Here is a 72089-nt window from a genome sequence, read left to right on the forward strand (position 1 = left end):
TGACATCCCACCATACCTTTATTAAGGCAGCCTACCTGGTCATCCATTTATTCTTGGCTTCCCTAGGGTATTTTATTCGTGGACATTTTTCCTCCTCTGCATAGGAGCTTGAATACCCAGGTCCCACAGACAATCATTTTCCTGCTGGAAATTAGTACTGAGTTGAAACCTGAAACAATAGGAAGTAACTGGGTGAATAAACTGGGAACTGGTATCTACAAATTTGCAAAAATTACAACAATTACATGGAACAGTACCCACTATATTGTTCAAACACTCATTAGGCTGTGTAGATAGGCGAGTGTAACAAAGTAATCTATGTAGGTTAGACTTGTTCCTATATCTAAAATAAGGCTCCTCACCAGCAATGTCTTTAAGTTGTGAATCAAGTAAAAGTAGATTCCAATTCTTGTTCAAAACCTCTCTTATACTGTTTATGAATTGCGTATAACTAACAAAAAATCTAACTGGTGGATTCCTAATTTCAGGACATATATCAGGGACATTCTCTACTGGATATGGTTGTGTGAAATATGGTCTAGCAATTTGAACAATATTGTGGGTACTGTTCCGTGTAATTGTTGTAATTTTTGCAAATTTGTAGATACCAGTTCCCAGTTTATTCACCCAGTTACTTCCTATTGTTTCAGGTTTCAACTCAGTGCTAATTGCAATACATCACATGTCATTTATTTAGCTAAGTGCACTGCTTGTCAAGCATTCTACGTAGGCAAGACAGACAGACGCCTACGAGACAGAGTAAGGGAACACCTTTATCACATTCGTACACTGTCTCCATGCAGTGCACTTTCTAAACACATTATAGACAGTGACAATACACATTCATTTGTATTCTTAGTTATACAGATCAATGAACCCAGTGTTAGGGGAGGGGATATATGCAATTACACTGAAACACTGGAATTAAAATGGATTATCAGACTTAGAGCAGACCAGAGACCAGGTCTGAATGACAAAATTTCGTTGAAACCTGTTCTTAAGAATAGGAGACTCACTGTGAGATAAACATACATCTTTTAGAATGCTAATAAATGTTATATGTTTGCCTTTATATACAGATGTATATTTTATATATATATTTTTATATATATATTGTTTATATATATATAGTTTTCTGTATACATTTTTTATAGACGTATTATTTTTGCATACTGAAAAGTTTTAATCAGGAACAGGAAGTGATGTCAGCCCTATTTCCTTATAAAATGTGACTTGATTTTATTCAGTGTTTGTTTCTTATGGTTTGACAAAGCCCTTACAGGGTGAAAGCGCTTACCAATAAAACAGCTTGGATTTTACTTGTCTTTGGCATGGATTCAGTCATTGTTTGAACTAGCATTTATTTCTGCTGCTTGAATAAGCCTCAGTGACTGCTGGATTTATGCTGATTTTTGTTGTCAGCCTTGGTTTGCTCTTGTGCTACTCTTTTGGATCATTTATTTATTTTATTAGTAACAGGAGCATTTGGACTGTGGTAACACTTACTCTTATAGTATACCATATTTTTTATACTTCGACTTCTGATAATGTGCTTTTTGAACATGTGCAAATAATCATATATGCATATATGTATCTATAACGATATACATATATAACAATATATATAACTACATGCATATAAAACTATACATATATATATATATATATATATATATATATATATATATATATATATATATATATATATATTCATATGTATATACATGTAATGTACAACTTAACCCTGCACCTTACCTTTCAAAAACCCTCTCTGTGACATAACCACTATTCAGACAAATTTGTTCTGAGTGTATGGTAGGTTTTGGTGATCTGATGGAGAAAGAAAATTGTATGTTTCCATTTGCAATAATTTTTGTTTTACATGTTTTCAGTTTTTTGATCTGTAGATAGAACTTCCAGTGCCATTAGAGGGTGCTATAGCACTGAACAGTCAACCCACCCTTGCATTATTTCTTAATATTTCACCGTCAGCAGTGAATGATGCCTTTTTGTACCACAGCTGAATGCACAAATGAGATAGCAAGCATAAGCAAAAATAACATTTTTGATCTAGTAACATTTTTAAGCTTCCTAGAGCTCCCCATCCCAGCCGTATGCAAACCTAGATCTAAGAGAAAATTAAGTCATTTTACTTTTCCTGTAGAGGTACCCCCTTCTTGTGGAAGTTTTAGTGAGTACCTACTCAAAAGCAGATGGCAGTAACAGATGCTTTTCACTTAGGTAACCCTGGTGAGAGGCTTCTACCTCTCAGAGAACAGATTTGCACAGGGCGAATAGAGATGATCCAGAGTTGTTACTTCATTTCATTTTATTTTAAGATGTGCATAAAAGTAAAGTGATAGACCTATTGCTTTCAAATTAAGAAGCATTATTGTATTCGCCAGAAAAAAGATGAAGGAAACTCAATTTATTAGATGCAAAGCAGGCAGATGACTGCATCATTACCAGAATGTGCTACCAGATACTTGTCTGGTCTTGGGCATTATCATATTACTATGTTTTTTGGCTGTCTATTAGCATGATATATTGCAATGACGTGCTAAAACAAAAGTTGGACTATTGCAGAGCATTTTGCACTTAGAAAATAAACATTGCATCAGCTTAGTAATTATTGCCAGCCAGACACTATTGTGACTCCTTTGTAATATCTGCAAACCTGCAGGTAGGTGTGTGTGTGTGTGTGTGTGTGTGTGTGTGTGTGTGTGTGTGTGTGTGTGTGTGTGTGCGCGCGAGTGTGTGTATGTGTGTCTTAATTTATCAAAACTGCATTCCTGAAAACTAATAGCATACTGCTTCTAATTCCATAATTCCTTCTGATTATATAATCCATATTATGTTTTTAAAATGAAAACTCTCTTATTTTATATAATATTCCAATAAACATTTCAAGCACATTTTATAATTATAAGTAACTGAATTGTCCATCATTTTCCCAGTCAGTGCCATAAAAAGGGATCTGTTTCTTCAGGCTACCTAATGCAGATACTAACGAGTACTTCGACAACATAATGTAGAGATATAGCAACACAATAAATATTTGATAAGACTTCTGCTGTTCTGTCACTGGAGATGTAATTGTGAGTGCTGCGTTATTGTAATGAATGCAAAGTATAGTGGTTATTCTAAAAGATACACTTACAGGTTACAAGTGACATTGTAGTGGTAGCATTGTCTCAGGTAATGCTTAAAAAGTCTCCAAATAACATTTGTTATTGTTCATCATGAACAGATGATTGAACTGCTGAATAATTCATAAAAATGCATTCATATTTAACACATTAGTGTCAGGTTCCATTATTTCCTGTGAAACATCAGTGGTGTGTGTGTGTGTGTGTGTGTGTGTGTGTGTGTGTGTGTGTGTGTGTGTGTGTGTGTGTGTGTGTGTGTGTGTGTGTGTGTGTGTGTGTGTGTGTGTGTGCCCAGTCTAGTACCAAATTTTGAGATCTGTAAAAATTTGCATCGCAATGCATTTCATTTCATGTGTAATGCGCATAACATATTATTTTATGCATTATGCACCAGAATATGTATCATTTCATTTAAGCAGATGAAGTCTAGTAACTTTGTTTTAGATGTTACTCCAGTGAACTTAATACTGAAAAGACTGATCAAATTCTTCAGTATTTTACTGCTTTAGTGTTATCTACCTGTAAAGCAAAGCAGTGCACAGTACTCCAAAGAATATATGATATGATATGTTAGAGAATGCTCAAATCAAACAGTCACAAACAAACCATTCAGTAAAAACCGTATAAAAAGTAAAAAAAAGTGCTCAAACACTTGTCCTTAATGGTTCATTTGCATATATCCCATGGGCCTCCATTACAAGAGGTTTTAGGTATCACACAGTGAAAACTCTAACATGGCTGTGTTTTACTTGGACTTTTTGCTGATATGTTAGAGGACGGGCAACCTGTCCATCGACACTTGAAATGAAGAAAGAGCATTCTCCAGCAGGGTATAAATGTACAGGTAATGTCCACTAAAAAATTAGTCCGCCACTTCATGGCAGCATATTTAGCTCCTGCAGCATCGGGCCTTTGAACCCCTGTGGGCATTATTTACACAATAACACACACCCTGTTGGGTATTCTTGTATATAGTACTGTCATTTTAAATGGGGCAACTTGGCTAAATAAATTGCAAAGTAAATAAAGCTGTACTAGTGAATGTATAGCTTACTGCCGCACTTAATGTTGTTTTCTGTAACACACCTTAAAATGTGATGTGACTCATTCAATGAAAACTTCCTAAATAAAGTCTTTCATGTATCACTGCTAACATATACATGCCTCTCAACTGTACAGATTTTCTCAGACTGTCCAGATTTTTGCCTCATATTTTTAATCTGTTTTTCATAAAATTGTGGGTTTCTGGCAAATAAGTGGCAAATCATTAAAGACTGAAGTTAGAAAATAATGACAGACATTTCAATTTCAGACTTCATACCCTTCATAAAATTCATGCTAATGCAAACCCTGTTATTCTATCAACTTTCTAAGTTTGTAAGAGGAATATTTAAAAATTGTTCCTATTTATGGACCATTGTCCCACTTTTATTTATGACTTTGTCCAGATTTCTTGCTCTAAGAAGTTGACAGGTATGCAATAGATTAAATGCCCACCCTATTTTTCTGACATGCATTGTTATAATATACTTTACATACATAAACATATATATTTTTAAAGCAACAGCATCAGCCCAGAGTATATCCTCTTATGTGTATGCCATCAAGCATGCTTACCATTTAATTTAAATGTACGTCTAATTTAAGTTGTAAGTTCAATGCCACACAGAAATGCAGGCAAAGAATTTCATGTTGTATTCACAAATGGCTTAATATTAGTCGATCTTACCATCCAAGCTTGAGGCACAGTTACTCTAGAGTAATAGTTTAAGTTGGCATTTGCTTGAATTTTATTGCTTGCTTCATGGTGGTGTAAGATAGTAGTAACACTCCCATGATTGCAAGATGTGGAGAAACAGAGAGAATGACATTATGTTTCTTGTCAGTGATTACTCTTTCTTAGAGGTGCAGTGACCTCAGAGTGAGGATAATAAAGTGAGAGATGATGTGAGGGTAAAGACACTCACATGGGAGTGCTCAGTGTGGCTTGCCACCCTGTGAAAACACTTTGTACTGCAAGTTCAGAAAAAGTGAGTAAACACTGCATCCCTCACAGAGTCATACATTGTGCTTATCCACTTCATAGTAGAAAATGCACACATCATATCTATCAACAGACTCCTACTCAATCAAAATTCTAGCTACAATTTCTGGCTGATGCCCCTACAGCAATAAACATGATTTTTACAGACTTTTCTTTAGGGATTGCTTTGGATGGATGCATACTTTAGTAACCTCTAAAAGTCAATATATTTCCAAAAAATGTTCAGAAAGCTCGTACTCAGATTTTATGTATTTATACATACTTATTTGTTTACCAGGAGACTCTAACTGGGAAAGAAATCTTTTTTTCAGTGGAAGCCTGGGGTGACAAGTTCCACTAATTAATATTATACACTATGTTTAGAAATGAATAAAATAAAAATATATAAAACAAGTATTAAGCAGTATTCAATCAGACAATTTTCAGCATAGTCATTGGTACAATCACGTGCTAGCTAACATTAACAACTTCAGCTGAATGTTCCTGCCATTACTATGCTAGTTAACGTTGCTACAGCTGTCCTTCCTTCTATTTCCATGCGAGCTAACACCATGTACCATCATAGGTTCATATATTCATAGATGAATACCAGGCTAGCTGTCCTTGCTGGCCGTTTTAACCCTGGCCAGTTTCCTTTTTGTGCTTGAATTAACCTATCCCATTTGGTTAGAGACTGGCCTTACTTATCCCATGATCAATAATTATATATTACCCCTAATGGGAATAAGTGGGATCATACCATAGATAATTTGAGGGTACTCATGAATGGGATAAAGCATTTTGGACATACCTTTGTCCATTAGTAGTACAGGGGGCAGTCCTGGGGTAAATTGTCTGTTTCCCATCCATAGATTTGAGTTGCACTGGAATATGGACAGGGATGAACTTTGTTTTATGTGAAAAGGGAGTCTGCTCTGTAGAAGTTGCATCCTCTGCAAGATGTACCTATCCCTCCAAACCATGCTGTTCATAGGTTCATAGGTTCAAAGGTGTTTACTAGGTTAATGACCACAAGGACCTTTTTTAAGCCTAGCCATGCATCCCGAATCTCTGAAAAGTTCTGACAGCCTTGATAAGTGTAAGCATGGGCCTGGGAAATGAACCATTTACAGGTTACTTGTGTCCATTTGAGACATAGGTGCCAAACCAGGGATACATTTCCGTTTTTCCATCCAGTTATCCAAGTTGCACTTGAAGTGGGTTAGGGAGGGGTGGTCCCCTGCCATAAACAAACTTTACAACAAAAGGAAGAAACTGTTGCAGAAAAGAGGACAATCTCAGGTTGCAAAGAACGTCCTTACTAGCCTCAGTAAGAAGCTGAGATCCCTCATAAAATCCTCCAAAGCTAGTTACGAAAATAAAATTGCCAAAGATTCCAAAGACAACCACAAGGCATTCTATATCTATGTCAAAAATCTAAATGGCAATGCTCAGATCTGCTCTGAGCTACAACAGAATGGAATTAAATATACTGATCCCAAGGATATTGCCAATATCCTGGCAGATCGATTTAGTGCCAACTTCACCCCCTCTCACCCCCTATATGGCCCATCTCAATACCAGACGATTGCCAAATTCCAGTAATAACGGCCACGCAGGTAAAAAACGCACTCTCCAAAGCTAAGAATACAGCATCCATGGGACCAGATGACATCCTGGGCTGTGTACTACATGAAATACAAAATGAACTGGCACCTCACCTAAGTGTCATGTTTAATCATAGCCTCACCTCAGGCTTCGTGCCCACTGAGTGGCGCACAGCTACAGTTATCCCACTCCACAGGGGGGGGGATCCACCTTGGATCCCGGGAACTACCACCCCATCAGTCTGACAAGCCTGATCTGCAAGGCCATGGAACGTATTATCAAGGAACTTATAAATAAAGACATTGGCAACCTTCAAACACTGGACCCCACCCAGTTTGGGTTTGTGAAGGGCTGATCTTGTCTCCTGAATCTGATTGACTTCTTCGAATCAGTCTCCAGAGCCGTGGACAAGGGTAAGGCGGTCCGCACAGCCTATCTGGACCTCACCAAGACCTTTGACACCATCCTCCACTCTGGAATCATAGATAAACTTACTAAGCTGGGCATTAATCCCTACATCACTCGATGAGTTGCTAACTGGCTTACTGACAGAACCCACACTGTAAAAGTAGCTGACTCCAAATCCAGCTCCAGACAAGTGACAAGTGGAGTACCTCAGGGTTCAGTCCTGGGACCACTCGTGTTTGGCATCTACGTCTCTGAAGTACTGGCCAATAGTAAGGGACTCTGGCTAGCAAAGTTCACAGATGACTGCAAACTTGGAGCCATTATTGAATCTCCAAATGATGTGGATACTCTACAAAAGGGCCTTACAGAAACAGATGCTTGGTGCCAGAGCCATGGGCTGAAGCTCAATGCCAAGAAATGTATAGTTATCCCCTTTGGGAAAAAACATGTATCCGTGAATTACCACATAGGTGGCAGTACACTAAACACCGAAAGTGTGATAAGAGACTTAGGGACACAGGTGGACAGTGGTCTCACCTTCGATAACCACATCGCCACAACAGCCAGGAAATCCTTCTATGTGGCACACCTCATCACTAAGGGCTTTTCATCCAAAAAAAAAAGGAGGTCATTGTCCCACTGTACTCATCCCTCATTAGCCCCATTATAGAATACAATGCCCCATTTGGTATGTACCTCTCAAGACACCTGCAACAACTGGAAAGGCCGCAGAAATACCTCACTAAAAGAATCACAGGCCTAAAGCAGATGCCCTATGCTGACCGCCTTAAAAAACTCTACTATACTCTGTCGTATATTGTTTACTCAGAGGCGATCTCTGCTTAACACACAAGGCCACGTCAAACCCAGAGCTGTTGAACATGCTCCACTTAAAGAAATCCCAATCCCTCAGAGCTACACGCTCCAGGGATCTAAACCCTGTCATCACAATAAACAAAACATGCTGGAGGGATAGGTTCCTGACCCAGAGACTCTGCAGACTCTGGAACAGACTGCCCATACATGTCAAGCAGAGCACCTCTTTGGCCCTCTTCAAAAGGAATTTTGACAATTGGGAGAAAGGAAATTCACCCCGGGATCATGTCAGTCACCTTGCTAGACAGGGGTCCAGGAAGTAAATAGTGTGGGAAGAAATAGCCAGGGAATTGTTATGGCTTGGCTTGTATAAGCCCTAGGGCTGATAGCCTAGTACCAACTTATGAACCTATGAACATGGATGGGGAGCCTGTTCCATAAATGAGATAGTCTTTGGGATACATAACTATCTCTCCAGCAGGTCCTATTGGTATCACAGACAAGGTTTAAGTCTTTAGAATGGGTAAATGTGTACTGTTTGTTTTGTGGATATGCAGGAGGTCCATTAATGTGGGGTCTTGCAGTGCCCTGTATGCCAGGCATAGATCTTCCCCTCAAAAGCCTATAGGAGGCAGAATACAGGGATAGGGCCTTGAAGCAGTCTGCATAGGCCATATTACTTACACCCTGTTTTCTTTTAATGAGGAACCTCTGTGGACATTCCAGTTGTTGGATATGCATGATACGGTACCTACCAAAGGGGGCATTGTACTCACTGATAGGTCTGATGAATGCCAAATACAGTGGAACAATGACTTCCTTGGACTTAGATGCCATACCTTTGTTTATAAGTTGCACAACACAGAATGATTTCCTCACCACTATAGACACAGATGGTCAAAGGCTAGATTATTATCTACATGTGTCCCTAAGTCCCTGTCTACTGGGTCAACTCTAAGGGTTGTGTTGTCAGTATGGTAGTTACCAGGGATGGATGACTTCCCAAAGGATACTATTAAGCATTTATTAGCATTTCGTTTTCATCCATGGCTCTGACATCAGTTGTTTGTCTGTATCAGCCCCTCCTGGAGAACATTTGTGTCAGTATGAGATTCAATGACAGCTCCTAATTTGCAATCAGCTGCAAATTAAGTCAGCCAGAGACCACCGACATTGACCTTGACTTCTGAGAAGTACATGCCAAAAAGGAGTGGTCCAAGGACTGATCCCTGAGGTACTCCATTTGTGACTGGCCTCTTTGTAGAGGTGGACTCCCCGATACTAACTTCCTAGGTTCTGTCTGTGAGCCAGATGGCTATCCACTGGGTGACATACGGGTTTGTACCTAACCTCCTGAGTTGTTATCAGTGCCCGAGTGGGGTATTGTGTTAAATGCCTTGGCCAGGTTAAAGTAGGCAGTGTGAACGATTTTGCCCTCATCCATTGTTTTGGTGAAGTCCACCAGGTTGAGTAGGCATGATCTGCCCTTGATGAAACCAAACTGGGTTGGGTCCAGTTTCTGGAGGTTTACTATATCTCTATTGATCATCTCCACGATAATTCTTTCCATGGCTTTACATATAAGACTAGTGAGACTTATGGGTCTGTAGTTTCCAGGGTCTGTAAATGGCCCACCTTTATGCAGAGGGATGACTGTTGCCTTTCTCCATTCATGACGCATGAAGCCTATTTGGAGGCTACAGTTAAATAGTAATTCCAGAGGCCCTGATAGGTCATGTAATGTTGCAAAAGAGGTTTAGATCCCTAGCCCAACTATTTCTGATTTGACTTGCTGATGTGTAATACATTAGAGGATGTCTTGTATGTGGAAAGTCCTTCTATATTGCACAGCTTATAAACAAATGGATTGTGTTTAGATCTAGGAATGTTATTGTCCCCCTTTGCTTAGTCCTCATTAGGTCAGTCATTGAATATAATGCCCCCTTTGGCATATATTTGTACAGACACATGTAACAACTGGAATGCTCACAGATATACCTTACTAAAAGGATAGGAGACCTAAACAACATGTCCTATATGGACCATCTCAAAGCTCTCTCACTATACTCAGTGTTCTACAGACTGCGAAGAGGTGACCTGTGACTGGCATGCAAGAGATCCTCTGACCCAGTACTTAAAGATTTACTGCACATCAGCAAGTCAAATGACATCCAAAATACTTGGTCTACAGATCTAAACTTCCTCTGCAACATCAATACAATGGTTTAAAAGGACAGGTTTATCTCACAGAGGATACAGAAGCTCTGGAACAGACTCCCCATCCACATAAAACAAAGCTCATTCCTGTCCATATTCAAGCACAACTTGGATATATGGATGGAAAACAGAAAAGTTTCCCCAGGATTGTAGCCTGTACTTCTAATGGACACAGGCAACTCCTAAATGCTTTATCCCATGCATGGGTACCATCAAATTATCTATTATATGATCTCAGTTATTCTTACTAGGGGTCATATATAATTATTGACCTTAGGATTTGTAAAGCCAATCTGTCATCAAATAGGATTGATTAATTCAAGCACCAAAAGGGAAACTGGCTAGGCTTAAAATGGCCTACAAGGGCAGCTGACCTAGTACTTGCCTATGAACCTATAAGATAATTAACATAGGTACTGTTATGTTCAGCATACAGACATTTGACTGACCTACAGAATAATGGGTCATGCAAGCGATAACCACGCTAAAGCAGAAAGTGCATATAAAGAACTGAAATGATCACCACAAAATGAGTCAGGCAGGCAGTAGTATTAAAAGTCAGACAGCTTATTTTAGTTGTATTCATTAGTCTGTGCATGATCTGTCTAAAATAAATCCTAAAAATCAGGATTCCTGAACTTTCAGTTCCGGGCTAAAAGAAGAAGGGGATGAAAGTTAAGGCAGGTTTTGAAATAATATTTTTATAAAGGTTAATTGGCTTTCAAATGAAATTGAAAAAAAAAAAAGATTTTTCACACAATGTTACCTGTACATTAACTGGGGCCTCTCACCTGGACTCTTAAGTAAATAAAACCAGACATCTGGAATATAGGCAAAAATTATATGCTGTTGCCATGAAATTTAAACTGCTATGGGAGCAGTTATATAACTTCACTTATAAATGTATCCAAATATATAGGCTAACAGATAAAAAACTATGATATTGAAGGTCAAAATGTGTACAGTTTCCTGAAAGAAAATAAACTAAGAATGAAGTGTGACTAATTTGACATTATTGTCATTTTTCTGATTATATGCATTGTCTGCTTGTCCTTCCTGTGGTCGCGTAGGTTTCCTCCAGGTGTTCCGGTTTCCTCTTTCAGTAGTTGGATTGGACACTCTAAATTGGCTGTAGGTGTGAGTGTGTGTACGAGTGAGTGGTACAGATGAAATACCATGGCAGGGCTAGCCACCCGGTGGTATAAACCTTGGCTTGAGATGATTGTCACTATTGAGGTGACACCCCGACCCCATGTGCAAAATGGGAAAAAGGGGTTGAGGATGGATGGATGCACTGACATAAAGTATGTTTAGGTATGATACAGATGGCTTCTGACAAACAGTAGCCATTACCTTCACTGATTGTACATGGGAAGTTACTTGTCTGTTGGATGACTGTGAAGCCTAAAGGACACATGAGCTATAAATCTGCTCGGTATATTCAATGAACCGTAACAAACGCATTTTTGTTGTCTTGTTATCATTATTATGGGGAGTGCTGTTTCTATAAGCAGGGCTTCTTATGGGGAGTGCTGTTTCTATAAGCAGGGCTTCTTATGGGGAGTGCTGTTTCTATAAGCAGGGCTTCTTATGGGGAGTGCTGTTTCTATAAGCAGGGCTTCTTATGGGGAGTGCTGTTTCTATAAGCAGGGTTTCTTATGGGGAGTGCTGTTTCTATAAGCAGGGCTTCTTATGGGGAGTGCTGTTTCTATAAGCAGGGCTTCTTATGGGGAGTGCTGTTTCTATAAGCAGGGCTTCTTATGGGGAGTGCTGTTTCTATAAGCAGGGCTTCTTATGGGGAGTGCTGTTTCTATAAGCAGGGCTTCTTATGGGGAGTGCTGTTTCTATAAGCAGGGCTTCTTATGGGGAGTGCTGTTTCTATAAGCAGGGCTTCTTATGGGGAGTGCTGTTTCTATAAGCATGGCTTCTTATGGGGAGTGCTGTTTCTATAAGCAGGGCTTCTTATGGGGAGTGCTGTTTCTATAAGCATGGCTTCTTATGGGGAGTGCTGTTTCTATAAACAGGGCTTCTTATGGGGAGTGCTGTTTCTATAAGCAGGGCTTCTTATGGGGAGTGCTGTTTCTATAAGCAGGGCTTCTTATGGGGAGTGCTGTTTCTATAAGCAGGGCTTCTTATGGGGAGTGCTGTTTCTATAAGCAGGGCTTCTTATCAGGAGTGCTGTTTCTATAAGCAGGGCGTCTTTTGGGATGTGTGCTGTCATGTATAGCATTTTAGTTGAAAAGCATGCTGATTTCATTTAGAAAACCTCCACCTTAAATAGTGTATGTATGAGCCACAATGACATAATTCTACTTTCTGACAGCAAAACCGATTGTTCTGCAAAATATTTCTAGACAAAGCCCACAAATATGATAAAATAGGCCAGAAATTTAAACTTTTTTACTGATTTGTGTCCTATAACATTGTGATAGGGCTGGCTGTTAGTGTCCAAGGGTGCAGTATGTAAATTTAATCAAAATTTACAGTAGCGTTGTAATGAAAATTTAAAAAAGGCAAGTTTGTTAAGAAGAATCCTTAATGTTGCTGGTTTTATTTTGTAAGAGATATGTGCATGATACACCACAGGTTTGAATTGCTAACCGTGTCTCTGCTTTCATTAATCCACAGTGTTATTTCTGCATAAAACTGAACTGTTGCTTGTATCTTTACCAGCTGGATTCACATTCTAATAATTAAAGGAGTATATGGAGCTTGACAGAGAAGTTGTTTGCTAAACAGTCACTGCCCAGATGTTACAGAAGGCATGCCTAATGTAGTGTGTGTGGTAGTGTCAAATATGTTATACTTCCTCCTGTTAGCTCTGCAGCCTGCAAAACAAGTTTACAGATACATTTAAGTTGTTGTTGTTGGTCTTTCGGCTTTTCCCGGTTAGGGGTTGCCACAGCGGACCTCCGGTCCGCTAATGATTGGCAGTAGATTTTCACGAAGGTGCCAGCTTGATGTTCAACCTTCAATGAAGGCACGCCCGTTTATGCATGTTTACGCATGTCTTTCGAATGCCCACCCAACCACGAAAAGGACATGCAGACTCCACGCAGAAGGCACTCCAGCCGAGATTGTTAGCTAATAAAACAAACCTCTGACATTTTGTTTGAAATCTTCCTAAGTCCGGACTTCTGTTTTTAATAGTTAATAAATGTGATTTCATTTCTTGATGGAAAAATATTTAAGACTCTCAAATTTAAAGCAAATATGCTCAGACAAATTTTGCTTTATCAAGCACAAAATATAAATTGAAAAAGTCAGATAGTTTAGTATATGTTTTAAACAATATGGAAGGTGAATCCAGAACAAGTTTACAGCTCCCTAAAAAAACAAGTGGGGAGGAGGTGAGGGGGAGTATGGATTGAATACAGTCACGATTCAAAGGTATATTTAATCCACTGCTGCTCACCATTAAAGATTCACTGTGCTTCCACTAGATAACTGACAACTTTGATCATAGGATCATAGGTGGTTACTAGGCTATTGACTCAGAGATCATTTCACACTTAGCTGTTCATCCCAATGTAATACACCATAGATACCCTAGTCAATACCCAGGATTGTATTTAGTAATGACTGCCCATGTCCAGGCGGGTTATGGGCGCTATCCCTGGTAAGAATTTACAGTGCCTTATCCACAAGTCCAGGTTCCTTTTGAACAGTGTTATAGAGGTGCTCTGCTTCACATGTATTGGCAACCTATTCCAAAGATGCAGCAGTCACTGGGATACAAATATGTCCTTCCAGCATGTATTATTCAAGTCACAAGCCATATTTAGGTCCCTGGAATAGGTAGCTCTAGTCCAGTAGGATTTATGGATATGCAGCAAATTCATTATGTTTGCGTCAGAGATTGCTCTGTAGGCCAGACATAAGTCTGGCCTAAGAAGTCTATATGATACTAAGTATAGTGGAAGAGACTTTAGTCAGTCTGTGTAAGGCACATGTTGGAGTCCCTTGATCTTCTTAATTAGAAACCTCTGAGGCCACTCCAATTGCTGCAGGTGTTTCGTATGGTATATGCTGAAAGGGGTGTTATACTCAATTGTGGGCCTGATTAATAATGAGTATAGAGGGATTATAACATTCTTTGCTCTAGAGGTGATGCTTTTGCTAATCAAGTGTGCTACACAGAAAGCCTTCCTTACTACAGTAGACACATGGTGGTCAAAGCTAAGGTTGCAGTTTACTTGTGATCCTAAATCTCTTCGAAGGGAATGATAATGCATTTCTTTGTATTCAGTTTGAGACCGTGATTAAGACACCAGTCATCAGTCTGCCTAAGATCCTTCTGAAGTATACTGACATAATCTGGGGATTCAATAATTGCAGCCAGTTTGCAGTTGCCTGCAAACTTGGTCAGTCACAGCCCCTTAGTTTTTTCTGAACTTCTGAGAAGTATATCAAACATTAGGGGGCCCAACACTGACCCTTGTGGCACCCCATTGGTGACAGGTCTGCTGTTTGATGTGGAGTCATCCATTTTGACAGTATGTGACTAGTTTGTGAGCCAGTTGGCAACCCATATTACAACAAAGGGGTTCACATTCAGTTTGCTAAGTTTATTGGTAATGCCTGAGTGTGGGATTGTGTCAAAGGTCTTTGCCAAGTCGAGGTATGCTGTGTGCACAGATTTGCCCTCGTCAATGGCCCTGACCACATTTTTGAAGAAATTCACCAGGTTTAACAGGCAGAATCTGCCCTTGATGAAGCTGAATTGGGTTGGATCCAGGGTTTGGAGGTCACCGATGTCTTTATTTATGAGGTCCATGATGATACATTCCATGGCTTTACAGATGAGGCTGTAAACTTATGGGCCTATAATTCCCTGGGTCTGTTGCTAAGCCACCTTTCTGGAGGGGAATAACGGTTGCTGTTCTGTATTCCACAGGAACAAAGCATGTGGTTAGGTTGTGATTGAATAGGGTACTTAATGGTGATGCTAGTTCATGTTTTAGTTTGTTTAGAAGACAGCCTGGGATGCCGTCTAGTCCCATAGAGGCTGTGTTTTTTGTCTTAAACAAGGCTTTAATGACCTGCTCTTTCGATATATAAGGTGGGGGAGGAAGTTGGGGGCAAGGTTTATGATAAGTTTGGAAGGGATAAGGGAGTGAAATTTTTGCAAATCTGTACGCTAGCAGGTTTACTATCTCTGCGGGATCAGTGTGTGTGATACCGTTAGTCACTAGTTTGGCACATGCTTGGGTCCTACTTTTAGGCTATGTACATAGCTGTAAAAGGCCTTATGGTTATCCTTGCTGTGATTGCTAAGTTTTTCTCGAAATTACCCATAGAGGATTTGACATGCTGTCTTATTAGCCCATTGAGGCTAAGGAGGGTGCTTTTCCATTGTTGAGGCCTCACCTTAGTTTTCTTATTATACAGCAAATTTTTACATTTGTTGTAAAGTTTGTTGATACTGGATGTCCACCAGGGTGGCTTGTTTTTACTTGGAGCTCTGGCTTTTATTCTCTCTGGAACAGACGAGTCCATACACTTATACAAGTGATTGTACACGGCTTTAGTGTAAGCTTTGGTGTAGTTACTACTTCCAGCTGGGGGTGGGCTTGGAATGCATTTATACCTTCCACTAAGAGGGTATAGTTTGCTTTGGTGAAGTTCTTTAGTCTGATTTCACACTTTCTGAGTTCTGGTGTTAGCGCAAGTTCAAAGACAACTGATTTGTGGTCAAATTTAACTGAGGGTCCGATAGTTGCGGTGGTGCATCTCTGTTATGTTAGTGAGGACCAGCTCTAATATATTTGTTCCTCTTTTTGGATTTGAATGATTTTTTTCAGGGCATTTAAGTTAACAAAATCAACAAAATCAAAGAAATTTTGCACTAGTGAGTTAGGGCTAGAGTAGGTTTCCCAGTTGGTGATGGAATAATTGAAATCTCCCATGAACAGAGTGTTTGGCAATATTTGGATTGACCTCCAGTTTGGTCAAGTAGGCCTCATGTGCATTATGATCCATGGAGGAGGATCTATAGCTATCTATGACTTGAATAGGGGTCTTACCCAAGGTAATATGAACTTGGAGGAACTCCATGGAGTTGTCCAGTCTAACTAGTTGGGAGGTGACGTTATCTCTAATATAGATATAAACACTGCCTCCTTTGGTTCTCACATGTTCACTTTGTGGTCTGAAGGTGTGGAAGGCATTGTAGCCTTGCAAGGCTGGGGTACTCTCTGAGGCCTTGAACAAGGTTTCTGCGACTGCACAGAGCTTTACATCTTTCAGTGACAGAAGTGCTTCCAGGGTGTGTAGTTTTTGGTTTAAGCTGCTAACATTTAACAACATAACCCTTATTTTGATATGGTTGGCAATTTTCACATCAGCAATTTTAACAGCCAAAATGAGTGAAGAGTGGTGAACAAAAGCAACTGGTAAAACAAACACCACACCTGAAGCCAAAATCCCACAGCAGTCACAAAACAAACCAGTAGTCCTGTATTCCAATAAAGATAAAACGTTTAATGACAAGCAAAAATCCAAGCAGTAAATAATCCAGTAGGTAAGCGCTTTCACCTGTCTCAATGCAGACTTTATCACAACCAAAAGTGCTTAACTTCATATCCTTTATATAATTACACCAATTAATAAAACAGCCCTTTTTTAAAAAGACAGAACATTAAAAACAACTAGTTGCATGAAAAATATAAAAATACTTTCATTAAAGTGTCGAAGCCCTTTCAACCAAAATAGGCTTAACAGATACATATACATTCATCCCAGGGGGCTGGCAGGCATTTAAACGGAGTTGCCACTTCAACTCAGCCTTCTCAATCTGATTTGACCAGTAACCCCACTGGCATTTTTAACTACCACTTGTACAATACAAAATTTGAAGCCAGAAACACTGGGTAAGTAAGATTGTGCTTAAAAAGGGAATAGTTATAATTATTTGTACTACTAGCATATAAATGCTCATATATTCTCTTCCTAATTGCCCTCACGGTCTTACCCACATAATAACCATTGCATCCCATACAAACACTCAGATAAACCAGACCAGGAGTATTACAATTACCTCCTGCTAGTCCAACATATTGTGGGGGTACCCCCACCCACATTTCTGTTACATTCACCAAATACCGATAATAGTTAACCTACCACATGACCTAGTTCCTCTACTGTCCTTAATTTTGATAGGGTGTTCCAACAAAAATTTTAAATTACCTCCCACCTTAAAAAAAATATCTCTCACCTTTTTACCAAAGGTACCAAATTGTGTCACCATAGTTTGTGAGAATACAGCACTCTCAACTGTGTTCTGAACCCCAGGTTGACTCTGTCTCAAATGAAGGTCATCCTGCCCCAGTAGTGGTTTAAACTTAGTCCCCCAACCATCAATAATTTCCACACTGGTCTGGTAAGCCCAATTCTCAGGGTACCTCTGGCTATAAACATCTGACTTGATTTGCCTAGTTCCCTTTTCAAGTTGTCTAATGTGGAAAACATCCTTGCTTCCCTCATCATTTGTCCCCTGACCAAGTTTCTTTTCATGTGGTGGGGGTGTTGGCTGTTGTAACTTAGAAAACAATTAGAGTAGGTAGGTTTATGATAAACTGTGGTGGTAAAAGTACCTGAGTCCATATTCCTTGAAATATTGACATCCAGGTAGTCTATACTGTCCACATTAAATTTGTGTGAAAATCTGAAATATGTACAAACTCCATTGATATATTCAACAAAATCATAAACTAAGGACTCCCTACATTTCCATAAAATAAAAATGTCATCCAGGTATCGACCATAGAATAATCAATCTTGGGCAAATCTAGAATTGAGTATGTGGTTAAATTCCCACCTTGCCATTACCAGATTAGCGTAAATGGGGGCACAACTTGCCCCCATTGCAACGCCTTAGACTTGTCTGTAATATTCATTCTCAAAGTTGATATAGTTGTTATTTAAAATAAATTCCATTAATTCCATTATAAAATTCAACATAGTATTATTTAGATTAGTGTGTTCAGTTAATGCCTCATAAAATAATTTCAGTCCCTCTTCATGTGGAATAGAACTGAAAAGATCCACTACATCAATGGTCGAAAACCCAGTAACAGCTGAAAAAAATCACCCTTAATTCTAGTTAGAAAGTCCCAGGAAACTTTCAATACATAGGTGACCAGGAGCAATGCCCCTTTTACCACATGATCCACAAACCCCCCTAAGGAGTGAGTCGAACTATTCTGTCGGGCTACTATTAATCTGCAGGGGGGGTGCACTTCTTTGTGCACCTTGGGTATTCCAAAAATTGTAGGTACTAATGGATGGTCATTCACTAAAAAGTTTAAAACATCCTCATTAATGGCCCCTTGATATAAACTGCCCATCATAAATAGTTGTAACCTTCTGTGGGCTATGTGTATTTCATTAAGGGATGCTGGTGAGTATTTATCAGTGTCTTGTAACATGTTGGTAAGTTCATAGACATAATCCATCTTGTCCACCAGTACCACCCCTCCCCCTTTGTCGGGTTTCATGACCTGTATTGCATCCGATTCTCTAAAGTGATTCAACAGTAACACCTCTTCCCTAGTCAAGTTAAAAAAGTCATTCTTATAAAGTTGATGTCCCTGGAAAATTTCCCTCACACAAACTTTTTCATAATGTGCTAGCATCGGGTGCAAAGGTGGATTAAAAAGACTTTTTTTCTTTAATCCTACCTGGTTCCCCATGTGCTCAGTCTTACCTTTGAACAGTATTTTAAAAATCTATTTTCTTATGTATAGTTTGAGATCAATTAAAACATCAGAAATGTCAGTTTTTTTTACCAGGGACAAACTTAAACCCCTTTTCAAATAAAGAAAAGTGGACTTCATTAATGGGAATGTCTGTATAGTTAAAAATGTTGAAGCCATTTAAACTTAACAATTTACCCCCAGAACTTGAAATAATCTGATTACCTGTACCAGAAATGTCTAATATCTGTTCTGGTTGCGGTTGTTCCAATAGTTGTTCCGACATCTCTGGGGTCGCCCCCTCGAGGTCTGTTGTCCCCTTAAAAAAATCTGCCTATTCCTGTTCTGGTTGAGAATCCATTCTGATCTCCTTAAGACCGGGAAATCTTGTTCGAATACTTCATCCACCTCATGGTTATGCTAACCCACCTGAGCATTGTCACCCCCCCCTCTCAAGGTCGTAACTTAGGGAACCAGTATCTAAATAATCATTGCCTTCCCTAATGCCTTCACCATTACCCCCAAAATAACTCTTGGGAAGTGGATAAGCTTCTTTTTATTTATATTCGATTTCATCCCTTTTTAACTTCTTGGTTTTCCTAGTAACATTACCTTTAACTTGCTCCTCAATATTATTAAAAATGTTGTCATATCTGGCTTTAAAACTTAAAAAAACTATTGTCATTTAAAATTTTAGTGTTCAGTCTATTAACATCTTCCAATAACACTTTAATTCTGTTGTTATTAACTTTTATAATAAAATGCAAACGTTCCAAACCATGTCTATCAAACATGGATAATAGTTCATCCACCTCTGGTTGACCCACAGCCAACCCGTTGGGGAACTTGTACATCCTAAGGCCTTTAAGGACCCTTTGTAGTCGTATACATTCAGCAAGGTACACATTATCAGTTTGAATGTTACGTACCTTGCTCATTTTAACCTCAAAGTCCCGTAATCTGTGATGAATGTCCATAGGTTTACTTAGTGGAGGTTAGTTGAAAAAAGCCAGCTCATTAGTAATCCATTGATTAAACCGTGACATACGGTTGGTATTGTGTTGCGTACTTGTTGCTACGAACTGACCACAAGGAATACTAGCCTGTGAAGCCAAATCTCCCAAATGTTCCACACTAGAAAGAAAGCTGTTAGTAAAACTGGAAGTAGTCATAAGTCCCGGAAGTGTGTGTGTGCCGTGGGCACTGGGGACTTGCAGTTTGTCCAATATAGTCTGCATCTGCTGACATTGTTTCTCTAGTAATAGAGTAAGCTGTTCAATTGCTCCTTCGAACCCTGTAACAGTATTGTTACAGTTAGAACACAAAATTGGGTTAGAATTTCCTAAGTGATCTGCTGCTCAGTTCGATTCCATTTACCCAGTCAGGAAATACACCTCAAACCGGCAGTGAAAGGAAAGGCTCTCAGTGCACCAAAATGAAACTCCAATAGCCAAAACATGTGTAGAGTGGTGAACAAAAGCAACTGGTAAAACAAACACCACACCTGAAGCCAAAATCCCACAGCAGTCACAAAACAAAGCAGTAGTCCTGTATTGCAATAAAGATAAAAAGTTTAATAACAATTAAAAATCCAAGCTTTCTTGTCAGGACAACTGATTTGTTTTATGACTGCTGTGGGATTTTGGCTTCAGGTGTGGTGTTTGTGTTACATCAGCAGTTTTGTTTTAGAGACCTTGCCTAAAAAAAAAAAAAACACTACGGGGGAGGAAAGAGCCTTTTCAAGCAGCGGAAATCCTAGTGATGCCAGGTGCAAACCGCCTCTGGCAAAACAGTGAGGTTTGTCGACCATGTCATCCCAGGCTGACAGAAACTGGATCCCCTTTGAATGACATGAAAAACTAAATCAATTATTGAAATTTGTCATTTGTTGTTTATACTGTGGCATCATTCTAGGTGAGGGTAATATGCTGCTCATGGCTAGGGACATATCTTCCTGGGACACATACTCGGGGAGCTTAATCATGTCTCTTTTCATATAGTCCAGTGACATATGTCTCAGGTCATTCACTCCAAGATGAGCTATAACAGAGTCATCATGGTTCTTGTTGCCAAGAGATCCGAGTGCATGTGTGATCTGACGAATCCTGGCACATGACAGGCAGCTGACCGTGACTTTCTCCTTATCTAACCTGGTGGGCGGGACATCTGTGTGTCTCACTATGGAGTTTCCAATGACAAAAAAAAAATGTTTTTTGTGTGTTATGCCTTAAGGGCTTGGTAGGTAAGACGTTGGTGTTGTTATGTGTCTTGGTTGCTCTGGGAACTGTGTTACTTGTAGCAGTCTTTTGTTTTGGAGGTCTCTGGTGTTTCAGTAATTTTTTTGAGAGAACCTCCACGTATGTTGATTTATGTGTTGGATGCATGCTATGTGTATGAGTAGTGCTACTATGTGCATGAGTAGTGGTGGGTGAGTTGACAACCTCTTCAGTGTTACTCTTTCTATTGGGAGACAGCAGGGATTCAAGATTCTTGGTGTAGATACATCTCTTTCACTCTGTACTAAAGTGAGTTATTAGTAGAGGGTTGTCAATGTACATGAGGCAGTTGCTCCACCTTCTCAGGAGACCCAAGTCAACAAGGCTGGCAGGAGAAAAGTACAGTTGTGTACTCTTACCATAAATGTAGATGTTCGAGTGTGTTCAGTGTTGCAGTCATAACTGTAGGGTTCTTCCTGCCAGCAGCAGCCTCTGATCGGCCAGAGTCCCAAAGTCTGGATCGGGCATCATCAGCTGAGGTCGATTTTATCCTGACGTCAATGCACCAGAAGGTATAAAGTGCTCAGCTGACGCCATTTCCCCAGTTTTTCTTGCCCCAGATGTCAGGTGCCCAGAAAGAAAAGGCTAAAAAAGAAACCATGCCCAAAACCTCATCAGCCAAAATACCTCATAACAGATAATACTCAAAGAAAAAACAAGAGGGGGTAGGAGGGAGGGTAACCCAGACTGCAACAGTGAACACACTCGAACATCTACATTTATGGTAAGAGTACACAACTGTACTATGTCCTTCGTGGTTCACTGTTGCAGTCATGACTATAGGGTTGAGTCCCAAAGCTAAGAAAGGGTGGCAGGAGGAGAAACAGAGGGAGCAGTCATAAAACCTTGCAAAACTGCAGAAGCAAATCCAGCCCTGGATTTAGAACAGAGAGGGAGGTTGTAATGCTTAGAAAAAGTATGTACAGAACTCCAAGTAGCAGTACCAAAATATCCTTGGTAGGAACCCCAGAAAGAAAAGCTGCTGAAGTAGCAGTAGCCCGGGTAGAATGAGTCCTAACATTAACAGGAACTGGAAATAGTTTGCTTAGTGATTGCTTTCCCTTGAACAGTAGGAGAATAAGCGACAAACAACTGATCAGATTTCTGGAATATCTTGGTCCTGTCCAGGTATAAACGAAGCTGCCTGTGGATGTCTAAAGAGTGCAAAAGACTTTCTTCCTCACTTTGAGGATTAGGATAAATGGTAGGCAAATGAATAGACTGATTCAAGGCCACTGCCAAAACCACCCTGGGCATAAAGGTGGGATTAGTCCGTACAGATACCTTGTCCTGATGAAAAATAAGGAAGGGTTCCACAGCCATGAGTGCTTGCAATTCTGAAATTCTTCTAGTAGTGGTAATAGCTAAAAGAAAAGCAGTTTTCCAAGACAAAAATTTCAAATCCGTGGAAGCTGCAGGTTCAAAAGGAGACAAGGTTAATTTCTCCAAAACATAGTTAAGATCCCAAGTGGGAACAGGAGCCCTCATAGGGGGCCGAATATTCTTAGCCCCTCTAAGAAATTGTTTAAGTAATGGATGAGAAAAAAATTGGAGGATCCGTATCGTAATGTGCAGAAATAGCAGAAGCATGAAACTTAACAGATGAAAAAGATAGGCCCATATGTAACAACTCTGTCAGATACTGTAAAATCAGAGGAATGTTTGGAACAGCAGAATCACCACCCTGGACTTGATTCCAGGAGCAAAATCTTTTCCATTTACCCACATAAGATTTTCTAGTGCTGGGCCGTCTAGCTTCAAGGATTACATCCATTACCTGTTTGGAAAGGTTAGAGGTGTTTACAGACCCTGGATCTGCCAGGCAGCTAGATTCAGAGTTTTGACATGACTGTGCAGTATCCGGCCATCCCATTGAGACAGTAGATGTGGGATTTGAGGCAGAATCCAGGGAGGATCCTGAACCAGGTTCATCAGAGTGGAATACCAGAATTGCCGAGGTCAATTGGGAGCCAGTAAAATCATTTGCGGTCTGTCCTGTTTCATCTTCAGAAGTACCCGAGGTAGAAAAGGAAAAGGAGGAAAAGCATATACTGAGAGGTGTTTCCAACTGAATGAGAGGGCATCCACTTTCCATGCTAGTTTGTGGTAGGTCCTTGTGCAGAATGTTGGAAGTTGATGATTCTGAGAGGATGCAAAGAGATCTATGTCCGGACATCCCCACGCCTTTATAATTATCCTGAATATCCGAACATCCAACATCCATTCATGTGGATCCGAAATGTGTCTGCTCAATGTGTCTGCCAGAGTGTTGTCTTTTCCTGGCAGGAATTGCGCTTGTAAGTCGACACTGCAGGTCAGAGCAGTGTACCATAGAGTCATGGCTAATCTGCACAGGGGGTAAGAGTGAGAGCCCCCCTGCCTGTTTATGTACCACATCACTGTAGTGTTGTCTATCTGTATCAACAATTGTCCTGGTAGAAGAAGGTCCCTGAAGGCTATCAGGGCATTCTGTACAGCTAGCATCTCCTTCAGATTTATGTGCAGGTGTGTTTGCTCCTTTGTCCAAACACCCTGAAGACACCTCCTGTGCATGTGGGCTCCCCAGGCATAATCTGAGGCATCCGTTGTCAGAACTTGGTTGGTCAGTGGAGGACAAAAAGGCTTCCCCTTGTTCTGTAGACCGGCTTCGGCCCACCAAAGAAACTCTTGCTGGAGACAAGGCAAAATCGTGATCACTGTTTCCAAACTGTGGTAATGCTGAGATCAGACACTCTTGAGGTACCACTGCAGTTTCCTCATATGCAGTCTTGCATATGGTATTAGTAGAATGCAGGAAGCCATGTAACCCAAAGCCTGCAGAATTTTTTCTTGCAGTCAGCTGTTTCATTGGTGTCGGAAAGAAGAAGCCAGTTGCACTTTTTTGTCTGGTGTCAAGAAAGCCATCTGGGTTGTAGTACTCAGAAGAGCACCCAGGAAAGTAATCTGTTGTGTGGGTACCAGATTTGATTTCTTTATATTCACTGTGAAACTGAAGTACTGAAGAAGATGCTGCACAAAAACTAGATGCCGAAGTAGAGTGTCTTTGTCATCCGCTTGAATAAGACAGTCGTCCAGATAAGGGTATATTTGAATCCCCTTCTGTCTGCAAAACACCATTACTGATGCCAGGCACTTTGTAAAGACCCTGGGTGCAGTAGATAAGCCAAAGGGCAGCACAGAGAACTGGTAATGCTTTGAGCCCGCTTTGAAATGCAGATACCTTCTGCACTCTTGCCTTATAGGAATATGCAAGTAAGCTTCTTTTAAGTCCAAAGTCACCATCCAAGCGTTCTTGCCCAACATAGGCAGCAGCTGCTGCAGAGTGAGCATCTTGAATTTTGGTACATCTAGGAAGGTGTTTAGTACAGAAAGGTCCAGGATTGGTCTCGACGAATTTTCCTTCATGGGAACCAGGAAAAGTCTGGAATAAAAACCTTGCCCTATTTCTAAATTTGGTACCAATTCTATGGCCCTCATAGCCAGGAGGGACTGAACCTGCCATTGCACCTCTGCCCACTGATGATTTGGTAGATCTGGCCAACCATTCGGTTTTGGCAAGGTATGGAAATGAAATCTGTAACCTCTTGAGACAATGTCCAGAACCCATTTGTCCTGGGTTATGTGGCTCCAATTTTGATAAAAAAGAGAAATCCTTCCCCCCAAAGGTGCTTCCAGGAGAGGAGCCCCTGGAACCAGAAAGGGAGAGTCATAAAGACTGTTTTCGGTAGGGTTGAGACTTATCTTCACCTCCCTTGGGAGAGGGGGCACTCCACTGCCTATTCCTAAAATGGGTCTGTGCCTGTCCCCTACCTCTGGAACGCCTGAATCTGCCTCTCTGAGACCTGTCTGAGCCCGGAAAGGACCAAGGTTTAGCTGGCCAGTGTCTGCTAAATCTAGGAGGTTGCACCTGTAGAAAATCCTTAACTGTCTGCATAGATTTGGCTTTGTCCTCCATTTTCTTTAATACCTCTTCAGCTTTGGACCCAAACAGAACATCGTGCTGCAAAGGGGCATCCAAAAGTTTGGCTTTAACCTGATCCAGCAAGCTTTGTTCCTTTAACCAAGCATGTCTTCTAATAACTGTGCCAGTTGTTGCAGCCCTACAAGAAGCTTCCAAAGAATCAAAACCACAATGCAGGGTATGTTTACCCACCTGTTCAATAGCATGCAATAAATCCTGTAACTCTTGATGATCCGCACCAATAGAAACAGCTGACATATTTTGTTTAAATACAGACAAAAGGTATTGCTGATACTTCAGCATATGAAATTGACAGTTCAAAGCCCTAATAGACAACGTAGCAGAAGTATAAACTTTTTTACCCCATCTCTCCAAAGCCCTGGACTCTCGGTCAGAGGGAATAGGATTTTTAGCAGAGGCCGCTTTAACACCCTTAGGACCCTGAGAAATTGTTTCCGGATCAGGTGAAAGATTCTTAAAAAGAAACTTGTGAGAATCTGGAACCCTATAATACCTATCCAGTTTGACCGGAGGAGGGGGAAAAGAATCAGGAGAGAGAGAGAAGCTTCCGAAAAAACATCATCTACAATGTCCAATACAGGGGGAATAGCCAGAGGCCTATGCTGTGGGAGAAGAACAAAATCCCTAAGCCTTTTCTTGGAATCAGAAAATTCCTGCCCTTCCCTGTGAAAATGCACCTTCATATCATGCAAAGTTTCACCAAAAGAATAATCCTCAGGAGGAGAGGCTGAAGGAAAGGAATCTTCAGCATCAGAATCCTCATAAGGAGGAAAATAATAATCCTGCTCAAGGGAAGAAGCAGAAGAAACAGAAATTTGGTCTGAAGAATCATAATCAGATTGTAATCTAGGCTTCTTGTCAGGAGGGGGATGTGAACCCCTGATCATAGTTAAGAGATCTTCAGCCATCCTAAGCATCTGCCTCTGAGGCCTAGGACCCTGATCAAAAGGTGCCTGTGCTTGCCATTTCACTTTAGCTGGAGCCTTAGACTTTGTCTTTGAATGTAAAACTGAATCCACATTTACAGGAAGCTGTGAAGGCCTGAGAACTCCCTCAGAAGCCGGTACCTTCCTACCGACTCGAGACCCAACTGAGGGAGCAGTATCCGAAGGTCCAGTCCCTGGCAATTCTGAAGACCCCATCAGCTCCACACCAGAGTTGATACAGGCAATTGGTTCAAAAGAGGTGGATGACAGGGGCTGCAAAGGCGCCTCACTGACGACCGACGAACCAGCAACTGGCAATAACTGAGTAACATCATTTGCTGTGGACCTTGGAGGCCTGTCTGCATCCTTGCACCTATTACACACCCCAGAAGCCGGAAAAGAATCCGAAGACATGTTATAATTAAACCTTTTTCCAAAATAGTAAAAGGCAAAGTTATATCTATGCCTAATAGTACGCTGATTAAATCTAGCACAAAACGCACAATTAGCAACATCGTGGTCAGGACCCAGGCAGGGAATACAGTAAGAGTGAAAATCCCTATGAGGTATTTGCTTCCCACAAGAAATACAGTTATTAACTTTTTTTGACATCTGACTGGAGCAAGAAAAAGACTTCTCCAATGGAGTACTTATCTTATAAAATGAAAATCCTGGGATTAAATCCAAAAACAAACAGGAACAGGCCGACCAGCATCAGTGAACTACAAAGGGCACCGCGCGGCAAGAAAGACTGGGGAAATGGCGTCAGCTGAGGTCTTTATACCTTCTGGCACATTGATGTCAGGATAAAAGCGACCTCATCTGATGCCCGATCCAGACTTTGGGACTCTGGCCGATTGGGGGCTGCTGCTGGCAGGAAGAACCCTACAGTTATGACTGCAACAGTGAACCACGAAGGACATCAAGGGTAATCCAACTGTCCATAATGCTAGGTTTGAAGAACTGTTATCACAAAAGGAGTGATTTCAAGATGGATCTAGGAGGTGCTCTGTAGATGGATTTTTCTGAAGGGGTTTTTGGCCGGTGGTTTAATAGGTCACAGCTCACTAGCAATACTTCTTAGACAGAGATGTACTAAAGATGTGTACTACATTAATGTGTTACAGCTGTATCTAAGGGAAAAATTATCAAAATTATCTGTCCGGGTATGGTGCAGAATTGTGTGGCTATGTGTAGGGGTGCGTGACACACAAACAAGCAGAAGCCCACTGAAATGCAGGGATTAAATACCAGAAGCTAAAAACTTAAAAAAAAATTAAAAAACTCAAAAGAACCAGTGAGGATGCTACTCCAAGCCCTAGACCAATCACCCTTCACCAGCAGGTTCCAGTCGGTACACTTTTCTCACAAGAGTGCAGTATGGCCCTTTTCAATTAAAGATGGCTTGAAAAATGTGCTCAGAATACAACAGCCACTACAAACAGACCCAGATGCAGAATCCTGTATCTGGACTCTGCTACAGCTACTAGCTACACTAATTTAGATGGGAAACACTAAAAAAATGTTTTAAACAGCAGAAAAACAACAGTGAGATACTAAAAATGTTTTAAACAGCAAAAAAAACTCCAGCAAGAAACACTAAAGAATGTTTTAAATGGCAAACAAATCAGTTATTTAAAACACTGCTTGGCAGGAAAACAGAACAAACAGAACAGATACTTTGCAAACAGTGAAATGTAGCAACAATTACTTTGCGAACAGTGAAAATAGCAAAACAGCTTTGGAAACAGTGAAAACAGCAAGAAAATACTATTTAGCAGGTACAGTAAGACAGACAAGTCCAATACAAACAGTGCAGTTTAGTTCCCAGTATTAAAATACAGTATTAAATAAGAAGAACACTTACAAAAGTGTAAAAGTGTAGTAAATAGTATTATCAAGCAAAAAAAACAGGCAACTTATGTTTTTTGGGAAGCCCAGAAGCCTCTAGTTGTCTGGTATCTCAGCTCAGAATTGTGGCTGGTAGCGTAGCCCACCTCAGTTTAGGTCGGTTCAAACAAGCAGAAACCTGGTCAAATGTACAGCTTAAATACCAGAAGCTAAAAACTTCAAAAAAAAAAAAAACTTTAAAAAATCAAAAGAACCAATGAGGGGTACATTAACATGGGACGGGAGACAAGTAGCTAGGGTGCACTTTACGGAAGGAAACACAATTGTATGTCTGGTGGGCAAATGAGAAAGTGTTATGCATAGCAGAGGGTTTAGGACTTTTGGTGTCAGAAATTGATGTATTTAGAAGGATTGTGGCATTGGCAGAGGGGAAAAGTGAAACATGAGTAAGGCCAGATGTTGTAGTATATCTGGCAGTAAAGTGAATAATTTGTGTTTAGGTAAAGGCACTGTTTTCCCTTAATAGCATGTTGATAGCCAAATAGCAATAACTACGATCTTAGATGTGAAACACAGATGGTCATAATTATTACTACACACCTTATGTAGTATAATCTCTATGAATAACATTAGACAAACCTTTATTCTGCCACTCTAATCATTATAGATTAGTATTAGGCTCACTGTCCTTGTGGACCATTTTAAGCCTAGCCAATTACTCCATATGACAATCAAACCTTGCACCTTGTGTCTGTAAGGTAAACACTTTAACTGGTGTGCCAGCTACCCACCCAAGGTTTCATTGGTGAATAGTAGGCTAACTGCCCTGAAGGGCAATTTTAAGCCTAACCAATAATTGCAGGTCATAATCAAATCTTGTACTTTGTGGCTATGAGGTGAAGATCTTAACCATTATGCCAAACCCAGCCCCTAGGTTTCTCTTATATTTCATATTCTGTTTTGTCTGTGAGACAATTTCTTCTTTCATTGCTTTGTGCACCTTTTGGCTTGTGATTTAAAACTGTTTCATTGTGTAGCTCTCATCATCAAAGGAATACTGCAGTTTTTTTGACATTGGAGATTTAGTAGTATGGTGTAAAATTTGTGTAATTTTCTTCTATGGGAAGCTCTTGCCATGTGTTATAATTATCTTTTATTTTTGAGCAGTTGTAACCCTGCATTCATAAGAAGGATGATGCCTTGGCTGGGTAAGAAGATGGTACAGTTGAAGTCTGGACTACAGTTGCATGACAGAAATGTCTGATATCATAGTTTAGCACTCAAAAATGCAAAGCCTAACAGTAAAAAAATTATAACTCACTACAAACCTTTTAAAGTATTTTTGCAGAGGGTCCTTGCACTCCTTAACATGGCTGTAGCCCTATCCACATCAGTACTACTTATATATATATATTAACTCCAAGATTGCTGTACCTTAGTGTTAGGATAGTGTTGTCACCATGTGAGGTGTTCAAAACTGAACAAAAAGCATGGCCAGAATTGACGTCACAGTTGAGTATGGCAATGAATAAAAAGCATGGCCAGAATTGACGTCACAATTGAGTATGGCTATGAATAATGCATTTGGGGGTGTGGTCATTGAGTAACAGCAGTGTAAAGCAGATTCCAGGAACTCTCGATCCTTTTTATGCAAAGATGTAAAGTACATATGTTGTTCTTCTTTCGGCTTTTCCCAGTTAGAGGTTGCCACAGCGCTAATGATTGGCAGTAGATTTTTTACGGGTGCCGAGGTGCTAGCTCGACACCCAACCTTCAGCGAAGGCACACCCATTCTATGCATGTCTTTCAAATGCCACTTGACCGCGAGGAGGACATGCAGACTCCACACAGAAGGCACGCCAGCCGAGAATCGAACGGGAGAACCTCTTGCCGTGAGGCAGCAATGCTACCACTGCACCACCACGACTATATCTAAAGTACATATAGTTTTCCACATAGTTTTACTCTGTACTTTTAATCTCCTGTAAGCAGAACAAGCCAGATTTGACCCGATGGTCAGATCTGCCTATACTTAACTAAATGAAAACAAGTAACAGGACACATATTAATTTGTATGTCAATAGATGTTGAACCTTTTGTAATATTCATGCTACAAATAAAGCTGCAGTTACTACTTAGTCTGGTTGTGTGGATTTTTCTGTGTGCAAGTACAGTATAATTTAAGTACAATGGTCAAGCTTTATTTCTGAATTTATTAATTTTGATATGTATAGCAAACCTCATCTCCATAAAATAAATAAATAAATAAATAAACAAATAAATAAAGTATAGATGGTCAGTTTTATGGCACACAGAAGTGAACTTCTGACTATGACTGCAATGACCCAGATTCAATTAGTAGCCCATGTGCAGCAGAAGCTAATAAGGTGAAAGAAATAGGGATGTTAAGACCATGCTACTCATTTGTTTGGGGGGAGTATGTGCTTTAGGGTGCATCAGTTGTCTGCTCTGATGGAGAATGGAAAGCAAACTGAGAGATCTGAAATGGATGCAAGCAGAGGCTCTGAAGTATGACTCACCATGCAGATGGGGCACTCCCCTCACAATGATTGCATGCTCACACATATTATGTAACCCAACATGCTGTGGCTTATGGGATAACTTGATAAGAAAGCAACTGATTGTAGTATGAATGTCCTGCACCCTCACTCCTGTCATTAGTAGTGGCACACTGCAAAGCCTAATCACCACAAGGCCATCTTCGTTAAAGAGACAGAGCCCACTCAGTCAAGGGATCTGATATCAGTTGATATTGTTACATATTATCATATTTTTCTTTTCCTGCACTGTGTCTGCATATCAGTTCATAGTCCTTATATTTCCCATAGTATACATCCTAATGTATGAATATTTTTTTCTGTTTTGATTTATTCAAAATCCAATATAAATGTAGGGGTTGCTAAACATATAGCAGCATTTTTCCAACCCAAATCTCCATCCTTCATATCACATCACAAAATGTCTCAGTGCTTACGTATTATCGCAACCAGATTTTAGTGGTAATACCACTTGCTTCCCAATATCGAACTCTGACCGTTACTGTTGTAGAAATGTCAGGAAATGTCTTTTCTTTCACAGTGAAGGTGGTTTTAAGAAGGGTTGTCAAAAACAACGGAGAAAGTTAGTGTGTCACTGTAGCTGTGTGCACTTTACTGCCAGCATGTGTGGAGCTATCTCATTTGTGCATTAACAGTGCTTACAGCCACAGCGACAGTAACATTTGCTGGTGTTCTTGATAACCCTTCTTAAACCCACCTTCACTGTGAAATACAATGCAATTTAAACATAACCATTAATTCCTGTGCTGCTAATGTTAAATCACCCTTCCCTCTCTAACTTTGCCTGATGTCCTGAATTTCCAGCCAAGTAGCGAAACCTTTTATAAACAGTTGCTGCTGACAGTAAAAACGTGATTCCTTACTTGTAGAATGATGACTATTATTTTTACACCCCGGATTTTATATATGAAGATTAAACAATCTGATATGTCACTTCATCCCCCCAGTACACACAGGCGCACACACACACACACACACACACACACACACACACACACACACACACGCGCGCACACACACACACACACACACACACACACACACACACACACACACACACACACACACACACACACACACACAGGCACTGTGATTGATTGTCCAAAGGAATGCAAAATATGAGTGCACAATTAATTGGCAGTGTTTTCTTCTGAAACTACAGAAAACGCGAAGAACTGTATAAGCAAAGTACAAATGTACAGCTTGCACATTTCCCCGATGACCCAAACAGCACTTACATACCTGTTAAACATCATTCTGATGAATGCAAAACAACTATCATACTGGCCGTGAACATTCACAGGGAATATTCCTGAAAAGCTTGCCTTTGCTTCACTTGGAATCAGCAAGGCAGGATGTGTCATGTGGTACGGCAGAGGGTAATGGCAGTTCACAGTGGAACTGAGACATGGCAGGCAGGACTCAAAAAATTGACAGTTAGTCCTCTATCTGCCTCATACTGTTTGTGGCACAGTAGTACTTACTTGCTTACACTCCTCTTTCCACCTTAATAAAACTGTTTCCCATGACACATTACGAGCTGTGGAAGCATGAATATCTGGTTGCAATAATACGTAGTACCAATGCCTCTTTTAATGGGATTCAATTAATAGAAACAAATTATTAAAGAAAACTGTAACAAAGTTTTGTTTTCTGTTTTCATTGGGAATTGTATATTCTACCTGTATATCCCAATTTGCCCAGTATATATCTATGGATCAAATATACCTTCTTAGACTATCATAACTAAAATTGACTCCACACATTTTGACTTTATAACAATCTTGTATTATGTTAGTCCAAACAATGTCTTTCTTCTCTGTAGAACCACATGAAATTCCCATTAAAATAGTCTTATTTATTGAAAACAAAATATCTCTTAAAGACATATTACAACCAAATCCTTGACTTTTGCGTCTTGTGTTAACCCAAGCACTGGAATTCCTTTACTACAATATTAATAACTTTTTCATCCACGTAACATTTTAACTGCCATAACCACATTGACAGCATATGTATAAATAATGGAAAGGAACATAAGGTCTGACATACAAACCCGTCAAAAAATATTTATAATGTTCTATAACAGCATTACTAGCTAAAGCAAATAATATAGCAGGTAGTGGACATCCCTGTTATATAGAGTCACAGATTCATAGACTCATAGATTCTTACTAGACTAATGACTCAGGGGATTTACTGAGCCTAGCCAAGTTTTCCTGAACGAATAATGATGTCCTGGAATATGAGGGACAGCCATTTATAAACTATCTCTGTCCATAAAGGACATGGGTGCCAGGCCCGGTGTAAGTTTCCTATTCTCCATCCACTGGTCTAGGTTGCACTTAAACTGGGTAATAAATGAATTCGGCTTCACATGGATGAGAAGCCTGTTCCATAGGAGGGGCAGTGTCTGGGACACATATTTGTCTCTCCAGCATGTTCTGTTTAAGTCATAGACAAAATTCAGGTTTGTAGACCTTGCGTTTATGGTACTATTTAACTTACAAATATGCAGGAGATTCATAAGTGCTGGGTCTGCAGATGGCTTGTAAGCCAGGCATAAATCACCCCTCAGCAACCTATAGGAGACTGAGTAGAGGGAAAGGGTTTTAAGGCAATCGGTAAAAGGTAGGTTTGTTATATCTTGCATTCTTTTTGTAAGGAACCTCTGAGGTAACTCTAGTTGCTCCATATGCTTGGTCAGGTACATACTGAAGAGAGCATTGTACTTTATGATTGGTCTGATGAGGACTGAATAGAGTGGAATAATGACCTCTTTGAACCTAGATGCCATGCCCTTACTTAAAGGTTGCGCAACATAAAAGTATTTCCTCCCCACTGTGGCACATGGTGGTCAAAGGTAAGGCTACTGTGTATGTGCCTATCTAGATCACTGATCATTGGGTCAACTCTTAGGGGTGTATTATCAACATGGTAATTAGCTGGGATGTTTGACTTCCCAAAGGGTACAATTATGCATTTCTTAGCATTGAGTTTAATACCATAGCTTTGGCACCATTTGTTAGTCAGAGATAGACCTTCTTGAAGAATGCTAGTGCCTGCAGTGGAGTCGATAATAACCCCCAGCTTGCAATCATCCTCAAACTTAGTCAGCCATAAACCTTCAAGATTTACTACCATTTCAGAGAAATAAATGCCAAAAAAGGAGCAGGCCTAGTATTGAGCCCTGGAGGTCTCCTTTAGCGACTGGCCTCTTGGTGGAGATGCCCTCATCTATTTTGACCTCCTGGGTCCTATCAGCGAGACAGTTGGCTATTCAGCGGGTGATACAAGGGTTTATACCTAAATTTGTAAGTTTGTCTATAATGCCTGAATGGGGTACATGTACAAAGTCTTGCCTTCATCCAGTTCTTTGGTGACCCTCTCAAAAAACTACACCAGATCTAATAGGCATGACCTTCCTTTAACAAAGCTGAACTGTGATGGGTCCAGCATTTGTAGCTTACCTACATCCTCATTTATCACATCCATGATGATTCTTTCCAAGGCCTTACATATGAGGCTGGTAAGACTTATGAGCCTGTAGTTACCTGGATCAGTGGTTGGACCTCATTTGTGCAAGTGAATGACTGCAAAAATATTCCATTCCTTGAGCTCAAATCCTGACTGCAGGCTCCAGCTGGAAAGTGATTCAAGTGGAACAGAGAAGTCATATTTCATATTATATATTAAGCATCCTAGGATGTTATCGAGGCCTATCAATGCAGTGTTTTTGGCCTTGGAAAGTGCACTGATGACATCTTCTTAGTAATGGTTGGGAGATTGTGGTATGCGGTATTTCCTATGGACTATGGGAGGGGGAGTTGAGCCAAATCTGTCAGCCAAAAGGTAACCTACAAACACTGGGCTTTTCTTTTGAGTTTGTCTTATTCTTAATAGAAATGGGTATGGCTCACTCTGTACAACTATCAATATGGCTGTATAGGGATTTTGTAAATATCTCAGTATATGCTATGGTGTTTGCTGGGTTTTGGGGATGCTTGGCATTTAGCCAAGGTGTCGCTCAGTAGAGAGAAGTTAGCCTTGAAATAGTTCCTAATGGTTTTTGGTTTTGATGGACCCCCGGTTTTCATTTTTATTTCATGCAATACTGCCTTATGGTCAGATCTGATGAGAGAAAACATTACATTGGGTGAGAAACATCTGGCCCTCATGCTCATGAGCACAAGGTTAAGGGTGCTGTACTCCTAGTAGAAGAATGGAGCAACTATTTCAAGATATTGGTATTAACAAAGTTTAGGAATTACTGGGCTTTTGAACTGGAAGTGGTGTAGGATTGTCACTCTTTAGAGGGGTAGTTGAGATCCCCATGAATATTGTATTGAGTTGAATGTTGAGGAACTCTAGCACATTGAGATAGGTAGCATGGGTTTCCCAGGACATGGAGGGGGACCTGTAGGTTGCAGGGATATGGTATAAGACCCTGTTTATGTGAGTTGTACATGTATGAGTTCCAGAGGGTCATATACTTAAACTAGTCTGGATGTGTGGTTGGTTTTAATAGACTGAGACTCCTCCACCTTTAGTTCCTTCCTGAGTTGTAGCTGGTTTAAAGGTGTGAAAGGCATTATAACCTTGTATTGCTGGAGTACTCTTCATGACTTTAAACTGTGTCTCTATTACTACACAGATATCTACACTCTCCAGGGAGAGGAAGTCTTGCAGAGTAAAACATTAACTTTTAGCCTAAAGAAAAAAATGTGCACTGGCCATCTTCAAATGAAACTAAATTATACATTGTTCTAGACAGTGCATTAAAGTATTTAGTTACCAAAAAGCTGCTATATCTTATTGACTTGCAATAATTTCTAACTTTATTTTTTACTGAGCTGATAGTCCTTGTACCTTTTACTTTTATGTTTCTCTCAGCAAACAATGTCCAGACTTCTCGATTTATTCCCTTCACTTTTAGTCAACTTTTTTCAATGGAAACATAAGTTCAAAATGTAAAGCTGCCCCCAGTTCCAGATTTCTCAACTGGCATAGAACATATATTTTCTTAAATAAAGATATTTATTATATTGTGGGCTCTCGTTTTTTTTTTTAAATCCACTTGCATTTACAAAAAGCTTGTCATTAGAATAAGCCAAGGGCATTAATCCAGGGATTCACCTATGCAAAAGTAAAAGAAAACAGTTCAGTTCTACGTATAATATAATCAGTGCACTTTTACACCCCATCCCCACCTCAACAGCCCAAAATTAAAAACTGTTGACAAACATGCTTTTATCTAGCCTTTCTCCTCTTTTTACATTATGATGCGTGAATTTCTTAAAACTAAAAAAGAGAGAAGAAAAAAACACCTGTTTACTTTAGTATCTTTATCCTATACAACAGTCACTGAATATACTTTTACTGAAATGCAATTTATATCATAAAATGTTTTATACAAATAAGAATAAAACGTGTTTTACTTACAGATATTTTCCACCCTTCCCCTCCTTTTTCCCTTTTAGTGTCCTTCCAAACATTAATGACATGAAGTGTCAGTCTCTCAGCAAGTTTAATAAAGTCAACAAATATCCAATTTTTCTCAACCACTTTTTCTTGTAAAGCCACATTTCACAAATGTGATCAAAACTTTATAGTCTCATATTTGTTCACCAATTTCTGTGTTGCTGGTCTTCTTCCTATTCCTGTCCATCTCCCAACCCCAGACTCTAATTCAAGTCCAAGGTACTCCCAATTCTTCTAGTCAACTCTTGTGCTTACCCCTTGTTGGACAAACTTTTGTATTTCCCCCTTAGTCTGTTCTGCATCAAAAATGACTTTGATCGTCCAGGAAAAAAAAATATTCTGACAACAGCTAGATACAGCATCTTGAATCTCAAACCTGGTTCTTAACATTCCCTAAATTGCCGGGATAAATTTGCTTTTCCTCCGCTTGGTTGTACAGTGAATAATCATTTTCTACAAATACTCTACTGTCTCCATTTTTTAATGCTTTGGCCTTCTGACACAGTTTTGTTAGGATCATCTCTTTCTGCTGGTGTGATTACATCTTTATTAATGCAGATCTTGGAGGCTTTCTCATAGCCAGGTTTGGAGCATACACACAATGTGCCCTTTCAATTAAAAAATCCTGCTGTGGAATACCAGTCTAGTTACTTATTTTTTTCTTTTATAAAATTAATACAATCTGTTCTGCCATGTTTCTCAAGTATAGCAGGAAATGTCAGATTTTCTCTGCATGCTCTGTCCTTTAACTCTACCATTTCTTGAAACAGCTTTTTTGAACAGTCTCATACTCAACCATCTTTTCTTCATTTTGATCTCTGATTTTTGCAGTTTTATCGGTTCATCTGAATAGCTGTTTAAAGCTTCTTCCATTTTTTCCAGCCTTTTGTTACTTGACTTGGTATCCTCCTTCAATGTTTCATTTATTTTAATAAATTTTAAGCAAATTTGGCTTACATTTCCCCCAAATTACTGGAAGTCATCTCTTGTTTCAAAGCTGGAGTTTGAACTATTTTTTGCTGAACAGCTGCAACAGTCTTCCCAGTCATTGTTTTCTCTGCACCTTTTCTGGTTGATTTTCATTTAGTTTCACTGAAACTCTTCTTTGCTGGCATCCGGGCAGTGTGCATCCTAGCCAGTAATTTAATTTTACTCAAGCTGATAAGTTTACTATTTTTTTTTTCTGTTTCTGTTTTCAAAATGGGAGAGCAGAAGTTAAGCTGTTGTTCAGTGTGCAGCCAACTTGAAAGTCCATGGTACAATGATCTCTTGAGGACTAACCAACTGAAAGGGATCCTGCGTTCTGTACCTTTGTTTGTGACTCCTGATTTTTATAAAAAATTTACCCTACACACAGACATGCCACAGGTAGGTTTGTGGGCAGTGGTATCCCAAGAGATTCATTCTCCCGTCTATATCAGTAGAAAGCTGGTTTAAATCAGAGAGAAATTATTACCACAAGAAAGAGAGAAAGTGGGCCTTCTATCCCTTAAAGTATGATTTGTTGAAAGCAGTTACTTCTGTTTTGGTAACATATTGTGCCCCTTTACAATGGTTAAATAATCAAACTGAATGCAATACAAAGTTGTGCTGGTGGGTACTCTTCCTCCAAAACTTTCAGTTTGCAGTGATCCACAGGTCTGGCCTTGACAACAAAAATGCTGATGGATTGTTCAGGGCCTATATATATATATGAACCAAAACCTCTGCTTCTGTGCTGGTAGAGGATAGTTATAACATGTTTCCTTGTAAATGTGCAGTATCTCATTAAAAATGCATGATAAAATTAGAAAATGTGTCTTTAAATGTACTATAGTATGGACCACAGGAATATTCACACAACAGTTAGCCAGATAATGGAGCTTTAATTGGCATCTAATGTTGCATATAAAGAGGTCACTTGAAAGCTGCAAATTAGGATTCTGGTTCCTCATTTGGAGGATCATTTCAAGTATTTGCAGAGTTAGATGCTAGGCTTAGGAGAGACCTGCATCCCTGGACTTTTGTTTTAAAGACAGTTTATGTCCTGTTATGTGTACTTTGAATCTTGGATAAAAACAACCTATGATAGTGTTTATTTTGCTTGGATCTGCAAAGCCATACAGGCTACCATTTTAGTTTTCTACTGACTTGTGAAAATATATATTTTTATGTAAGTTCTGCCTCCTATATATTATATGTATAACACACACACACACACACACACACACACACACACACACACACACACACACACACACACACACACACACACACACACACACACACACACACATATTTCACATGCATCATACATGCATACACACACCAGCAGTTAATGCTTATATGCAAACACTAAGAGGCTAGTACATTGTATGGGGCTTATCTGGGTTATTTAGTGACTGCCATCAGTACCTCATCACAAGGATGTCACTAGGTATACACTGTATATACTTAGACATATTTGTTTCAGCCAAGGTGAGGGCAGCAGCACAAAAAAATCAATCAATCAATACATAAGTTAAAAATGAAGAAATAGAGCAATTTTGCATATTATTTTTCCCAAACGTTCTCAATCTCTTCCCATTTCATTGAATTGTTAATGGTGGGTTCTTCATCTTTTTAACTTGAACTTAAAGTCTTACATCATTCAGAGTCGTGCGATACATTTAGCAGCTAATTAGTCACCATGGTTTTCCAGTCACACACTCTCATCGAATTAATGGTTGGGAGTGGGTGCAACAAACAAACTAAAGAGCAGGTGTGCTGGAGGGACAACTGAAGGTGGCCTAATGGTTAAGGTGTTTGCCTTACAAACACAAGGTGCAGGGTTTGAGTCTCAAGGGATAATTGGCTAGGCTTAAAATGGCTCGCAAGGGCAGTTAGCTTAGTATGAACCTATGAATCTATGAAAGACAGCAAAAACACAGTGGTGCCATCATACTCTAAATTGGCTACCTTAATGAGAAGAAGGGCACAGTACCATATTGCTGACTGTTGCAGGAGTAGTTTGGCAATTTGGTCTCGTCCTTTAAATTGCATTTCTTTTGTATGTTGTTTTGTTTCCCTTCTGTTGTTGTTTTTTCCACAGTATTCTGTATGTAGGGAGACACGAGTAATTTATGAGGGCATAGATTGGCTAACTTTAATTGAACCAGCACCACACAAGGAAAGCAGTAATATAATAGCGTAGATAGTGAGAGAAATATCCATTTTATACAGGAGCATGACAATGAGTAAGAACAACTATCTGTTGCTGTTTTTTTTTTCCCTTTTTTTTCCCATATGCAAGCTGGGCAACAGAAACTACCAGTATCAGACCTAGATCAATAAATCTCAGAAGGTGATCTGTGTGCTGCTTAAAAGAGTTAATAGAGCAGACTGAGGAACAGGACAGGCAAAACTAGCAAAGAAGCAGGTAAGGCATTTGTACTAATATTTGCAAACCACAGTAAGCATTAGGTACATATCTCTCGACTAACTTCTTTACTCAAGAATTATGGACAAAACCAAAAGTAATGGGAGAAGAAAGCCCAAAAGCAGACAGTTCATAAATAATTAAAGTTAATGCTACAAAGAGATTTTGCAGTAGCACAAATTTTCAGAACAATAAGAACTATGAAACTCTTAATGTCTGGAATTATTGGCTTATAGTAGTACCTGATGATTAACTAGAAAATCAATTTTTATGAAAGATATGGCAAAAATATGAGGCAGAATCAGGGATATTCTGTGAAATCAAGGACGGTTGAGAGGTATAGTTATGGCATGCTCATTGCAAGTTAGTAGGTGAGGCTCCACATTCCAGCTTGTGTACAGCTTGTTTGCTACCTAGAGATAATTCCTTGATTTAAAGCTGCTTTTATTTAGTTTATTTTTAAGTTTATCTTGTTAAAGGAGCATGTCAGTTAGCTTTTAATACTTAATATTGCATTGTTTTATTTGTAACTTGTAACTTGGGCTAAAAGTAGCAAAGGAGCCTATCTTGCCTATTTATTTATTTTCACTTTCATCACTCCAACTGCTAACACTTGGAAACAGTGACCACAGGTCAGCCACCTTTTTGCAGACTTCTACTTTTACAAGCAAAGTACAATAAATAAGGGATTTTATAGCTAGTATAACTAATATTTTAAAGTGCTTGTATGTCTGTTAAGCCTGAAAAGAAAAATCAGCCAACATAGTTGTACAGGCTATATGATGTCAACACAACTAAGAAGGTGCAGGACTTTGCATTCCATAATCCCTAACTAGTCTGATTGGTTCAAATGATTTGGATGGGGAGGAAGGAATCAAAACAGTGCAGCCTCTGCTTTAAAAACTGGAGAAATAACTTAGTCAGTTACCACCGCAATACACGCAGAGGTGTTGCATCTTCATCAGAACAGTTCTAACGCCTTTATTAGCAAATGCTAAATTATCCAAGGCAGTGTGTGTGTGTGTGTGTGTGTGTGTGTGTGTGTGTGTGTGTGTGTGTGTGTGTGTGTGTGTGTGTGTGTGTGTGTGTGTGTGTCCATTGAAGGTGCAAGATAGTGACATGTCAGAGCAATCTTGGAGTTTTCTCATGACAAAAAGTCCAACAGTTTGAATTTTAATAGAGGGAAGACCAGTGTAACAAATGATAATAATAGAAGGAAGACCGGTGTAAAGACAACAACATAGCCAGGGGCTAAAAGTGGAAATGTCTGTATCTATATTAGCAACAAATACAACTCCATAATAGTTAAAATGGATGATCTCCTAGAGTTCATCCATGTCCAGGTCTCCATAAACAAGGCTCTGTACCATGTATTGGCCAACTGCAGGTCACCCTCTATGATTTACAAAGCTCACAACTTGTGTGTGGACCTACTGGAGATACTCAACATCCAACAAAACACCCTATTCTTGGAAAATTTTCACTACCCTCTGTAGACTGGGAAATGCACACCACCTCTAGCTCACAAACACAATGTTTCTTGGACTTTGCCAACACAAACACCCTGGACCAGTTAGTGCATACTCCAACTAAGGGATAAAACTTACCAGACCTGGTACTCACCAACATGAGAGAGTATTGCACCACCCTCCATGTCACATCCTCAGTGGTCAAAGCTGTTTCCCTTGAAATAAAAATTGCCACAGAAAACCCAACAAAATCAGTAACAGGAACTATTCTAAAGCTAACTACATCCTGTTAAATGAAAGTTTGTCAAAATTCAAGGCTCCTGCAAATTCCAAGAACAAATCTGCCCATGCAGAATTATTCAGAAGCCCTCTACAAACATGTACACGGCTGCATTTTGGCTGCCTTACCTATCAGAGGGAAACCCAGATCTAACACCAGCACAACTCCCCCTGGTGGAATCCTAATCATGACAGGGTATATAACAAAGGATAAAAAGTCATAGCCAAAATCAGAAAGAGCAACTCTCACAAAGACAAGAACACTCTGATTCAACTAAACAAGAAACTAAAAGGTCTAATATGGTAAAACAAGGCCAAGTATAAGGTCAGGATAGCCTCTTAGGCTAAGTACAATCGCAAAGGCTTCTTCAGCTATGTCAGGAACGTAAAGCTAGCACACAGAAGCATGCAGAACTGTTGGTAAATGGCACTGTACCACCAGAGCACTGGCCCAGTAATCAAGGAGCCTCAATCCTTACCACTAACACCAGTGAGGGACGTGCACATTGGGAGGATGACAAGTACAAACACACAGTAAAGTGCAATCTCCCTTAAGAGCGCACAGAGATCACAGTCAGTCTGGATGTGGTTTCTCCCTTTCTCTCCAGATCCCCAATAAGACTCCCCACTGGCACAACTATAGGGTTTCAATCTCAGCCGAGTGGTCAAGCCAAAACCTCCAGCACTCTCTTTGTCCAACTAGTGCTTCGTGCCCCTGCCCAAGTAGCTGACACACACACTTTGAGATTTGATTTCTATACCAATACACAGACACTCCTGGAAAAGGCTGGCACAGGTTCATTAGCTACGCCCCGTCTGCCCAGACTATAAGATAGTAATCACTGCCACCATCCACTACTGTCAGCTACTATAAAGGCCCTTACCAAAGGGTGTCCAATTCTACTGTGTTATGCTACTGTTATTCAATTGGTAAGTGAGACCAGCAATTTTAAGGCTATTCTAGAGTGGCCTATACAGTATCACCAAATACATATGTATGTACTCTAAGAGCTTAAATATCTCTTAAACAAAACCAGACACAATTAAAAGGTCTAAATATATGTAATAATAAACAATAAAAGCACAAGACAATACTCATTAACTCAACACAGTGACAATAGAATTCAGAAACACAGGAAATACTTTAAAACAACATTGCAGGACAGTGTCACATAAATACAGAAAACATCTAGACTGATCTGATTATTTTCCTATCTGTCTCTAAGAGATATACTAAGATCTAAGTCTTACTTACAGAGCAAGGCAAGTGCTGGTGAGTTGTTAACAGGTCTAGAACAAGATACAAAATGCACTCTTTCTGTCTGAGATAGTTCTTAAGTTAATAATAAATAAAAAATAATACACATTACTGCTGGGTTAGCTAGATGACATCACTATTGGACACTTGTATCAAGTTCGCAGGCTAAACAGATACCAACATAATTTAACATGTCTCTGTGAAAAATACTTATCTATTAGAAGCCTATCTGAAACTGGAAGTCGTAAAACAATTACCTTGGAAACCTGTAATTACCTCTATTTCAAGCAATAGAAATAATTTCCAGTTGCAGACATTCTGTCTTCTAGTTCTGGTAAACACACTCTTAAAATTCTATATTTATTTTCTCAGAGGTTGCAAGTTAACTCTGTATATTCCAACTTTTACTATGAAACCATACATTTGCATTGGCATATAATTTATACACATTTCTCCTCTTTTCCAGCAGGGTGCACTGTGGTTACAATATTGAAGCTCAGTATAGAACATATAGTTTTCATACATTTTTAAGGCAAGCATGCAAATCATATTACTATTAACAAATGACACAGAATTATTTACAAAATTCTATCTAGCTGGGCTGGCAGTATCACATTGTTATATAAATCACATTAATATTTTCAAGTGACATATAATTACCACAAAATTCCAGCTAGCTGGGCTGGCAGCATCTTGGTTTATCACATTTCTACCCCCAATGGGAACTCAAGCTAGTTTTTCAAGTGTCCCTTGAGAAATGTTGCTTGAGAGGGTTGAGCATATCTGGGAATACCTTACCCAAGTCCCTGTCTTGAGATTTCAGCTGCCTTGGCATTGCTGATCCCAGTATCGTACTGCACTGTCCCATCATATGCCTGCAACTCTAGGCACCACCATAGTAATTTGTGATTTTCCTGGCTGGCTCCTTGTAGCCATAGATCCCCTCAGACTCCTCCTGCCTTGTACTGCAGATATTCAGTACAAGGACCTCCTTATCATGGTAAGGTTTCATCATGTTAACATGGTACAATTTGTGCCCCTGCCTCCTGCCTAGCAGCTCTACCATGTAGTTAACATCACTGCCCTTCCTTATCACCTTGTAGGGTCCCTCCCAAGCTGCCTGAAGCTTGTTGTGTCTGACAGAAATGAGAACCATTACCTGTTGCCCTACAGTATACTCTCTAGCTTGAGCAATCCTGTCATACCAGACCTTTTTCTGCTGTTGGGCTTCTGCCAGGTTCTCCTGGGCCAAGCCCATGAGTTCCCTGAGTCTTGTCCTGAGGTTTAGGACATATGCCAAAACAGAATCCTTGTGGGATTCGCACTCACCCTCCCACTCATCTTGAATTAAGCCTAGAGGCCCTCTCACCCGATGCCCATACAGCAACTCAAAGGGTGAAAAACCTGTGGATTCCTGGGGAACCTCTCTGTAAGCAAACAACAGATGGGGCAAATATTTGTCCCAGTTCATCTTAAACTGGTCTGCAAATGCCCATAGCATGGACTTGAGTGTAGAGTTTAACCTCTCAACAAGACCATTGGTCTGGGGATAGTAAGGGGTGGTCTTTAGGTGCTTCACCCCACAGTACTTTGACAGACAAGCCAGCAGGAATGACATGAAATTTACATGAAATAAGCCGAGGTATTGTAGTGGTTAGAGTTGCAGCTTTACATGCAGGTGTTCACAGTTCGAGTCCCAAGACAGGAAACTTCTTTACTTCAACTACCCCTTCATCAACTGGGAAAACTACTCAAGCACCAATGCTCTGGCCCAATGCTTCCTGGAATTCATCAATTCCAATGCCCTGGACCAGCTCATTCTTACCCCCACTAGAGGAAGCAACATCCTTGACTTGGTTATTACTAACCTGGGCAACCATTGCTCTACATCAGTAGTCAATTCTTCCCTGGTTAGATCCGACCACAAACTAATCACCATGAGAATCCACATCTCACCCACACCCCTCGCAAAGGTATCCACCATAAAAAAACTTCTCCAAAGCTGACTTTGGACTCCTAAAACAGAGGTGGCTAACTTCATGGCACCCATGCCAATGGAAAATAGATGCATGACTGCTGAATTATATACCAATGCACTGTATGAACACATACATAAATGCATGGAACTAGTCATACCCAACAGAACCAAGATGCTCTCATCCAAAAAAAGGAAGCCAGTCTGGTGGTCCCCTGCCATTAATAAAGTCTACAACAGAAGGAAGAAACTGTTGCAGAAAAAGGTGAAGTCCCAAGACTGGAAAAATTCCCTGATTAGCCTCAACAAAAAGTTGAGATCCCTCATCAAAACCTCCAAAGCCAACTATGAAGGCAGAATTGTGACAGACACTAAAAACAACCACAAAGCCTTCTTTAGTTATATCAAGAATCTCCATGGCAATACCCAGTTTTGTTCTGAGTTACTGCACAATGGTACCTCTTATACTGAGCCAACAGATATTGCCAGCATACTGGCTGACAGATTCAGTGCCAACTTTACTCCCCCTCAAAGGACCAATCTTAATACCAGAAGAATGCCAGGCACCATGCATTATTGCAGCACAGGTTAAAGCTACATTGTCTAAGGCCAAGAATACAGCTTGGGACCCGACAATACCCCTGGCTGTGTTCTACATGAATTACAAAGTGAACTGACACCACATCTGTGTGCTCTGTTCACTCACAGCCTCACCTCAGGCTTTGTTCCTACCAAATGGTGCATTGCTACAGTCATCCCTCTCCATAAAGGAGGAGTGACTACAGACCCTGGAAATTATCACCCCATTAGCCTGACAAGTCTGTTATGTAAGGGTATGGAGTACATCATCATGGACCTAATTAACAAGGATATAGGGAATCTCTAAACTCTAGATCCAATGCAATTTGGTTTTGTGAAAGGTAGATCATGCCTGCTCAACCTGTTTGACTTCTTTGAGTCAGTCACCAGAGCGGTGGATGAAGGTAAGGTAGTTCATACAGCCTACTTCAGTCTGGCCAAGGCCTTTGATACCATTCCTCACTCAGGAATTATTGATAAACTCACCAAACTAGGCATCAACCCCTATTTCGTTAGGTGGGTTGCAAATTGGCTCACAGATAGAACACACAGTGTGAAAGTAGCAGACTCCAAGTCAGACTGCCGACCAGTCACGAGTGGAGTCCTACAGGGATTGGTCCTGGGTTCTCTCTTGCTTGGCAAATGCTCAAAAGTCCAGGCCAACTCAGACGAACTCTGGCTGACCAAATTCACAGACAGCTGCAAGCTGGGATCCATTATTAACTCCCCAAGTGATGCACACATCCTACAGAAAAGCCTCACTGAGACCAATGACTGGTGTCAAAACCATGGCCTTAAGCTTAATGCCAAAAAATGTGTCGTCATCCCCTTTGGGAAATGTTCAGTTCCCACTAATTACCACATCGACAGGAGCCCACTGAACACTGAAGGCATTATAAGAGATCTGGGGTCAAAGGTTTACAGCAACCTCTACTTCGACCACCACATTGCCACTGTGGTCAGAAAGTCCTTCTATGTGGCATATCTCATTACCAAGGGTTTTGCATCCAGGAAGAAAGAGGTCATCTTTTCTCTCTACTCTTCCCTCATTAGACCAATCATAGAGTATAATGCCCAATTTGGCATGTACCTCACTAGACTCCTGCAACAGCTGGAGAGGCCACAAAAGTACTTCACAAAGAGGATCCTAGGCCTTAAACACTTGTCCTATATGGACAGACTCAAAAAACTCCAACTATTCCCTGGCTCAAATTGCCTACTTAGAGGTGATCTCTGCTTGACTTACAAAGCCATGTCTGACCCAGCTCTGTTAGAAATGCTACATGTAAAGAAATCCCAATCCCTCTGCACCACACGCTCCAGAGACCTCAACCTTATTACCACAATCAACAGAACATGCTGGAGGGACAGGTTCATAACCCAGAGACTGCCCATGCTATGGAATAGACTTCCTATACATGTCAAACAGAGCATCTCACTAGCCCTCTTCAAGAGAAATCTTGATGAGTGGATAGGAAATAGACAGTTCACCCCGAGGATCACTCCAGTGGTTCTACTTGATAGAGGTACTGGGAACTAACGACGGGTGGCACAATGCCAGGACACTTCTATGGGCTAGGCTTGTAAAGGCCCCAAGGCCATTATCCTAGTACACACCTATGAACCTATGAACCTCTGTCAGTCAGTATTTCTTTTGGGAAACCTACCCTACTGAAAATCTCTAACAAAGCATTTGTCATCTTTTCTGCCTTAATGGAAAACAAAGCCACTGCCTCAGGGTATCTTGTAGCATAATCTACTACCACTAGGATGCATCTTTTCTCTGTGGAACTTGGGGTACACAGAGGCCCCCCAACTGCTGTATCCTCTCACCTTCTAGCCCTCCCTCAGGGGTCCAGTCTCTATACAGTAACCCTTTGTCCCAGTATACAGATTCCCCCTTCCCTTGAGAATCAGGTGCCTCACTAGCTACCTGCCTCAGGGCTTGTAATGTAGGGACTGAGAGCTGAGACTGTCTCAAGTCTCTCTTAGTAACCCTTCCCAGCTCCCCTTCCACAGGAAGTCTGGCATCCTCTGACAGCAGTGCCTCACTGTCAGCCTGGGTACTACTACTCACCTCTGCCCTTGCAGTCACTCTGTCCAAGAGAACATCAGTACCAACAAACAGCTGTGGCACACCTTCAGTCTCACTGCTATAGGGTAACTCCTCCCTGAAGTAACCACCTGAATAGTCCTGGCTGCAAGTGTGCGGTCTGTTTGGGTCGCCCCCAGGCTACCAGACCCACATGCTTGTCTCCAAGCCTGACTACATGTAACAGCATCCACGCATGGTACTGCATTATCAAAATCCTTCCTATCATGACATCTGCAGGACGGTAGTTTGGTGCCCTTGTTGTCTCAAGACAACCTACTGTTGGCATTTTGTCATTCCCACTTACTGACTCTCCCACCTTTTGTTCCCCACCTTGCCTCCATGGACATCTATATGCTACATGGCCCTACTGGTTGCATTCAAAACACTGAATCCAAGGTCCTGGATGTGTACCTGGACTAGTGGCTTCCCCTGCTACTGTCAGATTCTGTTGGGGCAGTCTGAGCTGCCCACCATGGGTTCCCTTTGACCCATGAGCAGCACTGGGTTCCCTTTCCTGTGCAGTGATGCCCTGCCTGCTAGTTGTAGGTCTCCCTTCTTCCCCAACTCATCTACAGTAACACATTGTCTATCAGCTAACCAGATTTCCATGTCCTCAGGCAAAATGCTAAAGGCTTGTTCCCTCACCAAAAGGTCTGCCAACCCTTCAAAAGTGGTGACCTGACTCACCCACCTTTGAAAATATGTGCTTAGTTCAGCAACATATTCACATACACTTTCATCTGCCTTGCATCTATGCTCACAAAACTTATTCCTATAAAGTTCAGGTGTTAGCTTAAAAAAATCTAGCAAACAGTTCTTTACAACATTATAATTAAAAAATATATATCATACAGTTTGGATAGAATATTTACAGCTTTACCATGGAGTAAGGGGGTCAGGAAAAGTACCCAGAGCCCTTGATCAACATTATACTGTTTACATACCCTGTCAAACTAATGAATGAGAGTATCTAAATTATCTCCCTCTGTAAACTGTGGAAGAAATGTACTGACCTTTGTTGCTTCTGGGGTACAGTAACTCCCTTCCCCATTACCTCCATGACTCTGGCAAAGAGCCAGCATCTCCTTTTCATGTTGCCTCTGCCTCTTCTTCTCCTCAGCTTCCAGGCATAGCAGTTTCTCATTCTCCTCAGTCTATAGATGCCTCAGTCTCTCTGCTGCTTACATTTCCAAATACTTGGCCTCCAACTGAAGTCTCTTTAACTCTAGATGGATTTTTGAGTCCTCTATAAAAAGGCTGAGCTGTCCATTCTCTGAGTGTTGTACATCTCCACGGCCAGTTTGATCATCCTCCTGGTTGCTATTCTCTGTTGCAGCTGTGACCAAAACTGCAGTCATGTCTGCCTTAGTCAGGTTTCCATCACCAGTCCTTCAGCCTGGCACATCTCAGCCAACTGGCTCCTTGTCAGCTTGCCATACTCCTCTGCTGACATGCTTGCCTGCTCTCCCTGACTAACTAAGCTAAGGAAAGAAATAAAATAACACTTGCACCACACCACATTGAACACATACCCCTCCAGAACACACACCAGCACTGCTTTCACATAAAAACACAAACCACTCACCCACCTTCGCAGAGGCTGTCAATAAAAATCTACCCAAACAGCGGAGACCTCCAAGGCAGAAATGTACCTGACCACCACAACGCAACACTAATCATGAGATACATAACTCTCCGAAACAGTGTGCCACTCAACCAACGCACCTAAGGCAAAACAGCATGCCCAACACACTATTTATTCATAGGTGACTCGACAGTGAGGCACACTGATGTCCCACTCACTAGGTTGAATAAGGAGAAAGTAGCAGTCAGCTGCCTGTCAGGCACCAGGATCTGCCACATAACGCACACACTCAGGTCCCTCAACAACAGGTACAAATATGACTCTGTCATTGTGCATGTGGGTGTGAATGACCTGAGACGTACCTTCCTGGACTACATGAAAAGAGACATGGAGGAGCTCTCGGATTATGTAGCCCAGGTGGGTATGACCCTAGCCCTGAGAAGCATCCTACCATCACCCAGAATGATACCACAGTACAAGCAGAAAATGATTGATTTCAACAATTGGCTAAGTTTCTGGTGTCATTCTAAGGGAATCCAGTATATGTCTGCCTGGAATGACATGACTGACAGACCTCGATGCTTTGCCAGAGAGGGCCTGCATCTGTCACCCCTGGGCTTCCAGATACTGGCCAAGGCTCTTGCCACCCCTATAGTACCTTTTTTAGGTGGTGTTGCAAAGACAAAATTACCACCATAACAGCTACAAATAAATGCAATCTGAGAATCATGCTGCTCAATGCTAGAAGTCTAAATCTCAAAATGGGCTCGCTCAAAGCACTCCCTTAAAATGGAGAAGATTGACATTTGTGCTGTAACAGAGACCTGGTTCAAGGCAGCAGAAAACACCCCTGCACTACCAGGCTATAACACATTCCACACCTTTCAGCCCCAGAACTTGTACCGAAGCTCCAAAGGCGGTAGTGTTTCCATATTCATAAAGGATGTGCATAGCTCCAGACGGGTAGCCCAACACAACGCATCTGAGATACTTCAGGTGCAGCTAACATTGGGTAAGACAGCAATTCAGGTTGTAGCCTGCTATAGGTTCCCAAGCATGTCCCAAGACTCACATTCCATGTTCCTAAGCACCCTGGAGAATATTAGGGTCCAACCTAACACTCTCATACCAGGCGACTTCAACTACCCCTCCATTAACTGGGAAAACTACTCATGCACCTATACACTTGCCCAGCGTTTCCTGGAATTCATTAGTTCCAATGCCCTGTACTAGCTAGTTCTTACCCCCACTAGAGTTAGCTACATTCTTGACCTGGTCATTTCTAACATGGGTGACCACTGTTCTACACCAATAGTCAACTCCTCCCTGGTTAGATTCAACCACAAACTAATCACCTTGGAAATCCACATCCCTCCCACCCAACCCCACAAAGGTAACCACCATGAAAAACTTCTCCAAAGCTAACTTTGGGCTCCTAAAAACAGAGGTGGCTAACTTCATGGAACCCATGCAAATGGAGAATAGTTGCATGATCGCTGAGTCATACACCAATGCACTGTACGAACATGTACACCATAGCTGGCCTTAGGCAGAGGCCAACTAGTTGGCCCCCTAGGGTGCAGCTGAAGTAGGGGCGCTTTTCCAGTGTTTATTTGGTGTAGGTAGACCAGGATGGGGGCACTGGGTGGTGTGGTGGGGGGTGCAGTGGAGCCCTTTTGCCTAGGGCACCAGTTGACCTAAGGCCACTCCTGATATACACGAATGCATGGATCTCACCATACCCAATAAACCCAAGATGCTCTCCTACAAAAAAGGAAGCCAATTTGGTGGTCCCCTGCCATTAACACACTCTACAACAGAAGGAGAAAACTGATGCAGAATAAGGTGAAGTCCCAAGACTGCAAAAACTCCTTTATCAGCCTCAACAAAAAATTGAGATCCCTCAACAAATCCTTGAAAGCTAGCTATGAAAACAGAATTGCAGTAGATAGTAAAGAACCACAAGGCCTTCTATAGTTATGTAAAGAATCTCCATGGCAATACACAGATTTGCTCTGAGCTACTGCACAATGATATCTCCTATACGAGCCAACAGATATTGCCAATATACTGGCCGACAGATTCAGTGCCAACTTTTCCACTCTCCCCCCAAAGGACCAATCACAATACCGGTAGATTGCCAGGCACCCAATATTACTGCTGCACAGGTTAAAACAGCACTGGCCAAGGCCAAGAATACAGCTTCTATGGGACCTGACTATATCCTTGGCTGTGTTCTACATAAACTATGGAGTGAACTGGCACCTCACCTGTGTGCCCTGTTCAATCACAGTCTCACCTTAGGTTTGTCCCTACCAAATGGTGCACGGTCATCCCTCTCTGCAAAGGAGGAGCAACTACAGACCCTGGAAACTATCACCCCATTAGCCTGACAAGTCTAATATGGAGAAGTATGGATTGCATCATCATGGACCTAATAAACAAGGATATAGGGAATCTCCAAACTCTGGATCCCACACAGTTTGGTTTTGTGAAGGGTAGATCATGCCTGCTCAACTTCTTTCAGTCAGTCACCAGAGCTGTGGATGAAGGCAAGGTGGTTCATACAGCCTATCTTGATCTGGCCAAGGCCTTTGATACCATTCCCCACTCAGGAATCATAGAAAAACTCACTAAGCTAGGCATCAACCCCTATATCACTAGGTGGGTTGCAAACTGGCTCACAGATAGAACCCACAGTGTGAAAGTAGCTTACTCCAAGTCAGACTGCTGACCAGTCACGAGTGGAATCCCACAGGGTTCGGTCCTGGATCTCTCCTGTTTGGTATCTACTTCTCTGAAGTCCAGACCAACATGAAGGGACTCTGGCTGACAAAGTTCACAGACGATTGCAAGTAGGGAGCTATTATGAACTCACCAACTGATGCTGACATCCTACAGAAAGGCCTCACTGAGACCAACGACTGGTGTCAGAACCATGGCCTTAAGCTCAATGCCAAAAATGTGTCATCATCCCCTTTTGGGAAAATCCCAATTCCCATGAATTACCACATCGATGGTAGTCCACTGACCACAGAAGGCATTATAAGACATCTGGGAACACAGGTTGACAGCAACCTGTCTTTTGACCACCAGATTGCCACTGTGGTCAGAAAGTCCTTCTATGTGGCACATCTCATTACTAAGGGTTTTGCTTCCAGGAAGAAAGAGATCATTGTCTCCCTCTACTCTCACTCATTAGGCCAATCATTGAGTACAATACCCCATTTGGCATGTACCTCACTAGACACCTGCAACAACTGAAGAGGCCGTAAAAGTATCTCACAAAGAGGATCCTAGGCCTTAAACACTTGTCCTATATGGACAGACTCAAAAAAACTCCAACTATTCTCTGGCTCATATCACCTACTTAGAGGCGATCTCTGCTTGACTTACAATGCCATGTCTGACCCAGCTCTGTTAGAAATGCTACATTTAAAGAAATCCCAATTCCTCTGCACCACATGCTCCAGAGACCTCAATCTCATTACCACAATCAACAGAACATGCTGGAGGGACAGGTTCATAACCCAGAGACTGCCCATGCTATGGAACAGACTTCCCATACATGTCAAACAGAGCACCTCTCTGGCCCTCTTCAAGAGAAATCTTGATGAGAAATAGAAAATTCACCCCGGGGATCACTGCAGTGGCTCTACTCAACAGAGGCACTGGGAACTAAGGTCAGGTGGCACGATGCCAGGGTTATCCTATGAGTTAGGCTTGTAAAGGCTCCAAGGTCATTAGCCTAGCACACACCTATGAACCTATGAACAATTGTGATCTGAACTCTGAATGTTCACTGCGTGGCTGATTTAGAGTATAAAAACACCTTCAGTGATCACTGTACATAAACTGCAGGAATTCAGTGTCCACAGTACTACACACCAATTAATATGTGATGTGGCTATCTCACCAAAATCAAACAATTAATATTTGATGTGGATATCCCACCACTGCCAAACAATTAACATGTGACACCCATGCATTGGCCCAGTAATCAAGGAACCTCAATCCTCACCACTAACACCAGTGAGGGATGTGCACATTTTTAAGGCAAGCATACAAATCATATTACTATTCACAAATGACATTATTATGACATCATTTACAAAATTCTGTCTAGCTGGCAGTGTCACATTTCTGTATAAATCATATTAATATTTTCAAGTCACATATAATTATTTATAAAGTTCCAGCTAGCTGGGCTGGCAGCATCTTGGTTTATCACAGGCACAACCTTCATTAACCAGGGTGCCATGCCAAATCTTATAGCTGATAAATGTAGCTCTAATTTCAGCTCCACCTCCTCCAGTACCCCCTGTGAAATCTCTCCTAGAATTTCCCTCCAGCTATCAATAGGGAACAAGTTCTGGTGCTGGTGTTGCTCACTAAGGCCAAAAACACTACTTCAATGACCCTTGACAATTCTCCACTTGCCTGCTAAATAGACTCAAACATGACCTAGCAGGAGTACTAGAGGCACGTTGCAACTACAGCCTCAAAACAGATTATGTACTGAGTGAACAGAGGGTCATGATGGTCATCTCTCCCAACAAGGGTGGACTGTCAACCTAGCCCAGGAACTACAGACCCATCAGTCTGACAAGTCTAATATGCAAAGCTACGGAACGAGTCATCATAGAAATGATCAGCAAGAACACTGGCACAGACACTTGACCCATTCCAATCTGCCTTTGTCAAGGGAAGATCTTGCCAGTCAATCTAGTAGACTTCTTTGCGAGGGTCCCCAAGGCTATGTATGAGGGTAAAATGATGCACATGGCCTATCTCGGCTTGGCTAATGCATTCAGTACAATACACCACCCAGGTATTTTTGACAAACTCAAAACAGAACAAAAATAGATTCCACCTCATAGGACCAGAAAACCAACTCCAGAATGGAAGTCCCTGCCTAAATGTAAATCAAAACCAGCACAAGCAATACTTTTAAACTTTTAATTCAGAAGTAGCTTTTCATCTGTGTTTACATTTGGGCAAGAACTTCCTTCCTCGAGTTGGTTTTCTGATCCTATGAGATGGAATCTATTTTTGTTCTGTTCTGAGTATTTAGATTTGATGTTTCCACATGGTACCCAGTCTTGTTTATTGGTTGCATTGTTGACAAACTCTTAGAGATCGCTTGGCTGGCTCATAGATAGGACCCGAGAAGTCAGGATTAGTGAGATCACGTCCACCAGGAGACCGGTCATGACTGGTCATCAATGGAATACTCAAGGGCTGTGTGTTGGGCCCACTCCTTTTTGGCATCTACTCCTCAGAAGTCAAGACTAATGCTGAACGCTTCTGGCTCACCATATTCTCGGATAACAGTAAATTGGGAGCTACTATAGATTCCCCCATGACACAAACAAATGATGGTGCCAGAGACACAGAATAAAACTCAATGTAAAGAAATGAATTATAGTGCCCTTTGGGAAATCATCCACCCAAGCAAATTACTCCAAGGATAAAACACCACTAAGGGATGTCCCTGTAGTCAGAGATTTGGGAACATATGTAGATAGCTTCTGAACAACACCTAGCCAAGATAGTGAGAAAATCATTCTATGTTGCCCAACTCATAATCAAGGGTATGACAGCCAGGTCCAAGGCAGTTATAGTACCACTCTACTCAGCTCTTATCAGACCCATCATGAAATGCAATGATGCCCCCTTTGGCATGTATCTAAACAAACACCTCCAGTGGTTGGAATGTCCTCAAAGGTTTCTCATCAGAAGAATCCAGGGTATGAATACCTTGTCCTACACAGATCACCTTAAGGTCCTATCTCTTTACTCAGTCTCCTACAGGTTACTGAGAGGAAATCTTTGCCTAACATATAAGGCATCCGCAGACCCAGCTCTAGTGGATCTCTTGCATATCTGCAAAACAAACAGCACCAGGAACACTAGATCCAAAGACCTGAACTTTGCCTGCAACATAAATAAAACATGATTGAGAGATCTGTCTCAAAGGATCCCTGCACTATGGAACAGGATCCCCATCCACATGCAGTAGGTTATCTCTGACCTTTTACAAGCAAAGCCTTGACCATTGTGTTGGAAATTGTAAATTCATCCTCAGTCTGACTCCCATGTTTCAGATGAGCATTGGCTGACAGTTGTTGTTGTGTCTTTTTCGGCTTTTCCCAGTTAGGGGTCGCCACAGCGGAACTCCAGTCCGCTAATGATTGGCAGTTGATTTTTACGTGCTGAGTTGCCAGCCCTAACGCACAACCTTCAACAAAGGTACGCCCATTCACGCATGTCTCCATGCAGAAGACGCTCTAGCTGAACTTAACTAATCCCAAACCAACACCCCCCTCCCCACATAACTCTTATCTACTCCTTACTAAAATATCCCATTATATAGGCATCCAGTGTACTCGAGGACAAAACTGGGTTGGGCTGTCTGGCTAGGCTTATAAAGACCCTGGTGGTCAATACCCTACTACATATGTATGAACCTATGTAAGTGGACAGAAAAGATTATAGTACATGTTGGGATAGAGCAGAATGGGAAGGCATATAATGGGCTCATTTGTTTTTGTAAAGTTGAACAATAACCAACTTAAACACCAGTAATGCACCCTAGACACTTTTGCCTTTCCCGCTGAGTGTCCATTTTGCCCTGGACTACTGCTGTGGGCTGCATTTCTTTAGCTATGCATCCCTGTCCTTTTGCTAGTTTGATCAGTATTAACTAGAAGGTGATGGTTTGATGTACTGCCTGCATTGAGCAATGATTAGCACACCTTCTGTTGCCATAGCAACAACATCTCTTATAGCACCTAGCAGCTTCTCTAAAAGAAGATTAATTTGCCTGGCAGCAGCTATTCCATAAATGCCTACAGTGATCTTTTGAGAGACTTGGGAAGAGCCTTCCTAAGTTATTTATTATTAAAAACAGTCAGATAAAGGAACCTGATCTGGGTAGCCTAAGACAGGCAAATATTTACAACTCGTAATGAGCAAAACATATTTTGGTCTAATTTTTCACAGTACACCAGAAGTCAGTAATTGAGAGCTGTTTAGTTGCATGTTATTCTTTAATAATGGGAAGCCAGATGCCAAAAATGTGTAACATCATAGGTTCATGCCTTTGGTGAGCTTGCTTAAGGCCTGTTTGCCATTCAGGAGCTTGATATTATGGCTTCCATACTGGAAGATGCAGGGTGTCACCTTGTGGTTCTTGAAATTATGAACTGATAGTCTGAGTTTAACTGAGAGGTGTAAATTATTGCACAGATATGAAAGTCTTTAAGTCACATTTCATGGTATGGTTGATATGTTAATGTTTATTGAGGCTAAATGTCCTCTTGTGTTCAAGTCAGCAATGGATATTCTAAGCAAAGGTTGGTGTAGTCTTCTGCTATAAGACCAGTCTGCAAGCCCTTTAGCTCTCTGTGTGAGGAATTTTTCTACCTTCTCCAATTGCACCAGATGACATGTGATTAGACTGGATAACAGATTGCAGTACATGATACATACTGCAGTCCAGAGCTGTGTGAGGCACACCTCTCAAACTGCCAGTGCAAGGAATCTGGGGAAAGCCACAAATAATGAGGAGGACAAAGGGCCAAAATAAGGACAGATTTTAAATATTGCTCTTATAACTTTAGAAAGTTGCTAGAACAGCAGGTTTTGCATTAATATGTATTTTCTGAAAGATATGAAGTTTGAAACTCAAATGTCTGTCATTATGTAGTGATTGCAGTTCTCAATGATTTGCCAGAAAGCAACACAATTTGTGAAGAACAGACCAAACCCACAGAGAATCAAGTGAGAAGCTCAATATGGTTTGCAGATGGTAGCAGTTGTATGGGTATCAAATGAAGGGTGATCATCTATAAGGACTCCAAGGAGGGCAATCATCTATAAGGACTCCGAGGTCTTTTACTATTTTGTCAGCTCTTAGTTGTGGCTCATCGTTAGTGAGTAAACCTATTGGAGGAGACATGCCAAATATCAGAATGTTGCATTTTTAACACTGAAATCATGTTTATTTCTACTGTATCATTTTTACTTAATAGTAGATCCTGTTTGAAAAGAAGTATCAATCAGTGATGTTAAGGGTAATGCTCTGAAGTTTGCAGTCATCGGCAAATTTGGTGAGTCAGTCACTGGAGTCAGTTTTGACATCTAAGAAAACGCTAAATGCTGTCTTCACTTTGTGAATTTTTAGCTTGGAGTGTCCATTTGAGGTGTACTAGGCTGAAGGCACTAATTACTACCTAGTCCTAGCTACTAATATCCCTCTAGAGTTGAAGGGGGTGACTTAAAGAATGGATACAGTTGTATTTACAGTACACTTTGCATGTTGTGCTTCAGCTGGGCTGGCAGGAGGATAATGGCTTTGAATGGTTTAGCTTTTCTGTTATTGTTAAGTAAACCAAAACTGGAGCTCCAGGCAGCTTACTCCACAGTCGACGTACACATCATTAGATGAACTGTGTTGTGTATGAGTCTTGGTATGAGTGGAGCTCTGTAGACTGGCTACCGTGATTAGGTAGAAGGGTTTCTAACAGTAGAACCCTAAATGCCACTTAAGCTTGTGCATGATCATCGCATGGAAGTGACAGTCTTTTTGTGGTACTTAGTCTGGTTGCAATATAACACTGTTACTAAAAGCTGGAGAGGGATACATTATTTATTTAAATGGAGTAATCTGTTAAAACCCAGGTCCACATGCAAGACTTAAAATGTAAATTCCACTGTCAGTAAGTGGTTACTTGCATGGATGAATATATCAGTTAGAAGAAGAATGAAGGTCAGCAGGACTAAGACAGAATATATGTGTGTGAATGAGAGGGAGGATAGAGGAATGGTGAAGATGCAGGGAGTAAAGCTGGTGAAGGTGGATTAGTTTAAATACTTGGGATCCACAGTTCAGAATAATGGTGAGTGTGGAAGAGAGGTGAAGAAGAGAGTACAGACAGGGTGGAGTGGGTGGAGAAGAGTGTCAGGAGTGATTTGTGACAGACGGGTACCAGTAAGAGTAAAAAGGAAGGTATACAAGAGGGTAGTGAGACCAGCTATGTTATATGGGTTGGAGAGAGTGGCATTGACAAAAAGGCAGTAGTCAGAGCTGGAGGTGGCAGAGTTAAAGATGTTAAGATTTGCATTGGGTGTGATGAGTATGGACAGGATTAGGAATCAGTATATTAGAGGGTCAGTTCAGGTTAGATGGTTTGGAGACAAAGGCAGAGAAGCAAGATTGCATTAGTTTGGACATGTGCTGAGGAGGGATGCTGGGTATATTGGGAAAAAGGATGCCAATGGTGGAGGTGCCAAGTAAGAGGAAAAGAGGAAGGCCTAAGATAAGGTTTATGAATGTGGTTAGAGAGGACATGCAGGTGGTTGGTGTGACAGAGCAAGATGCAGAGGACAGGAAGAAATGGAAACAGATGATCCGCTGTGGTGACCCCTAATGGGAACAGCCAGAAGAAGAAGAAGAAGAAGAAAAAGGGTTACTTAAATTAAGTGTTACTACTGGAATTATTTACCTCAGCAGGGAAAATGGAATTTTGTTACCATCAGAAAATTAAGTTTAAGTCATTTTGCAAGCATATAAGCTGTGGAAGGAGGGGGGTATGAGTTTCTTGCAATGTGTACTAAAAAAAGGAGTAAAGAAAGAAAGAAAAAACAGTGCCCGTGATCTCTAGGCTTTCCTTAATAAACAATCCTGGTAATTTGTCAAAAATGTGGTATAAAACATTTATAAGAAATGCTATTTCAAACAGAATCTATTCAGTAGTTCTTCAGTGTGGGTGAATTTCTTTCCTCATACTATACATGGCAAAGATATTCACTCTTGTAAAGCCAAACTGAATACTGAGGACTTTCTGCTAGCTTCCTGTGTCCTACGGCAGTCAGAGATCAGGGCAATGAGTACAAGAAGAGATGAAACTTTGTACAGGCATGCATCCTGTTTAGAAATGTTAAGTAATTTCACTGGTGCTTTGTCATAGTTGGAATGTACTCTGTATAAACAGTTCATCAAAAAGCAGGCTTAGGGCACATGTTTTGATTTATGATACACGAGCCACAGCATAAATGATGAAATAAGAAATGCAGCACATTTGTGAAACAGACCTTGTTGCACTCCAGGGATACCTATTTACTCATAAATTAGATTAGGTTTGCTTGTATATTGAAATTATTCAATCACTATGAACATACATGAATGGCTTTGTTTCCTAAAATGCTATTTTTTTCAAAGTTCCTTTTTCAGACATCCTTATTATAATGTGTATGCTCTATATGGATCACTATCATTCAGTTAATCAAATTAAACTGAAGTCCCATTTTATTTACTGGCATTTGATTAAGGGGAAGGTCTGATTGGGTAGAAGCCCATTTTCAGTCGAGGCCAAGGGAGAAAAGCTCCAAAGTATTGCAAAGCATTTTGTGAATAGTACTTTTACTGTCTTTAAAAATAATACAAGAAACAAATACGGTTTAAATAATTATACCAAATTAGACATAATATAACAACACTGGTTAAGAACAGAAACAAATTATATGACAATGGTTTAATAGTGAAATTTTAGCCAATTTATTGAGAAATTAAAAGTAAGATAGTATAATACAAGCAGAAATTGCATTACAAAGTGAGAGAAAAGCAGGCTTATGGTATATTTAGAGAGAAAGCCAAAGGGGAGAAATCGACAGAAGTAAGGAAGTGAGTGAAGAAGGGAGAGTAAGGAGATGTAAGGCATGCATAGGTATCTGTTCACATTCAGGGATATAGCAAGAACAGAGCAAGCTTTTGTCTGGGAAGTTTTTCAGAATGGTTTTGAAAGATGGTGGGTATAGACCTGATGGGTACAGGTAAGGACTTCCAGGCCTTAGCAACCTGGTATGGTTACAGACACTGCCCAGCAAATGTGATAGAATTGTGCACAAACAGGAGTTTTTGATCATTGGATCATAAATGACCAACTATGAACATAGTCGTGTAGAATTTTATTTAGTGCTGGTCAAGTAGATGGATTCTGGATAATTTTATAGGTGGTAAGAAGCTGTGTATACCTTAGTTGATGGGGTAGTTCTAACAAATTTGGGATTTTAATGCTATGTAGTAGTGCATTCTGAAAGGGGTATTTACTGCAAATTTACCAACTTTGTTATAGCATTGTTAAGTTTTGATTTTTGCGATGCCTGAAGGTTAGTAAGGATAGGAGCACCATAAAGAAGTTTGGAGAGGAGATAAGTAGTTGCAAGTGCATCTTTAGTTGCGTCGGTGAGAAATCTTTTGGCTTTATAAAGCATCCCTAGTTTTTCATGAGTTTTTCTTATGCAATTTTCTTTATGCAGGTTGAATTTAAGATTATCATCCACAATCATCTCTAATAATCTGCTATGAGAAGTGACTTCAATGGAAGTATTATCAAGAAAGAGGATTAAGTTTTGCTTTTTTATGGGAGAGGGATTTGGAGAAAAAAATTAATAGTTTGATTTGTTTATGGTTGAGCATGAGTTGTTAGTTACAAAGCCTTGATTCAGTTGCTGTTAAAGGTTCCTGAGTAATTCTTTGGAGGTGTGCCACACTGTCAGTATGCACATGAGTATTGAGTCATCGGCATACTGTATTAGGGAGGCCTGTTGTGTGGATTTGTGGAGAGTGTTGGTGAGAATGTTAAAGAGCAAAGATAGAGCATTGTGGTACAACGGTGGTGACTGGGAGGTATGGAGAGAGGGTGGAGTGCCATTTTACCTACTGATAGCTATTGGATAGGTAGCTTTGAACCACAGAGGTGTGGGCTGAGAGAGACCTAATATGGACATTTGTCCTTTCCTGGCAGGTTACATGGATGTTAATGATCCCATTACATCTGTTTGATTTGGTTACATTTGAAAACATTGAACTGCTGAAATATCGAACACCATATGGTCGAGACCATATGATCGATATTTCAGAAAAACAAGAAGACGTTACTGCAGGGGGCAAGCCCCCCTGCACCCCCCTACTTAAATATAACAACTCCGAGATCGCGCTACAGCAGGGAATAGGTAAACTTCCCGTTCCATGCTGTATTGTCAGTGTAGCGCGATCTTGGAGTTGGTATATTTAAGTAGGGGGGGTGTGGAGTGCAGGGGGGGCTTGTCTCCCTGCAGTAAAGTCTTCTTGTTTTTTTTTTTACAATTTGAAAAGATCGATCTTCTGCAATATCGATCATATGGTCTCGACCATATGGTGGTCGATATTTCAGCGGTTCAATGTTTTCAAATGTAACCCATATATGTTCATATTTGATTTGCTCCTACTAATAATATTTATAGGCTGGCTAACTTAAACATTAGCCAAGTCACAATGCATTAAGAGAAGTGTGGTCTGTTCCACAGCTTCAGCTAATACCATGAGCAGCAGCAGATTGATTTCTAGATACCGCACCAACACGTGCTTCTCTTTATCGTATGCTGTCCCTTAGATTTTATCTACTGTTACTAGCATGTGCTTCACATAAAAATGCATACAACCTCTAAGTGTTTAGCTACTGCTGCTTGCAGATTTCACAATATTCTTCACCTGTTTCCCAGCGTATGTTTCTTTTCCCCATTACACAAACAAACAAGAGCATATATCAATAGAATGAACACCACTGTTCTAGTTGGAAGTTGTGTAATGCTGAGACGCTAATGATAATGGCTGCCACATACAAATGCTATACCTGATTATACTATGTGTTAAACTGCTAGCTAATAGTGAATGTACTATGTTTTAAACTGCATACTGTCTTTCTTTTCCTCTTACTGAACGTATTGTACACCTCCTCTACAACTTCACTATTCCTCCCACCCCTCAGTCTTGCACTTCAACTATTTCATTCCTCCCCTTCACTCTTGCACCTCCTTTTACTCTTCACTCTTGCACCTCTTGTCCTCCCATCATGTAGTTGTGTCTTCCAATAAGTACCTTCCAATAAGTATCTGATCTACCTCACAGTCTGGCTAACAGTGAAACTAACCCTTTTTTCTCTCTACAGCCTGCTGTTTGCCCTCGGGTTCTCCCCAGCCAAAAGCTTCAAACTAAGGGAATCCCTCCTCTAAAAGACAGCCTCCACCTCAGACATCTGCAGCACAGCTCTCTGAGCGTGGTTGTGCTCCCAGACCTAGAACTAAGAAAGGAACAGACTGCAGCGTGTATGTTGAAATATTTATACCTATCTCTGCCAAAGCACTGTAAGTCTGTCCTTAACCATAGTGTGCACGGTAGCAGTGTACAGCAACCCGCCCTCTCCCCACCTGCCCCCCTTGCCTCCCAGCATTTACTCTTAACATCTCCATACCTACATTAATGTTCCTTCTTTTGCCACTTGGTGGAAGCATTACTCCCTATTGTTGATACAGTTTGTATTTAATTTATAAAACCTACTATAGTCTCCTATACAGTACGGCTGTAACTTCTTCTCAAAACCTAAATTGCCCCTGCCTACTTCCCCTGTTTGTCTCAAAATTTCTCACTCACCTTACTGCCTAGCTGCACCTTCCCACCTCCAAGAGCCAGCTTCACTGATTGTCTTCTTTTTTTGTAATTTTTCACTCCTGCCCAGCTCAGCCTAAAGCTAAAACCATGCCGTAATGCCCCAGACAACCTACCAACAATTTTCCTTAAACTATCTGCTGAAACTATAGCCTATCCCATATCTATTCTTATAAATAGATCTATATAAGAATCCTATGTCCCAACCATCTGGCGACACGCATTCATAATCCCTCTCCACAAAAGTGGTAAGAACACAGACACAACCAGCTTCAGACCCATAGCTATACTCTCTCCTCTCTTTAAAATTCTAGAAATAAACTATCCACTCCCAACTCATGCCATACCTAACCCAGCACAACCTCCTCTCTCCTACCCAACACGGCTTCCGTCCTGGCCACAGCACCATGACAGCCCTCCTTTCCTTTCTTGAAATAGTCAACCTAGCACGCGACAGCGGCAAATACGTATCATCACTGTTTCTAGATCTCTCAAAGGCATTCAATACCATCGCCCACTCTCTACTCCTGTCCCAGTTCTCACACTTGCACCTCTCTCCCATAAACTTAGCCTGGTTCTCCAGCTACCTTTCCATGCTCCAACAGGCTGTGCAATGGAAAGAGTCAACCTCCCCTTTTTTACCCACGTCCACAGGAGCTCCACAAGGATCTGTACTGAGCCCACTCCTTTTTTAACATATTCATCAACAACTTCCACCACTCCATCCCTGATGCCTCATGTATCCAATACGCAGATGACTCCACCATCATCTGCTCAGCCTCCTGCTCCTCCGAACTTCTACTCAAAACCCAAATAGCCTTCTCCAAAACAGAATCATGGATGCAATCCAATCACCTAGTCCTAAATGCTAACAAAACAAAACTAATGATTTTCATTCCTACCAAAAACTCCCAATTCAACAGAAACCTATTTTCCATTAAGAGCCAAAATAACACCCCTCTAGAAATTGTTCCCAGTACCAAGCTACATGGCATTACCATTGATGAAAACCTAAAATTCAACTCCCACATCTTCTCCGCAATCAAGAAAACCCACCAGAAAATCGGTCTCCTCTACAGACACAACTACTACCTCATCCCCTCCTCCCGACAAACCCTCGCATCTACCTTCCTTCTCCCCTCTCTTGTATGGTGCTCCCCTATTCTCCAATCTACAACTTGGCCTTCATTCCAAACTCGATGCCTGTTACAATAAAATCTGCAAATTCGCAACCAATTCTAAGAACTCATCCCATCACTGCCACTCTCTACACACCCTCAACTGGCTAGAACTCCGCAACCTCCTAATATACCTACAACTTACAACAGCCCACAAACTCATCTTCAAACCAACAGAATGCCCTTCTCTCGCCAAATCTCTAATACCCTACACTAACACCAACCACTACCTGAGATCCGAAAGCCAAAACCTCATACAAGTGCACAAACCCTCACATCCACCCAGCCAACTACTACTATCTTACACCATAGCCAAACTGTGGAACTCTCTACCCCCCCCCCCCACTACGCAACTTACCAAACCACAACAACTTGAAATCCATGGTACTCTTCCCATCTGTCCTCCAAATGGGAATGTCCTTCACATGCTCTCACCTAAAACACCCCTACCACTAATTCCTCACCCATCTTTTAAAAGATAGCAGATCTGCACTCTATCCCACATTACTACATCAATTTTTCTCTAGTTTCAGTTTTCTATCCATTCTCCCTCCCAGTATATTCTACACTCCATCAAGCTGGAAATGTGTACTCTTTTATGCATTACAGTAGCTCAGTTGCTATACCAGGCTAATCAGCTATATTCCATTTCCACAATAGTCCACTCAAATTATTATAATTCATTTAGAAACCTCCATGTATAATGATTTCAAACTGAACCTTCACAAAACCACTACCACCTAGTATGTTATATTTGTCTTACTGCCAAAGCTTACATCCATTACTTGTAATGTATAAGGATTTCTAACTGAACCTAGACAAAGAAACTTCCACCTATATCAACTTTTCTTTGCCAAAACAAATCAAGTCATTGGTTTTTGTCTGTACATCCTTCTTAAAAATATTATACATGCAAGCCTCTGTCTTATCTTACGTATATTCTCAAAATGACGTTCTCTGAAATGTAATGTAACATATTTTAGTGTAAAGCTGTGACTTCTGTACATTTTGTACTATGTAACATATATTGTTTATTGTAAAGTTGTCACTTTCTCTATTTTTATACTATGTACTGGAGCTTTTCTCCTCTGGTCTCCAATGAAAAAGGGCCACAAACCCAGCTGGACTAACCCGGTTAATAAACATCAGTAAATAAATAATAAATAAATTATGGCTGCATATAGTTGGAGCAGGGCTACACTTTCCAGCTGTTTTTGTGCTTTTTCTTTAGCCTTATGACTGAAGTGGCTGCTATGGAAGCAACAGCAGTGGACAGATGATCTTTATTGGTTGCAGTTGTGGTCCAGCCTGAGTTTTGTCTATTTTTTTCTTTTAAACTTACGCAAGACCACAGCTACAACTTATAAATATTGCTTAAAAAAACACAGAGAAAGCGAAGAACACCAACTGAAGAAGCATAAAATCCAAAATTATTTAATACTCCAGCACCTTGGCTAGCAAGCCTTTCACAGAGTTCATAGGTTCATAGGTTCATAGGTTGGTACTAGGCTATTGGCACTAGGGCTTATACAAGCCTCGCCAAACAATTCCCCGGATGTTTCTTCCCACAGTATTTACTTCCCCAGACCCCTGTCTAGAAGGGTGACTGACGTGATCCCCGGAGTGAATTTCCTATCTCCTATCCAATCATCAAGGTTCCTTTTGAAGAGAGCCAAGGAGGTGCTCTGCTTGACATGTAGGGGCAGTCTATTCCAGAGTATGGGAGTCTCTGGGTCAGGAACCTATCCCTCCAGCATGTTTTGTTCATTGTGATGACAAGGTTTAGATCCCTGGAGCATGTGGCTCTGAGGGATTGGGATTTCTTTAAGTGGAGCATGTCCAACAACTCAGGGTTTGACATGGCCTTGTATGTTAAGCAGAGATCACCCCTGAGTAGACGATATGCCACAGAGTATAGCTGGAGTTTTTTTAGACGGTCAGCATAGGGCATCTGCTTTAGGCCTGTGATTCTTTTAGTGAGGTATTCCTGCGGCCTTTCAAGCTGTTGCAGATGTCTTGTGAGGTACATACCAAATGGGCCATTGTACTCTATAATGGGTCTAATGAGGGATGAGTACAGTGGGACAATGACCTCTTTTTTTCTGGATGAAAAGCCCTTAGTCATGAGATGTGCCACATAGAAGGATTTCCTGACTGCTGTGGCGATGTGGTTATCAAAGGTGAGACCACTATCCACCTGTGTCCCTAAGTCTCTTATCACTCTTTCAGTGTTTAGTATACTGCCACCTATGTGGTAATTCATGGGCACATGGTTTTTCCCATAGGGGATAACTATACATTTCTTGGCATTAAGCTTGAGCCCATGGCTCTGGAACCAAGCATCTGTTTCTGTAAGGCCCTTTTGTAGAATATCCACCATTTGGGGATTCAATAATGGCTCCCAGTTTGCAGTCATCTGCAAACTTTGTTAGCCAGAGTCCCTTAGTGTTAGCCTGTACTTCAGAGAAGTAGATGCCAAACAAAAGCGGTCCCAGTACTGAACCCTGAGGTATTCCACTTGTCACTTGTTTGGAGCTGGATTTGGAGTCGGCTACTTTTATAGTCTCGGTTCTGTCAGTACGCCAGTTGGCAACCCATCGAGTGATGTAGGGATTTATGCCCAGCTTAGTAAGTTTATCTATGATTCCAGAGTGGGGGATGGTGTCGAAGGCCTTGGCGAGGTCCATATAGGCTGTGTGGACCACATTACCTCGTCCACAGCTCTAGAGACTAATTTGAAGAAGTCAATCAGGTTCAGGAGACAAAATCATCCCTTCACGAACCCAAACTGGGTGGGGTCTAGCGTCTGACAGTTGCCAATGTCTTTGTCACTTGTTTGGAGCTGGATTTGGAGTCGGCTACTTTTATAGTCTTGGTTCTGTCAGTGCACCAGTTGGCAACCCATTGAGTGATGTAGGGATTTATGCCCAGCTTAGTAAGTTTATCTATGATTCCAGAGTGGGGGATGGTGTCGAAGGCCTTGGCGAGGTCCATATAGGCTGTGTGGACCACATTACCTCGTCCACAGCTCTAGAGACTGATTCGAAGAAGTCAATCAGGTTCAGGAGACAAGATCAGCCCTTCACGAACCCAAACTGGGTGGGGTCTAGTGTCTGACAGTTGCCAATGTCTTTGTTTATAAGTTCCATGATAATGTGTTCCATTCCCTTGCAGATGAGGTTCGTCAGACTGATGGGAATGCAGTTCCTGGGGGGATAACTGTAGCTGTGTGCCACTCAGTGGGCATGAAGCCTGAGGTGAGGCTATGATTAAACATGACACTTAGGTGAGGTGCCAGGTCATTTTGTAATTCATGTAGTACACAGTGCGAGATGTCATCTGGTCCCATGGATGCTGTATTCTTAACTTTGGAGAGTGCAATTTCTACCTGTGTGGCCGTGATTACTGGAATTTGGCAATCTTTTGATATTGAAATGGGTCCTTTAGGGGGTGAGAGGGGGGTGAAGTTGGCACTAAATCAGTCTGCCATGTTATTGGCAATATCCTTGGGATCAGTGTATTTAATACCATTTGGCTGTAGCTCAGATCAGATCTGAGCATTGCCATTTAGATTCTTGACATAACTATAGAATGCCTTGTGGTTGTCTTTGGAATCTTTGGCAATTTTATTTTCGTAACTAGCTTTGGAGGATTTTATAAGAAATCTTAGCATCTTAATGAGGCTGGTAAGGGAGTTTTTTTGCACCCTGGGATTTTCCTCTTTTCTGCAACATTTTCTTCCTTCTGTTGTATAGTTTGTTTATGGCAGGGGACCACCAGATTGGCTTCCTTTATTTGGAGGAGAGCATCTTGGTTCTATTTGCGATAGCATGATTCATGCACGAGTGGATGTGCTTTTACAGTGCCTTAGTGTAGGATTCGAACTTTCAGCTCCCGTCTGCATGGGTGCCATGAAGTTTGTCACTTCTGACTTAAGTACCTTGAAGTTGGCTTTGGAGAAGTTTTTTATGGAGGTTTCCTTACTGGGGGGTGGGGGTGGGATGTGGATGTCAAGGGTGATTTGCTTATGGTCAGAGCTGACCAATGAGGGGGTGACCACTGGTATGGAGCAACTATCCCCCATGTTGGTAATGACCAGGACTAGGATATTGGAGACCCTGGTGGGACAATGGATTAGTTGATCCAGGGCATTGGAATTTGTGAATTCCAAGAACCGCTGGCTAAAGGTATCCGTACCCGAGTAGTTTTCCCAGTTAATGGCAGGGTAGTTGAAATCACCCAGTATTAGGGTGTTTGGTTGTATCTTAATATTTTCCAGTATGTTTAGAAAGGTGTAGTGAGAATCCTGGGACATGGTGGGGGATCTGTAGCAAGCTACAATTTGGATTGCAGTCTTATCTAGTATTAGTTGCACCTGGAGAATTTCAGATGCATTGTGTTGGGCAACTAGCCTGGAGGTGTAAATATCATTGGTGAATATAGACACTCCTCCACCTGTAGTGTTTCAGTCTTGGTTTGGTAGCCGAAAAGTGTGGTAAGAGATGTAGCCTGGTGTTGCAGGGGTGCTTTCTGGAGTCTTGAACCAGGTCTCAGTTACTGCACAAATACCGATGTTCTCCATTTTTAGGAGTACCTTGAGAGATTGCATTTTGAGGTTTAGACTTCTAGCATTAAGTAGCATTACCTTCAGATTTTGCATGATTGTATCTGTTACGGTGGTGGTTTTGTCCTTTGAACCTTGCCTAAAAAGGCACTATAGGGGTGGCAAGAGCTTTACCATAAGCTACGCTTAAATAACAAATATCACTTCATTAATCAAGTAACTAAAACAATTAAACACACACTAATTAACACAGTGCAGAAAAGCCTTCCACTCAAGTTCTTTTTTTAAACCATAAGGCACCAAAGTGCCAAACTTTAAAATACAGACTGCCCTGTGGCATCACATTTTCATGCAGTACATTTGGGGTCTTGTACCAGTTTAAAACAATTTATTGTAGAACAAATTTTGATTAAGGATGATGATGCACTTAAAAACAAACTGTTATATAAAGAAGCAGTTATATAAAGAAGCAGTCTGTATTTTAAAGTTTGGCACTTTAGTGCCTTATGGTTTAAACAAAGGACTTGAGAGGAAGGCTTTTCTGCACTAAGTGTTAATTATTAGTTTGTGTTTAATTGTTTTAGTTAATTGATTGTGATATTTGCTATTTAAGTGTGGCTTGTGCTACTGTGATGTTAACTCTGTGAAAGGCTTGCTAGCCGAGCCGCTGGAGTATTAAACAATTTTGGATTTTATGCTTCTGCAGTTGGTGTTCTTCGCTCTCTCTGTGTTTTTTCTATTTTTATCTTGTTGTTTAATGATAAATATTACTTGTCTGGTGTTGTTGCTTCCATGACTCCTACTCCACTTGTGCAACTATTTTTTGTTAGTTTTTTAGCTTCCTATTCTTCAAAGCACTCAGGGACACACCTGGGCATGCACTTCACAGTGGGGGGTTCATGCCCCTGTGTGTTGCCCCATGGAGATGCCCATGCTTCCATCCACCTTTTATGTCCTGTGGACTGGTAAGTAGATTGTTGCCGACATCCCATATGAAGGGTATCTGATGATTATCGTCTTTATTATTTTGTCTTTATCTTTCAACCTGATAGAGTTTCTTTCTTCTATCTGCTGAGTCTCTTTCCATAAGCTGGTTAAGTGCTTCTGATGCCTTGTTCTTTACTGCTGCAGCCGCTCACTTTGTTATCCAGTTACTATTACTTTTTAGCCTAGTCTGTCATTTCTGTCTCCAACTTTTCCTACATTCCTTCTTTCTTTTGATAACTTCCTGGACTTCTACATTCCATCACCATTTTTTCTACTTACCTTATTTCCATACCTGGCTCAGATGCCTATCTGATCTATACTCTTCTCACATGATGTTTTCAGTAGTTTATCAGGGGGGGTGCCATTCTTTTTGACTCTACCTATTTCTTCTTTTCTCTGTGGTGCTAAGGCCTTGAGTATTTCCTTGAACTCTTGTTCTTTCTCTACAGTCAACTTCCAGGTCTTCGACTTAGTGTCTGTTAACTTTAGAGCCTTCTCTGACCACTGCTTGCAGCTGATTGTGGACACCAGTGGTTTATGCTGCAGCTACTTCCCTGGAGATGACTTTGTAATATCATGCATGTTGACCAGTGTAGTATGCTATTTTATGACACCATCAAACCATTTGCTAGAACTTAAGTCTAAAGTGAACTATACTTTTTTAAGCTTGTCATTTCAACCCAGGCAGTCCTCATATCCTATTCTGTGTGTCCCAATATGAGCATTCAAGTCCTCCATAATTAATACCAACTCACGTCCTATTTTATATAGTAGATCCTTCAACTGTTGCCTGAATGCACTCTTTTCCTTATAACCCCAACCATGCTATGGGTCATAGGCTGAGATTATGAATACTGCCCTATCTTTAGCCTGGTGTCTGGTTGCTGTGAGTTTATCACTGATTTTGATGACATCGCTCACTATCTTCAGAAGACTCCACAGTTCCCACAACATTTCTTGTCTGTCTTCCTCTTGAGTAGTAGACTTTGGTTCCCAAGCTAACCGGCTTTTATGTGCTGTCCTTCCATCTTGTCTCCTGGCTATACAGAATGTTCCATCACCTCTTTAACATTATGTCACTCACTTATAAACTACATCCTCTCAGTTACCCTGTAGTCAATGTAGCAATCCTTAATTAATGTTTGACAGGTTTATTACTTTTTTGTCCAGCTTTTGTTCGATAGAGCTATCCCAGGTAACCCAAGATGAGCAATTGGACACTGGCCAGTAACTTATTGACCCAGGGCTGCTGGGCTTTATGACAAAGACACTGGCTAAAAAAAAAAAGCACATAGATCCCTCCAGCTGTTAGCATAGGTCACTGGTTTAGGCTGGATCCTCAACCCACTTATCACTAGCAAATACCCATGCCTATTTTTGGTTTCATTTGTCAGCTGTGATTTTTGTATGGATTTAGATTATCATTTACAAGACTCTAAAAAATTGCTTTATGAGGTAAATTGTCAAGAGCTTTTGCCAAATCAATAAAGATGAAAACCGCAGACGTTCTTTGATCAACAGCATGTGTAATATAGTCATAAAATTCAACTAAATTAGTCAAAATATATCTGCCAATATTATAACCTTGTTGATGCAAATCATGTTTATTGTTCATTACTCTGTGATAGGATATGACAAACACCTTTCAAAACACTTCCCTGGTATGGTTGTTAAGCTAATAGGATAATAGTTGTTCATATCAGTTGCATTTCCTCTGTTATGTACATAGGTTTTTAGATGATAATTTCCATATCATAGGTACAGTGGAGGTCTTTAATAAGGCATTGAATATAGCTGTAAGTGGACTGATTAATTCATCTCTGATACCCTGTTAGACTATTGATAGTATACCATCTGGACAGGCAGATGTTTTTATCTAAATCTTGCCTAATGCTTTTTCAATAGTGGTTGACGTTATCTTAGAGCATACAACAGCAATCGTGCTTATCAAAAAGTGACCTACTTCCTCCTTTAGTATTTATTTCAGTAAAATGTTTATTAAATTAATTTGATTTAACTAAAGGATTTTGTAACAAAGCACCATTATTTTTATTGTTAAAACAAGATTTGATATATTTCTGTAGGAGTTAATATACTGTAATTCTTATTATCACAGATGGCTAACTTAATTTTAAACTCAGAATGTAAGTATGCATGTATGTTTGTTTCTTTGCTTAACAGGGTAGGGCACTGATTACAGTGACCCAATGTCGGGCCCAACCTGGGAGGATAGAAAGATTCAAAATGAAAGAGTCAGCAGTAGTGCTTATAAAATTACAGAGATACAAAGGTAACAAAACAATGTACAACAAAACTAACATGGAAATACTGTCCAAGTGATTATATGTGTATGATAATAAGCTATTTATGGTAGCTGTCATAGCTGAGCACAAGGAGTGACTGTTGACATTGTATACAAGGTTTTGGATGCAACACAAATAGAGTCATCAACATAGACAAATGTTGAATAAAGAAAAACACCATGATGTCAGAGTCTGGTAATTGTAATGTGATGAGGCCAGGAGTGAGCATTTGCATTTACTTTGTTTAACTATGTTTTAAGTTGTGGTTGGAAACTAGAGAAGTTAGTAAGTTCCGTTAAGTAGCTATTTAAAGATTGCCAAGAGGGAGAAGCTATGATTAATGTTTTGCAGGTTAGTTTAAGAGCTTTGCAGAGTAGAGACTAACCATCAGGATGCTCTGAGATTATAGGAGGATGCAGTGGTATTAAACTTGGCAGTGGGGGGGGGGGGGTGAATGAGTCTAGGTCCAGAAGCTTAAAAAGGTGTGAACCTAGGAGGAGGCCTGCTCTCTGTTTAACCAGAAACCAATTAACTTTTTTGATGGTGTTGACAATGGTGTTCAAACCCCACACAAGATGTGCAAGAGGGACAATAGGCTGTATATTAACAACAAAACTTTGCATGACTAATTTATTTTCCCATCCTTCTTAGTCCTTCTCATTATGTTAGTTGTTGAGATGCTCAGTTAATTACTTGAGATGTCCCCAAGAGACAGCATGAGAAAAAAGAGCTCACACACACACACACACACACACACACACACACACACACACACACACACACACACACACACACACACACACACACACACACACCAATCTCTAAGCAAATTATATAAAAAATAACATTCATATGATATTCTAATTGCCCTTATATTTTGTCTTTTCAAGGAAGAATAATTCAGTTCTATTTATTCAGA

This window comes from Protopterus annectens, chromosome 4.part0 (genome assembly GCF_019279795.1).
Source record: "Protopterus annectens isolate FY-2018-M chromosome 4.part0, PAN1.0, whole genome shotgun sequence".
Classification (NCBI taxonomy): domain Eukaryota; kingdom Metazoa; phylum Chordata; order Ceratodontiformes; family Protopteridae; genus Protopterus; species Protopterus annectens.